General features: G+C 39.5%; 1 protein-coding gene across 1 annotated transcript; it reads right to left on the bottom strand.

Annotated features, from left to right (window-relative positions):
* Positions 1 to 20779: 20779 nt before the first annotated feature.
* On the bottom strand, positions 20780 to 63837 carry LOC311209584 (mucin-5B; the record flags this gene model as incomplete). Its single annotated transcript, XM_084287011.1, has 47 exons — positions 20780 to 20954; positions 21467 to 21590; positions 22318 to 22357; positions 23278 to 23406; positions 25342 to 25437; positions 26359 to 26481; positions 27065 to 27105; positions 27724 to 27828; positions 28816 to 28993; positions 29400 to 29431; positions 29786 to 29907; positions 30054 to 30123; positions 30665 to 30843; positions 31567 to 31759; positions 32317 to 32500; positions 32919 to 33169; positions 33457 to 33634; positions 34150 to 34391; positions 34889 to 34981; positions 36186 to 36341; positions 36818 to 36855; positions 37068 to 37152; positions 37586 to 37714; positions 37901 to 38057; positions 38960 to 39196; positions 39593 to 39772; positions 40530 to 40640; positions 41371 to 41509; positions 42796 to 42947; positions 43224 to 43324; positions 43721 to 43773; positions 44799 to 45051; positions 47786 to 47912; positions 49457 to 49551; positions 50358 to 50522; positions 51206 to 51343; positions 51603 to 51672; positions 52754 to 52855; positions 53436 to 53574; positions 54826 to 54943; positions 55764 to 55889; positions 56522 to 56747; positions 57148 to 57281; positions 58800 to 58887; positions 60234 to 60348; positions 61791 to 62046; positions 63756 to 63837. The coding sequence occupies 47 exons, from the start codon at positions 63835 to 63837 to the stop codon at positions 20780 to 20782; spliced, it is 6327 nt and encodes a 2108-aa protein (XP_084143137.1).
* Between the last annotated feature and the right edge of the window lie 8252 nt (positions 63838 to 72089).

The raw sequence follows: 72089 nt of genomic DNA, 5'->3' as shown, positions 1-72089 counted from the left end.
CTCCATATTCCTCTTCATGCCCCTAGACTCTTCAAGCTTGTATCAGTAGGATTTCCAACATTGATCTGCTGCTGCAAAACAGAGTCCTGGCTTTAAATGTCCATCTAATGAACATTGACGTACTCCCCATTGGCAGAACATTGGTGATCTTAAAAATTAAGGAAATAACTCATAGGAAAATAATTCTATATAGGGACGTTCACCCCTAAGAGAAACCTGGTCCTTACAGTTCAGTAATTTCTCCCTTGTTCCTCTCCAATCCCTATGCAAAAATAGGATGGGGGATGGGAGGGGTCAATCTTCATGAGGAATCAGGAAAATATAGAGTATAACAAAGGGACCAGAGGTAGTACTGCTGACCATACTAAACCTCCATGTCCCTGGCTGGTTCAAACATCTGACTAGGTCTAAATTGAGCAGTCTAAATCAGCCCCTTGGGGTTACCCCAGCTATGGTTCATTTAGCCAGCCAAAGCAGACTTTTTAGCATAGACTTGAACAAGTTTATGTTTAAATGGGTAACAGTGTGCAAAAAAGGGGAAATCTCCTGGTCTGAGTACAGATATGCAAATATAAAACACCTTGTATTCATTACTGTGGAAATTTTATCTACCTATTCCCTTTTATTAACCTATGACTTCATCTCCTCCCCTACCCCCAAAGGGAAGTGATTAACATTCATAAATGCACATTTAGTTTTGCATAACAAATAATGATCATATAAAAATATAGGAATGTTTGCTTAAGCTGTACTTAATCAGGGTGTTTTTAATCTAAGAAACGAACAAAACTGAAGAAAGAAGTGTTCTGAAATTGTCTGAAGAAACAACAAAATCCTAACATTTAAATATCATGGGTTAATAGTATTGTCCTCTGAGCCTAACAGTAATCATACCCTATATAATTATGTCCCAGAATTCACTAGAAAACCTAATCCATAAAGAATGGTTTCATTTTCCTGGGTCCTGCTAAGTCACTCATAAATTTTGCTGAAGGTTGGTAGACAGGTAGAGGTCAAAAACAGGCCCAAAATTCCAGCAACTCAGTAGCTGGGAATTGTACCTTAAAAAGGGTTAGCCTTCATTAAGTGACACTTCATCTTTATAAAGCAGCATGAAATACTGTATGAAGATCCCCAGTGTCCTGATAACACTGACAAAGGATTCCAGGAAGTGCAAGCTTGCTGTGATAGATGGGATTAAGGGAGAGAGCTGAGAGAGAAAATCACAGTGCAAACTTCTTCATGGAAAAAAACGAAGCTGGATGAACTGATGCTAATAAAGGTGGAGAGCCCTGACACTGCAAAAATAAATATTCTTTATGATTTGTTTTAGTCATATTTTAGGAAAGTTCCTATGTACTTACTATTGCTACCACTGTTTACTAGCAGAAGCTGCTAAGAATAAATGCGGAAATGTGAAGCATAATGGGTGACCCACTTTGCTGCTGATTTAATCCCACTACGCTGCTGAAGAAGGCCCTTTGATTTCCTGCTTGCCTGACACAGGCCTTTCCTCCTGACACTCTGTTACACATAGCTACAGCCCTATTTTAGAGCATTTTGTGTGAGCTGATAAACAAAATTGCCAGAGGCAGTGAAATGAGGATGACAGGTGGATCCAAACCCAGCTGTAGTCAATGACGATCTTTCCATTGACTTCTCTGCCCTTGAGATATAATGCTTTGTATTAAATGAACTCCTACACTCTGGAAGATAAAACCATCCCAAGATACTGATACATGGTGTTTCCTGGAAGATCATGTCTGCTGGCTTGAGCTTGCATCCATGAAATGTTACTGATCACAAGAATATGCTTGACAAGGGTGACACTGCAATTGTGTGGCTTTGCAGGACTAAGAGATGGGAATTAGTGACTGCTGTCAGAAGTCAAAGTAGTACTTCATTTGATACTTGCTGACAGCACAACTGACCTCTATTTCCTAAAGCTATGGAAAATTTTCATGATCATGAAGTAACTCCACTTTTTATGCTGTCTTTCCAATCTTTAGTGAGAGTCTGTAATCTTCAAAAAGCCCCGTCTTGGATTTGTTGTGTTTATTGCTGTGTTTAATCTGTTTGGGTTTTGTCAGGAGCATCTTGCTCATCCATGCAGATCTTCTGCCCCATTTGCTTGTCTTCTTACTCATAAAGGTACATTGATCTTGAACTTGGAGGAAGTAATGCTTGAATATTGACACACTCTCATGGATCCCCCATCCTTCTAGGGCTCTAACCCATGGGATTCTTCCATGTAGGTCCCAAAGTGTCCCTGACACTCAGAAAACTTGTATTCATGTAAAGTCACATTGAACTAGAGAAGAATCCTTGAGGTTTGCAGCTGTGAACTACTGCCTAAAACTTGAAAGCTACAAGTTTCTTTCAAGCTTAAACATTATAAAGTTATTTACAATAGATGTTTTCTTCTGTTTTACATGGCTGTGATCAAGCATGCATTTTTTTGGATGGTTCCTTCCTAATCTCCATCAAGCAAACTTGTGCTCCTGCTCTTCTTCTTAGGCACCTGGCTCAGATAAACCTAGGAGCAGATGGAGCAAGGATCTACGTGGTATTCTACATCAGGCTCCACAGAATTTGTGACCGAAGTTGGTCTTATGCCAGCTTACAATTATGCAGGGTAGGTCAAGCAGCAGGTTGTATTTTCTCATTAAATGTGTTTATACCACTGTTCCCATGGAACCAAACTGCTGAGTGAGGAATATAAGTACTTAAAAATCATCTTAGTGACCTTAGGAAGAAACAATCATCTGAGAAAAGACAAGGCATGATGTGGAAGAGGAAAAAAAAAAAAAAAAAAAAAAAAAGACTAAAAATGAGATCTACTGGTCAAAAAGTAGGTAAACAGACTGTCATGTATTGTTTGGTACTAGCGAGTCTGTGTATCACTGTTACTGGAGGAATTTCTTCCAGCTGCGCTAATTTTCTTCTCTAGAGATAAATTTATTTTTGAAAATAGTTATTCATAACAGATGATGCTGTCTTGACAAACCTGATAACATCTTTCTTAGAAGAGGAATTTAACACAATGTTAATACAATGGATAGATATTTTTAGTGATTCACTGTTAAGATTTATTTATTTTTTAATCTGTAACACAAGATTCTTTGGTTACACTTCTAAACACTTTTCCCTTTCATCTCCTACTGTCCTTCTCCATTGTTAGTAGAGCAAGAAGACAAGGCTTACATATATCCATCCAGCATATTTCCATCACCCTTCATAGCTCTGCAACTCTGTTCACGGATGTTAAACACCACAGCTCTTATCACAAGTGTTAAAACATATGGTATATTGGGAGAAAGAATGAACAATTTGGTAAGTTTCAGCTTACCTGAAGTTGTTTGGAGTGAATTAAAGATTTATTTTTTTTTTTCTAAAAGTGTGAGACCCTGTACCAATCCCAACTGCCTATAACAGGAAAAGCTTTTAATTTCCTTTCTGTGTACAAACCATTAATTCAGAACACAATGCCTCAGTTCTTAACATCTCACCCTCTTCTCAAGTTGCCTGTTGCCATTTATTCTTCATTAACTCTTCCAGCTCTATAAACGCAGTAATCTTGGAGCTACAACATCTCTGCTGTGAGCATGGGCTGTGAGACCACGTGCTGTTCCTGCATTTGCATCACAAGCACATGGTATGGGAAAGAATGAGTAGAGGAATGAAGATAAATGGTGGGAGAGGTAATTCAAAAGTAGCTTTAAGGCCTGCAATATGTAGAAGAATGCAGTCCTTCTATTTTCTCTTTAAGGGCAGCTGTGAAATAGGGAAGGGTCCTGTATATGTAAAATCACAGAGCAGAATTTGAACATCTTCAAAGTTTGCTTTTGGATTGAGGATCTGGTTTGAAAAATACCTGAAGTCCTAGTTTGTTTTGAGAGAACAGGTTCTGTCCTTAGGCATAAGGAACTGCATGTACACGCATAAGGCCTCTGCTTATTTAGTAACTGAAGATAGCGAGTTGTAAACACAATCTTAATTACTCTCACAGCTTTATGAGTTGTAAATGTTCTCCTTCATTTTCCTAGAAAGAAATCCCAACTGTTGCATAGGAAGATTATTTAGCTCACTCCAGACTCCTTATTCTACTGCAAAGATAAATGTGACCCAAACAACCACTGGAATGGCCACTGGAGACTGGTAATTTGGGAGGATCTCATATCATATAAGTGAAATGAAATATACATACATACATGAAATGAGTTGGGAAGGGCACTGCACCCTGAGGAGCCTTTTACCTGCAGCATAGTTTTGAATATCCTTGAACTGGCCTGTTTACACCAAAGATAGACAGGTCCCAGCTAGAGCATGATCTTTATTCAAGGAGTATATTTTTGTATCTGTTTCACTTTAGGCCTGTATTCCACTGGTTTCACACGAAGTCTTTTTCAACTGAGGACCAGAAAGTGTTGTTTTCAGGTTTTTTTCTCTTTTATATTTCAGCAACTCTGTTCTTTTTGCCCTTGCTTTTCTTTGGGGAAAAAAGAAAGAAAAACAAAAAAGTGCTACAGGCCAATAGTAACTCTGGTTATAAGCTGCTGGTGTTCTTGGCAATGAATTCAGGGAGACTGGAAAATGATTTTACCAATGGAATTTCCTCAATACCTTTAGCATTAGACACAATGGAGAGAACATGACTTTGACGTAATAAATCCACTAGGGTATTTGCTTATGGCCAGCCCTCCATGACTCAAACATACCACAATCTGTGGTATGGGGTAGAAGCACAGTAATATGTCTTTTTAAGGGAAAAATGTTTAGTTGTTGTTTTTCTTTTCTTCTGAAATATAGAAAGCTTTATGCTCTGTAAAGGCAATAGGTTGACAAACTAAGGATTTTTCATTATTAGGTCAGGCTTTGTCCATCAAACACTTGATACTTCTGATACAGTATCAGCAAAAAAGGAGAGCAAATTCCTGATACTGTATTTTGAGGTAACAGGACTGCATGTCGTGACCCTTTCAAAAAATGAGAAATTTCTCTGTAAATGTAACAGGACTGGTTTTATTTTTGTCTTAGACCTGTCTTTACCTCCTCCTATTAACTCCTGCTTCTTGCACTAATTAACAAAGGAATGGCAGCTCCTGGACTCTGGATTTGAAAGAGACCAGGCATAGAGAACTATCAGTTAGTGACTGGTCCAAAACAAGACTGCATGATGACTGAAAGGTAATGGCAGCCAGTTTACACTTACTTTCCTAAAAATGGCTAGAGTTTGGAGCAGTGGAATTTTCCTAAAGCAGAACTAAAATTTTCAGATGGGTGGTAGCGGTCTTAGACAATATTGAGTGCCAGAGGGTACAGAGAAAGGCAAGGAATAAATTATTGTTGTCCAGAAGCCCGTTTCTGACTACAAACACAGGCAAGGTCAAATAAAATTTATTTGGAGGAGAGAGAGTCTGACTTTCTGAAAAGCTGAAAGACTTTAGCTGTTTCACAACAATTTCTTATCTGCAGGCCCCTTAGCTAGGGGACCTACAAAGTACCAAAAATGCAGGGGGTGGAGTGATGGGGTGGGGAGGTGTGTGATCAAGACTCAATGTAGGTGCATGCTGTGAAGTTGGTGGCCTAATGTACTTTGGTGAAGGGTAGAAATGACCCACAGGACTAGACAAAGGTCAGGAGTCTAGGCAGTGGCTTGTATTGCTTACAGCTGGGGCTATCAGCAATTAATCCATGGCCTGGAAGGAGGCTCTTGGATAATAGGGATCATCTTGTAACTGCTGTTTCCCTTCCACCCACCCTGGACACTCCCATGATTTGCCCATGAAGCAGCTGGGATGCAGAAATTGCTCTCAGAGGGTGCTCCCAACTGGTGAGGAAAAGGAGAATGGGTAATGCATGCAGACTTCCAAAATATCACTACCAAAGCTCCCTCCGCCCCCTCACCATGTAGCATTTTTTTTTCTGCTGTTTAAAGAGGAAATGTGTTGACAAGTCTTAGCAACATCTGACTCAGATTGCCATAAATTCAGAGCACCCATTGGGCTGGAGATCCTGCAGAGCAGATGGTGACACAGGGGGTGGTGATGAAAAAGCAGCACTGTGACTATTTCACTTCTTCTGAGAGTGCAGCCATGCCAAGGACATGTAATTGAGGGACAAAGGGAAAAGCTAGCTGTAAAATCCCCATCTACCTGGGGAAGCTTAGAGCCAAATGGGCTCAATGTAGGGCCCAAATGCATCAGGCCAGGGACTGTCCCCTTCTGTGACAAATACACACAAGCAAAACATTGGTCTACTAATTTTTTTTCCTGCAGTAAATTAAAAATATTTGTCATGAGTAGTGGAGTGAAAAATGTTATCACTGCCTTTAAAAAATCATAGGACATGGAACAGAAAGGGTTTTCCCCTTGGCTCACATATACCAGGAGCAGAATGCAACCCTATTTTTCACAACAATCTTCTAGCAATGAAAAAAAAAAAAAAAAAAGTTAACGGCAAAAAGTGGGAGAGCCAGGAATGTATTATACAGGAATGGTTCTAGCCAAAGTAAGCAAAATCCAAACATCCCACACTTCCCAAATTATCTTCCTTTCCTGCTTAATGCACTGTAAATGAAATTCAGTTGGACTTTGCCATTATTGAGGACTGGATTTAATCACATTCAAATTGTACATAGATAGGAATTGATGATAAAGTGAATTGTTTGAACAAATAGCTCACTTCCTTTGCAGTAATTCTTACTATTGTTAACATATTAATAATGATAATCCTGTGCTGCATTTATAATAGAGCCTTTCTTCACCAAGAATCCTAACGCTCATGTGAAATAAACTGATTGTATTGTACATATGCTATCTTAACTGAAAACATATCCAACATCACAGCTCTTCCTGTAAACCATTCTTTAAAACTAAAGAAGGTTAACTTTCTTACCAAATCATTGTATTTTCAATACTTTTTTTTTTTTTTTTTTTTTTTTTTGTTAAACCTGCCTCTGCTCATTCCTCTATAAAGCTTATGTTTTCCACAAAAATAAAGCTGCAGGAAATCTGTAGCTCTAGGCAGTCTTCCCAAAGGAAGGCTGCATTTATTTTCAGTGCTGCAGCCATTTCTCATAAGTTTGTTTTTATTTGATTTTCATAAAAACAAGACAAAACTCAGTGGTGCAAAAAAGACTGTTTGTTGAACAATATTATTTCAATGCTTCCATTCAGCCATAACTGTTGACACTTTGGGTGTGCAGAAAACATGAGGTAAGACTTCATTGCCCAGTCTTGAATGAAATGGGATGGTGTATGCTTTTTTTGCCCAAGAAAGCTAGTCCTGGGAAAAAGAACCTAAGTAGCTCATGCTGCTTAATGCCATTAGACTATAGGTCTTGGTGATTTAGACTAGGCATCTCAATTGAAAAAAAAAAATAAATAAAAAAACAATCTCTACATCTGTATGTAGATGAAAAAAAATGTTTTAAATCTAATTCAGGGGGCTCTAAGCCCACAGTTGTGGGCTAAGTAACTCATTCATTAATTTGCAAATAATCTTTGGCTTTCTTGATTCAATAAACTTGGACAGGCTTGCAAAACTCTTAGTTATGTTTAGGTCCACAGGGACAGTCACACCAGAACCCAAAATATATGGAAAGCTGTGTTTTTCTTTAAATTCAGATGCAAAACATTTCTGCAAAAAAAATTAATATGAATGGTTCCTCTTCCTCTTGCTGCTCAAGTTTTTAAACAAGTATGCTCTGGAGGAGTTAGAAACTGGACAGTGAAATCCTTTCCACCAGGTATGACATTTCTTAGCTATTGTAAATTGAGACTGACCCATCATTGCCATTGCTGCTGAAATATCTCTGAGTGGTATAGATATGTGTATACAGAATCTGTGGCACCTTCTTAGGTAAATATTGAATAGTTAAAAGAATGAGGGAAAGGTAGTGTTGGCCAAATCATTTTGTGCAAGGTTGATATAATGAGCTTTTTTTACCAGCTAGGTGTACTAACAGTACAAAGCATAGGAATACCCTGCCTGTGAATCCACAGACTGACAATACAGCTATTTGCCATTTAGAACAACAAGAAGCAAATGCTTTGGTTACAGAAATTGAATCTACAGGGCTAACATGGGTAAACAAAATGGAATCATAAATTCTGGAATATATCCAGGAATCCAGGTTATTAACAAAAAATGCCATAAATACTGTAATGTCCAACAAGTAAGGAAGAATTGTTACTGCTGTCAGAGATGCCATATTATTCACAGAAGGAATACAGAGACTTAGCAGCAGATATGTGTCTTTTGTTTCAACTGTTATCAACTCTTGTGGGAGCTCTTTATAGAAAAGTTGGGTTCATTTTTTATGCTTTATAGGGCCAATAGCATAGCCTTTGTCCTCCATCCTTTCCTGCCTCTTTTGAGCAACTCATGCTAGAACTTGCATTTATTCCTTTTGTGACCCTGTTTGCACAGAGTAGGCATAGATTTGTAGATTAAGGTAATTCAGAAAAATGTTTTCTGGAGCTGGAAAGAGTGTCTTATTCCGAATTAGCTTTGTCCATAGACCACTCTTTATTTGCAGATAAGAGCAATCACCCAGGAAGCCAATCACTGACAAGCAACACAGTTTGAATTCTTGCACACACCCTTAATCCAAATTCATTTCCGTGAGAAGATAAGCTTTCAGTAAGTTCACTAATCAACGAGTATAAGTTTAGAAAGCAGAACAGGAGGTGCAGTTTCACTACTCAGTTTATTTTCCAGGACTTACATTTTAATTTAAGACAAAGGTAAAATAAGTGAAGTACTCCCATACTGGTTTCCATCAGAAACATGTATCTTTTAACAAGACAGCATTTGCTCATTTGCTGCTAAACATAGTCAGGGAAAAAAAAAGCAAAACACTGAGACCCAACACATAAACTGCTCTCAAAATTATAAGCAACCATTGATAGAGACAAGCTGAATACAAATGAAAGAAAAAAACAGAGGAACCTCTCTAGGCAGCAGCTTTTCCAAAGACATTGGTACTTTATTGTATAGCCAAAACATTCAGGATATTGGTTGATATGTAATACAGCTGACAGCCTTAGAGGCAAACTCTTCTGCAGCTATCCTAACATTTGGCTCTGCAGAGACCCACCTGTGGTAGGCCGTCAAAATAAACTGAATTATTCTAGAGGTAAGATGACCGTGAGAAAACATGGAGGCAGCTAGTTTTAGCCCATCATGTAGGAATTTTGTTGTACATGAACTTTTCCAGATTGTGAAACTGAGGTACAGTTCAAAAGAGAGGACATAGTCTCACTGTCTGTGCAATGAAGTTGCCTCCTTAGGTCTGAGTCATTCTCACAGGAAAAGAGCTGTCCACATCTATCAAACCTGTGTTTGTCTCATTACTGCTTTATTGACAATCCCGATAAACACGTGAAAATTCTCTTGCATCAATACCTTTGTGCAGCATTACCCTTGTCATCTTTCACTGGATGTGTTCTGAGTGGCAGGCAACAGGACTTCTTCAGTCCCATGAAGATCATCTGATGCTCTCAAGATAGCTTCTGTTACGTACACTGACATTGCAAATATATTAAACTCCTAATTTGTTCACCTTTGACTTAGAGCTCACTTGCACATGGTGAAGAAGACTCAGGACTGAACATGGATAGGAAAAAATAAGTCTCTAGTGCTTTTTAAGGCATTCAAAAGCACTTGCTCAGTTAGAGAACATAAATGTTTTGTCTGGTAGCACTTTGTCCTGCTTTCAGAAATGCAATGACTTAAATTGTAGCTGCTTCCTTATAATTAACTGAGCACAAAAGCCAAACCCATGGAAATTGTACAGTAAACACTACTGCTTACTGGCATAGTAGAAAGAACAATGAGGGCACAGCCTCCCATGTTAAAACCTAAGAACAACACAATACACTGTATTTTGGGGGTGATTCCATTGTGCTGGTTTATTTGATTTAGGAAGAAATAGATGTTTTTGCCAACACAGAAATAAATTCACTCCTACCATTATGTTTGGGCCCCTTTTCAGCTCTCCCATGTACAGTGTTTGCTGAAATCTGCCTGACTAGTTAAGCAGGAGGTTAGCTATGCCGCAGCAGACATGTGAAAAGTAATTTAATGATTTATTTAATCTACTGAATGCAGGTTTTGAAAAGCAAATGTTGTCTGGTGCAAAACACCACCAGTGGCACATAGCAGTTTGCTTCAATAGTGTTCTCCTTTAGGAATTCCCAAAGCATATTAGAATACAAATGGAGTAACATTTGGGCACACAGGCTATACTATCTTGAAAATAATAATACTAATATTAACAAGGCCAAGCTAGGATGAAGGAGATACAGTTACCTTTTTTTTTTTTTTTTTTTTCAATACGAGCATCCAAGAGAGCCTCTGATTTCATGACAGTGAATTTCTAACAACACGTGAACCATGAAATGGTTCCACATCTTCTTGTCAGGCCCAGCAAAAAAGGCCTGGTCACTTGATTTAACTTCAGGCCTTGAGATCTGCAGGTTATTGGTGAAGAACAGGTCATAGATAAGATAAGGTGACATTCAGTGACGTTGCTTCATTTAGAATAGAAAATGTAAAGCTAGTACTAAAAAAAAAATAAAAATAGGAGCTGGGTAAGGAATGCTAACTCAGGACGTAAGCTGTGTTAAATGTTCAGTTTGGCAAAGGTCCTGGACATGCTGTTGCTGCCATGATTTATGTCAAATCATATACTGATGGCATGAGGATGAAGTTTAACTTGGCTGTCTGTATAGAACCGTCAGGAACATCTTGTTCAAACAAGCAAGATAGACTTTAACGTGTACTAAAAGCATCATCATAGCTCTCTTGACTTGGGCCACTAAAACTCTTGTCTACAAGTGAATTTTGTTAAGAATCTTGAAATGGAAGCAAACTCTCAGGTCATCAGATCCTCTTCCGGCATCCAGGAGGAATCATGGTAGGTAATCTCTCAAAGATGTGTTGATCTCTACCTTACACCCTATAGTTTTCTTGCCTTTGCCATTCCCTAAGAAAAATTGTTTCTGAGCCTTTAACTTGTGATGGCTTACAAACTGTATCTGATTTTCAGATTAAGAAAAAGGAAAAAGAAAAGCAAACGCCTTTGCAAAAGCTGTTGATTATTCCACCCTCCTCATGTTGACTTTCTGGGTGTAGATGGTGTGTGCACCAAAATATGCAAATTGGCTTTATGTCCTTTACCTAAAAAAAATCTCTGTCAGCACCAGATGTTTTTGGTTCTCAAGAAACATTTGTATTTACAGTCATAAGGATTATGGTTGTATGTGGGAATTACAAGAACTAGAAAAATAGGATGCATAAAATAAGAGGATTGGTATGCAGTCACGTGGATGTATTACTAATGAATCTAATGCTTTACTGTAAGCAAAAGACTAAATGTCTCTCCACACAGTTGTTTTTTTGTTTTGTTTTGTTTTGTTTTGTTTTTTGGCCTCACTAAAGCTCTATTGACTTGAATTAATTTTGTCCTGGCTTAGCCTAAATAAAAACACAAGTGTGACCAGTAACATCTGCAATAAAAATATAACATCATTTCAAGTGGACCTTAAGGGAAAATCAATCAGCAGTATTTAGTATTTTCTCCCCGCATGAATTTGCTATTCTAAAATTAATGCAAAGTAATCCACAATAAGATGTTCCATAACTAATTATATAAATATATTGAGAGAATGCCATTAGTAATGTGACTTCATTAGACCCTGGTGCAAGCAGAAGGAAAGAAAAAAAAAATCTAGTAGGAAATCAGAAATTATATCTAAAAGAATGAAAAAGTATTTAAGAATATTTTCATGTATCTATAATGATTGTAAATAAAATTCCCATCACTCTAAACATTATGATATTAAATGAAATGGAAGGTCTTCAAGTGCTTTATATTCAGGACTGATTTAAAAACATTTTTTTCCTCCATGTTTCCCTTAAATCCAAAACAAATTTCCAGTAAATCACAAAAATGTTTACTTGGGACTGACACATGGTGAGATTATATCTTCTTTTCTTAAAATTTCACTTCCATGGGTGCAGTTCTATCTGTTCCTCTATGAAAACATGACAATGCATCTTGGTACTTTTAAGTGTAATAAAAACTTGTGGCTTTTAATTTGCTCTGTTAATTGCGTTCTTATAGTTGTGGCCTCTTGATTTTGTAGAGGAGAGAATGCCAGAATGAATGAACTGGCAATTTATAAAGTTTCATTTCTGGAATGCCAACAATCCTCCTGGTACAATTTAAAAGCCAGAGTACAAATAATATTATGAATATAGCAACATAATAATCTAATCTAAGTCAAACAGGTTTTTAAAAAATCACTTCAGGATTTTTTTTCACCTTGGCGGTTTGTCACATTTAAAAATACTGCAAATGGTTCAAATCAAGGTTGTTTTCTGACACAGTGCCAGTACTTGTGTAAAATCAACTGCACAAGATGCCTTGCTGAGGACTAGTGGTGAGCTCAGGAATAACAATGCCATTGAAGGAGAAAGACAGATTGCCAAGGGGGCTGTTTCTGTGATGCAATTATGCATTAAAATTTTTAATACTAGAAATGAATACAACTCATAGTTACTAACGTTTTGTGGGACAAAAGACTGAGGTGTGACTCTGCAAAAAGACTGACACCAGCTACAAGCTAAGCAGCTGAAAACAATGGCATGCCCTGGTGTGGAGAGAAAGCAAGAAGGGAGGTTTGGGGATGGTGAGAGGCACTGAAATGGCTTCCTCTGCCTAACAAGGATGCAGAGTACTGCCAGGCCAAGCACCGGTCTTTGTGTTGATTCAAAATAAAAGCCTCCAAAGTAACCATTACTAATTTTTGGTTTGGTGAAAATACATGTAGGTTCTGTTGCACACTCTGCTAAAGTGTGTCTCTGTAGTGAAGGATGCTTGTGACAGGCTGGAGTGGATCCTCTCCAGGATGGGGAGATGATTCCTTCCCTGATAGTAATGGCACAGGCTTAGCTGGGAGATTTGGGAGGGTAAACGGAACTAGAGTGGGTGTGAGAGATGTGGGATGAGCCTGAAATGGGAGTGCAGGTGGGGAGAGGAGGAGCAGGGGCCTTCTGGAGCCAGGAGCTGACCCAAAGCCAGACTTCAGAGGTGAAAGGTGAGAAGACAGCTTCCCAGGGACCCTGAGGAGACCTGGCAACCACAGAAGGGGTCTGGGGGAAATGATCCACTGTTCACCAACACAGCTGTAAGGGGACCTATTTAATCCAACCTTTGAAAATCAGCATGGCCCAATGGCTCTGCAGTTCCTCTTCTGAGAGCCACCCTCTTGCAAATTATTATTTCATATTCTAGTGGGTCTAGACTGGAAGTATCTGGTATTTTTTTGGCATGGGAGAGCCCTTTTTGCTTTAAAAACATTCAGCTTCAGTGAACTGGCTGGGGATCTTGTCACACCATGTTTCTGTCACATCATAACACTGCTTTCCATGTCAGCTTGTACCAAATGACAGGCTCAGAGAGAAAAAGGACTTTCCTCATTCTGAGATTTTGCTGGTACAGGTTTACATTTCCCTCTAAAAGATGGTACTGAGCCATTTCCAGTTATAGTGTGGACTGAACACATAATGAATTTGTATTTCCTTCAAAGCAAGCTGTGCAGATGAAGCAGGACCTGCTAGTCCAGTCAGGATCCATTAGCAACAAAGATTACATATTTCAATGTTCACTCCGTTGTTTTGACTGCAGGAACAAGGAGAAACAGTTCTTAATTACTAATAATTCTTTGCAAGCATTATTGACAGACTATTTTGTTCAAATAGTTGGAGCTTGCAGTTTTTAAAGCGTTCCATGTACAAAGTATTCATCTTTTCTAGTGGAAATGAAAAACTTTGTTATTGTTTTGTTAAGAGAATCTTTCTTGTGTAAGGTAGAACATCTCATGAGGGAAGTAAAAACTAAGAATGTAGTTTGTTTTTAATCCTCTAAAAAATGCTGCTTTATACATACAGATAAATGTTCCTGAATTACCCCAGACATATATGCTAGAAGCTAGGAAGAGAATCAGGCTCAGAGATGTTAGAAACTGGAGAATTCAAAGGGAAAGATAACTCTATTTGGGAACCTCCCAGTATCTAGCAGCAAGAAGGACCTTACAGAGTAATGTGGGACTGTTCATCAGATAAAATAATGATTTATTTCATTAGGATTTTTAGGATTAGGAGAACAGACTACTTTGTTGTCATAAGTGTCATGGTATCCCAGGATAAATATCAGCTAGGTTGATCTAAGACAGTGGTAATACCACTGATCTCTCTGGTAACCAGTGATAGGACCTAAGGGAATGGCACAAAGCTGCAACAGGTGAGGTTCAGGCTGGATATCAGAAAAAGATTCTTCAATGAGAGTGTGGTTAGGGACTGGAACAGGCTCCTCAGGGCAGTGGTCATGGCACTGAGCCTGCCAGAGTTCAAGAAGTGTTTGGCCAATGCTCTCAGTTTCTGTGATTCAACGATACTCATGTCCATGATACAAAGAAACTACTTGCACTGAGTGTTACTCTGAAGTGAAAAATAGCCATCAACTGCAAGCTACTTAATGCATTAGTTATTAATAAAAACACATCAGACAAATTGAGCACTCTTCTCTTGAGCTCTGAAAGCAAAATATGAGACCTGTGGGAAAAACTTCACTTTTTACTTTTTTTTTTTTTTCTTCAGCTGTTTTTCCACTCATTGAGTTTGAGGGAGGGAAAGGTGAATTAATAGGCATAGCTCCTGTTTCTGCCAGAAATCTTTGTATGACCAGTAATTGAATACCTAATTATCCAATTACAAAAGTGTAGATGAAGGGTGAGAATGTGCCTGAAACTGCTTTTTCAGTTTAGGAAGGCTTAAAGGGGTATTATTATAAGCTAGTCTAAGCAGTACAACACAGGCTGCACAAGTGTCGCACAATGAACAACTTGTTACTGGAAATGCACAGATGTCTTCAGGAAGATGTCCAATCCAATTCATTTGGCAATGGAGAAGAACACACCCACAGTAATGCCACAGGGCTGATCTGGTTCTTGGTAAGTGGTCTTTAGATGGGCACTTTACCATACAGAGCAAGTGTTGCAGATTACAGAAATTCTTCGAAGGATTGCTAAGTCTACTTATTGAGGAAGGGTGTGATGAATGTAGCAGTTCTGGGGTAATACTAAAGAAAAATGGATTTATAGGACATACCACACACCCAGAAAAATATTTTGTGCCTTAGCCTGAAATGACTGCATCTGAAAATCTGAAAAAGCTGGAGAACATCATCAAAAGCAAACAGAAGGTGGAACTTGGGAGAGCTAGAAGTAAGTTGGAGTACTTGGGGAAGAAAAGGTATCTGCTGCAGCCCTTGAGAGAAACTGATCTGGGGGAAAAGATAATTTCAGACCATAGAGCAGCAGTGTTAGCAATGATTTGCTGGCATAGCTACATGGCACTAGGCTAACCTTTTGTTTGCAGAACAATGCTCACTGAGGGTCAGATTAAACACTGGTTTTTAGCCAGGTTATAGGATATTACAGGAAATCAATAGGTTAATACAGAAAAACATCTGGATACACAGAGGAGTGAAGACAAGAAGCTGTAAAGGTGTGGCAAAGGACTTGTAACTGTCTTACTTAGAACAGCAGTGTAGGGAAAGGTAGAGACTTGGAAAAAAATGCTTCAGAGCTGGAACACAAGAGGGTTGATGAACTTCTTCACTAACTTCAGAAATTTAAGCTGGATCTAACTGACACATAAAACACAGGAGTGGAAGCAAACTCCCTGTCTGTCAAGTTAGCCCAGTTTTAAGCTCTTTTTGATTTGCGGGAGTAATGCTAAGAGACACTGGGGTAGTAGTTCAAAACATCAAGCACTCTGTGACAAGGCTGAGAATGAGGTTAGATAATGGGCCACTTTTTTTTTTTTTTTTTTTTTTTTTTTTTTTTTTTTTAAAGCAAGCACTACAAATGTTAAAGGTAAGTGAGATGGTGCCCACCCCAAAGAACATACTGAAAATAATGAAGCTGTTCTCAGCATTATTCTTGTTAAACATCAGGGTGAAAGAATCTTTCACTAAAAGTCCTGAAGACGGTTGAGCTGTTTAAGGCAGGGCATAGGGTTTGCAGAATTTGAGGTAAATTTCTGGCACTTCTCATTAGGAATATATAAAACTGGCACTGGGGATCAACTTCTCACATTGCTTTGGAGAATTTGGACAAGGTAGGTCTGTACTTACCTTAGTCTGCCTATGCAGTCAAGAAGGTTAGGTGGGAGCATTTCCAGAAGACAGTTGAGCTCTTAAGTGAAGCGCATATCAATTTTCAGTAACTACACTGAAAGTTCACAGTGCTTCAAGTCCCAGTTTTGATTCATATTTATTTTGCCAGAAGGTAGATGGGATGAACTAAAGTCTAGCTACCCCATCTTTCTTCTACCCAGTCTTATCAATGGGAGACTTCACTGGATTTCATTGTCAGAAGGATCAGTAATTAAATAATGTCCTTTTCTACAAGGAGTATATTTTTAAAATACACCTTCACAGAAAGCAAGCTGAGTGAAATAATATGATCTATAAACAGAGAGCTAAACCTAAATGTACAGGAAGCTACCAGATTCCCTTTGAATGAAAAAAATCATTAAACTGTCCTAGAGGCTACTGATGAAAAGTGGGTCTTCACACCTAGAAAAAAATAAAGTGTGTAAAAAATTACAACCTTGTAGTTTCATGATCAAACCTTGGCCTACTTTTGACACAAATCCAGTTGCCTGAGCACACCCTCTGTGTGTTACTTTCCTAAGATAGGAATTGGTGTTGTCAAAGAATTAAATGGATGTGAGAATGGCCTTCTACAAGGTAAACTGAGACTTAAAACCCATTGTTGCCCTAAAGATATTGAATAATCAGATCCTTCGAAGTGTAAAAACCAGAAAGATTTTCACAACTGATACCTTTGTCTTGGTGTCTTTGGCATATTGTCACACTTTTTCTTGTAAAAGATTTTTGGGATGCCTGACAGAAGCAAGTGTACCCCTTCAGGTTTGCAAATGACGTGTTATATACTTGTGCAAAAATTTTTATGAACTGAAATGTTACAATTGCATAAAGGAAACAGGGCCCTACCCTTATCCTTATCTGGGATCAGAAAGGAAATATAAACAAGGACGGGAACGTGTATGTGAGCACACAAACCTGTGGAAGAGTCAGACACAGCTCTCAGACCACCCAATGCTCGGTCTTCCCCTTACCTGCAAGATAATCTCTTATTTGTCACATTATTTTATTTTCTGGCTCATTACTAATCACATAACTTTCCCAAGTGATACTTAGACAAATTTTTCCACCTTCACATTGCAACTTTCTCATTCTAATTGTTAAGCTAGCACACAAACAAAATAGTTGCTGCATTCTTTTAAACAATCCCTTCTGTATTAGAGGGCATGTACAGTTCACAGACTTTGTTTTCAGCTCAAGATTGTAGATACTGGAATAGATTGATATCAGTACAGCACACTGCAGATAAAGCTAGAGGTCTGATTCCACAGCTAGGGGATCCACTCTAAGAAAAACTGTGGAAAAGGACAGTGTCTCTCCCCAAATAAAAATTCAGAGCAGACTTCTAATGTTCTCCTCTTTGCAAACACCAATAATCGTTAACAAAAGCCCAACAAAAATTTAGCCAAACTACATTAAGGTAGTATTGGGAACTGAGCTTTTCAAGCCGTAAACTGATAGGCAAGTAAGTCAGAGCTCACGTAATAGCAACCCATCTCAGTTAACACCAGTGACATGATAATGTCTTCAGACTTGTTTACCTGACACAGTGCAGTATCTCTGGCATATATTTATTTTAGTAATATGGGGCAGTTCTTCCTGGCGTGCTTTCTCAGAACTGCTCAGCATATGGAGTACCATCATCTCCTGATAAGAACAGAATGGCTACAAGCTGAAACCAGTTGAGCCCCGGCCTGACTGGCTCATCTGAAGGCTGGTTCTTCTGGGGCTACCCTAGTAAAGTGGATGCTGGTGCAAAGAATTCATGCAGAAGGGAAGAAACAGTACTTAGAGCAATGCCAGTGATTTTTCTGGAGTTATGCCAGGAAAGTGTTTGACGTTCAGACTGGTCACTAGCTGGAAGAGATGCCCTGGGGCTACAGATGAGTGTTAGAGCATGCACACGTGAGAAACAACCACACAGCTGCTCCAGCAGGATCATGCCCAGGTTGAGTGCTCACAGGGATAAAACAACATTTAACCCACTGATTGTATTTACCCATTGACTGTCTGTGAGCTGAGGAAGCTGAAAGTTTGCATTGAAGTAACTTGGTCTTGCTGGCTGCATCTCATCTAACTAGGACTCTGCATCTATGAACAGAGGATGAACACATTCAGTTCAACACCTGGCCACTGGAGCTGGAAATAGTACAGCACAGGGTAGTTAGATACCACACTGAGTAAATGAAGAATCAGGCATAATCAGGAGTGGAGAAGGGGAACATGGGGTTTCATATGATCCTCTGTTCAATAGCCATCTGCAGATGGGAATAAGCTGTTGGTTCCAGCTCTAAGCTAAAACAATTTCACTTGCCTGCAAAGCAAAATGCATGCCAAAAATGAATAGAAAAGTATACCTTCAAATCAATTCCATTCTCAAATTCTGCATCAAGTCTCATCACCAGTAAAATCATACAGGAGAGTGGACTTTTACATGTACCTCATAAGATTAGATCACGTTTTATTGCCCTTCTCCCACCTGAAGACAAAGCAGATATGGAAAAGATTTCCACTAGTATTCTAGCTAAGCCATCCTATTGAGAATGATTCATTTGCAGGGTTTACAGGAATTTATATCTGACTACTTAAGAGCCTGTTTACTCTTCTGATGACGAAAGCACTCAAGAATGATTTCTTCCCCCTCAGGGAAAGGCAAGGAGGAAAGGAACGAATGTCCTTCTTTCTTGCTGCTGCACTTTGCATTGCAAAATCAGGCATACACTTGATTTGTATCAGTAAGAATATTTTCTGGGCTAATGTGAAGTTTATATGTGAGCCTCAATGTCAAGCAATTGCAACACATGCCTTCCACGGGAATTGCATTACACTGACAGTTGTCTGAATTATTTGGGGATTCTTATCATTTATAATCAAGCAAACTGGTCCAGTGACCAGGGCAGAGGCTGGGAATGGGAGAGTTAGTTGCAATTCAGCAGCAGCACAAACATCTTGTTGAATGTTATTGCCCATGTTTCCCAAAGATTTCTGCACTTCACTGAGAGTAAGAAGTTGCAACGGGAACACTGTAATTGTTACGAACACTCAGTCTCCCTTTTACTCCTTTTAAATAAATAAAATAAAAACAAAGGATGATATTCACCTTCTCTGTCTTCAGCTGTCTAAGCTGGCTACCCTGGATCTCAAAATACCCAGTGCTGAGAAACTGATACCTTCACAAGGGCTCCTACACACCAGTCTAGGCTGAGACAAACCCTTCCAGAAAGGGGCTGGAGAACTGTTATGTTAAAACGAGCTGAGTTCCACAGAAGCCCAATAGGGGCTGTGCTAATGCATCACAGTGATTACCCAATAAACATGGGCCTATCAGATAAGAGCAAAGAAATACGTATGTCTTTCAACTCCTATGCCTGTTCAAAGTCAAGTATTCCTGCAATTTTAAGATCAGTAATACCATAATGAAGCAGTACGTGTGTAAGTAACCTGACATCAACTACAATGATTTATTATGAAAAATAATTAAATGAGAGACTACTTGGAACTCAATAGCTGCAGCATTTTAAAATGGAAAGCTAGAGGTTAGCACACTTAATAGCTACTCTGTCAGTTCACAAGTATTCCCTCCAAAACATTTCCCCAAAGTCTCTACTTGGCAGGTTGTAGGACACTGCGTTTACAGCCCTTAGTTCTCATTCAGGTCACAGAAAGACCAAGTTGTTCAAGCAGTAAAAACATCTTCCTTCCCTGCATAATCTGAAGGTATTGCTGAGCTTTTTTAACCCCTGTCCACGTAAGATACTGTCACAAACACTACGTCCCATTGAACATGCTAACTGGGAGTCAATTGTTTGTGACATAAATCATGATCACATAGCAAGATGTGGATCTGAACATCAGTCTCTCACGAGACACGCAGCTCCAAGTTTGAAGTTTGATGTTGGCAAATTACAAAACCCACCAGTGATAAAGACTGGGTGTGAATATGTTCATTTTCTAGCATGCATTTAAGGCACATTTTTACACTCCTGCTGTAGCGCTTACAGCACAGAAGGAGAAAAGCACCTTGCTTTGCTCCAGTGACCCAGACTGTCAGCCGAAGTAGGTGTAGAACCACTGGGGAGAACAAGGTGCCTCTGAGCTGAGTCCTGCCTCTCTGACTGAACCACACCTGTGGAAGCGATTGCTGTTTCCCTTCTGAGGGAAATGAGTTGAAGCACGTAGTTATAGTTTTATAATGCACACTTTCATCAGGAAGGACTTTTGAAAGGCATCATCTGTCTCTGGAGTGCCTTGTAATAACCTTGGTTTATACACCAATATGGGATTAAAGAAATTAACCTCCTTGCCCCTTTAGCAGCATCACTGAAACAAGAGAACAAGTCCTCTTTGAAATGCAGTTTATTCTACAAACATTTAGAGCAAAATCCTCAGCTAATTTCCATAACTGCATATAATACCAGAAGGAAAAAAAGCACAGGAGAGAAGTATGGTCACTTCAAGGTTAGTCACAGCTGCTTTCTAAACTACTCACTTGCTAGGGAAGCATTAAATGGGAGCTGAAATGTCTCCTTTGTCTCACGTTCTCCTCTTTGGGCATTTGGTTTCCATACATCCACATTCATCTACATGCACATATGTGAATTCGACTGTCTTATGCTCAGAGCAAACCAGATCCACCTTCACTGTGTGACTCCTTTTTTCATGGCAGCAAATGCATTTGTGTTCCATTTCATTGGTCTCAAAGGAATACCTACAGAAATGAGATTTGCACATGAGTACACCACCTGTTTTCTTCCCTATGTGATCTGTATTCATTCCTCCAAGTAGGGGTACAACTAATGAAGAAAGAAACAAGATTTCTTATCTGTATTTCTGCTTATTCATAATGGCCTTTCCTCAGGATGCTACTAGCTATGCAGGGCTAGATCCTCTGAGATCAGTGAGGAAAATCCCATTAAATTTGGTGGGTTTTGGATTAGGGACATTCTGGCAACACAGAAATGAACAATTCATGCAGAGACCAAAGAGCAGGAAGAAACTCCATCAACCCCCAGAGCTGTTCATAAATACACATAAGGACAGGAAGGTCTCTTTGCAGAGGGACCTATTATCCTAAGGTAAGGCATTCCCATCACACTAAAGGCATTTCATCACATTGATGACTGCTGCTGTTCTCACATCCAATTTCCCAGTCAGGTCCTTTTAAACAAGAACCCAGGAAGACCAGACACAGGTGAAGACAGAGAAAGGTTTCCTACTTACACAGAATAGGTACTGCATGTCCCTTCGCAGAAGGGCATTGGGACCGGAACAGCAGACTTACAGTTGTTGTGAACAATATACTGCTCTTTCACATTGCGTTTGCATTTATGTGGCAGGTCAACACCTGTGTGGGAGAATATTTCTGTTACACTTCTTCAGACTGGGAAGCAAAAGAAATTTTGAAAGACACCTTCTGGGAAGCCATGGGCAGATCATCTTAATGAAACCTCTTGTAGTTTAAATGCATAACAAAACAAATACACACACACCAAACACAAATAATAAATAAATAAGGAGAGTGCAAATAGGCACTAATTCAGCAAAAACAACTCCCCACTTTTCTAGATACTTTTCTGTTCAGGGACTGGCTCAAATGAAGACATGTATAAGTTCATGTAAGGGTACTGCTGAACTAAGACCAAAAGGATATATTAAGGTGTTTTTGTTGTTAAGTGCTATAAATTGTATTTGTTAACATTTGTGACTGTAACAACCTATATTTTTCTGGGTGGATGATGTAGAAGAAAAAAATCCAATTTTTTTTCCCCATGTAACTTTCAAATGGAAAAATACAGAACATAATTCCTACAAATTCTCTCATTGGAAGTATAGTTCAAACTAACAATATTTCAGTCTTTTAAAAATGCAGAAAGGAGATAAATTTTTTAGTGTCCCCATTGGAAGAACAAAGCAATTTTTGAGCCTTAGCTGTAAGGTACAAAACTGCTCTTCTGATACACGAACAAAGCCTTCTAGTCTGTTGAACTTCTTGGTGCATGCAGAAGAAGGGCTACAAGCAGAAGAGAACCTAGCAGTATTTTAGTAGGGAATCGATGATTTAACACACTCACATGTCTTACAACAGCCATCTGAAGTCATGTCAACTGTTCCCTGTATAGAAAACAAAGAACCAGAATAGTTTGGATACTCTTGTCTAGTGTACGTATATTGCTAAGCAGCTAGTAGCAACAGAGGGTTCAGATACATAACCTCATCTCTAACCAACACATTAATTCCTCTTCAGACCTGTTTGTGTACCAGTTGTGTACAAAACACACTTTAAAAATATCCTGCAGGGACTGAATATTCTTACAACTATATCCACTCATAAGCCAGGTGGAATGTTCTGTAACATATGCCTGATGTTATGCAGATCCTGCTGAAGCCAGCACAAAAGCCAACTCCAAAACCAGACAATGACACCTGCTCCTGGAATTGAACAGCCTGCAAAGCCCTTTCTGGAAGTTACTGGAAACCACTGGTCACTAAAAAGCCTGTCACTAATGCTCCCTGTTGCTCATTCATCTACCACTTACTTGCTTAGCAATGCTCCCTATAGCAGAAGAGACTATGTTCATTGGTTCCCTGACAGGTCCATCTTAAGTCATCATTTCTTCAATTGCATTTTGTAACACTGGTGTTCCTTAAGTAATGAAAAGTCCCACCGTGCCATTGCCCCAGCACTCCCCTATTTCAAATTCCAGTGTCTTACTTCACAACAAGTAAAATATGTGGATTTCTTAGAAAGTATAGCTTTTGTTATACTTCCATAGGACATTCCATTTGGGGCTGAAAAAGCACATTTCTTTCAAACAAAGATGATCAACTCAGAAAGGTCAAGAAACACTGATGTGACTCATTCAAAACTGTATAGAAGCCTCCCATACCATAGCACTGGCAGGGCTCATTTCAGACAGTTTTTTTTTGTTTGTTTGTTTGTTTGGTTTTTTTTGTTGTTTTTTTTTTTTTTTTGTTTGTTTTGTTTTGTTTTTGTTTTTGTTTTTGTTTTTTCCTGGTACTTAAATACTTACTGGGACACAGTTTGATTCCTCAAATGGTAAGCAGACCTTTACTGTACTAGTCAAGGAAAACAGCCCCCCTGATTCAGTGCACATGTACTGAGTACAGTTATCATACGGTGCTTTATAACTTTTTCCAACCTAAAAACAACAGAAAAAAAATAATCAATATAATATAACAATAGAACAATATATAGATATTATATAGACAGATAGATATTTACTTATTTATACAATAAGTATAAATAGAACAATGCAATAGTAATACAGTCAATGAACTGGCAGAGGGGCTGGGATGTTCATATTATCCTCACAGTACTGAGATATCTGGAATTCACATCTACTGAGCTCACCCACATTCTGGTGGCAGAATGAGCATAGCATAGAGGTAGGAGCAGAAATGCTAAGAGACACTATGAAGTACAGAAGATGGGTCTGTTAATAGAGGTGGGATAGAATCTCACAGAATCTCACAGATTGGAAGAGACCTCCAAGATCACCTAGTCCAACCTCTGACCTAACACTAACAAGTCTCCCACTAAACCATAGCACTAAGCTCTACATCTAAACATCTTTTAAAGACTTCCAGGGATGGTGACTCAACCACTTCCCTGGGCAGCCCATTCCAATGCCTTAACAACCCTTTCAGTAAAGAAGTATTTCTTAATATCCAACTTAAACCTCCCTGGTGCAACTTCAGCCCATTCCCCCTCATCCTGTCACCAGCCACGTGGGAGAATAGACCAACCCTCATCTCGCTACAGCCTCCTATTTAAGGTACCTATAGAGAGCGATACAGTCGCCCCTGAGCCTCCTCTTCTCCAGGCTGAACAAGCCCAGCTCCCTCAGCCACTCCTCATAAGACTTGTTCTCCAGACCCCTCACCAGCTTCATCACCCTTCTCTGGACTCACTCAAGCACCTCGATGTCCTTCTTTAGCAAGGGGCCCAAAACTGAACAAAGTACTTGAGGTGCGGCCTCACCAGAGCAGAGTACAGAAGGACAATCACTTCCCTAGCCCTGCTGGTCACGCTGTTTCTTACACAAGCCAGGATACTGTTGGCCTTGGCCACCTGAGCACACTGCTGGCTCATATTCAGCCGACTATCAACCAATACTCCCAGGTCCTTCTCTGCCAGGCAGCTTTCTAACCACTCATCTCCCAGCCTATAGCACTGCTTATATACAGAAAAAAAATATTCTACAGGTTTTGAAGTTTTTTAATAGATGGAAGAAAAGTAAAAACTATGAAAGGAAAATACTCTTCCTAACAGAGGTTAATGGATAAATGCAAAATTTCTTTGTGGTAACCACCTTTAAGCATAAAAAGCATAAAAATTATATATTGGCACAGTAGAAGCTAGCTTGCAAGATTTAGCAAGGAACAAAAGGATGAAATAGAAAAGATGCAGAGCTCAAGAGCTACCAGAGAAGAAATAGCACATAAGAAAATAACCACTGGGTTAGATGGCAGCATTAACTGTTCACAGCAATAGCAGGCTGTAATAAAAGCAAACAGCTAGCCTGAGGTTCAGTTCACGTCTCACAACACTATGCTGAAGAGACGTGGTGTATTACCTGGGTGTTACCAAGGTAAACTACACTGCAGCAGCTATGACATTTTCAATTTTTGCCCCAACAAATTCAGAACTAATGTTAGTACAGTTATATCAGCTTGCTCAAACTATTTAGCTTTGTATTTCTAGGGCAAGATAAATGACATGTCTTCCAGTATCAGAGCAGTGTCATGTGAAGCCAGCTCACATATCTCTGCAAGAGCAGTGTTCTGCAATGTCACCATCCCCTACAAATTCTTTTCCCGTGCTGCATGTCACGAAGAGAGGGTGACATGATTTCCATTCCTGCCAGAGATGCATAATTTTAAACACAGCAGTGTCTTCAAGATGCACACAGCAAGGAGCAGCCATATAAAACTTAACACTTACTTTGGAAATAGAGACATTTTAAAATCTTGTAAAGGTCTTCCCAGCTTCAAAATATATGACACTGATTTCAAAAAATGTTGAGGTCTTTTTGGATAATTCAGCTTTCCATGCAGAACAAAGGAGCACTCACCTCGATGGTGACATTGCCAAATGGAAAATTTGCCACACAAGCCACTTGCTGGCACTGGCTGCAGCACTGACCCTCCTGTTCTACGTAGCGGAAGCCCTGTGGAAATAAGGTCACCATTTAGCCATGTTACCTGCAGTCCTGTTCATGAAACACTGTCGGATCACAGCCACACTGGAGATGGCAGTGGAAATGAGTCAACTTTCTGGTTTCATTTCTGTTGCTGTTAGAAACCTGTTGGAATCACTTTAAGCCTGACAATTAAAGCTGATAATTTCTTTCCCATACTGAAGTTACCTCTGGGTCACTTCAGTTACCATATACACCCTGCCATTGGCTGCTCTTCTTTGTGCTAACACACAAGTTAGAACAAATAAATTAATTCATCAGGTGATTACTTGAAAAATCTACTACCAGCACTTGGTCTGATATGATTATTCACTAGAACTGTCACTGTCAGACATGTGAAGATAGTGCATCGGTTATTTCCTTCCCTGTGTTTTAGATATCCAGCAGTCTTTTCATGGGTCTATCCTGCTTCAAGATAAAGGTTAATGGTTTTATCCATTTTTAGGATTGACAGTGGATCTAGCCTTATCTGGGTGAGAATGGAACAGAAACCATTCTTTCTTGCATTCAGTAATAGACTGAGCAGTTTGTGCACAGACTCTTAGCTCACAAGTACCAAGCAGTGTCTGGAAACTCCTTAAACAACCATGCAGTTTCCTTATAATCTTAATTTTGGAGCTGAAAACACCACCAACAGAACAACATAAACTTCATCTTTCAGCAGTCAGATGTCTCTCTAACAGGTTTGTAATCACTTTCCTTCAGGGAATCTCTCAAAGGGTGACCTCTTAAATTGGTAGAGCAAAAATGGCCAGCATCCTAAAGAGGACCTAATAGAAAATTATATCCTGCTATCTTTTACCGAGGCAGCAGTTTTACTGCCACGGTTCTACCATGCATCCCCTAGCAGCCATTGTTTGTGGTCAGGGAGGCTGAGTGCGTGGTACTAACCTGTTGGCAGGTGGTTTGGCATTTCACTGGAACACACTGGATGCGGTTGGTTTGCGTCACAGCGTCCTGCTCATCTGTGCACACACAATCCTCACAGGAGCTCTTAGGCACCACTGCCCCAGGCTGAAAAGATAAAGAAAAGCAGAGAGGAAAACAGGCAACAGCAAGAAATTGGTGGGTTGTAGAATAAACATATGTCCCCTGGACTATCAAACATGAATGATTATGCTCAGGAATTATTTTTGGTAGAACTTCCTGAAATGAATATCTTCAGATCTCTGACTTCAAACCTGACACTTCTTAGTATCACAAAATGAACGTGAGGCTGACATACTCAAATGCACTGATGACATTACATGAGTTATGTTATCTTATAAAATCCAAACTTCAATTTTTCCTCAGTTTGACCTAGTAATTAATCTTACAACATCCAATGAGTTTTAAAATTTGTATTCAATCACAATTCTGACTTCTAGACTCTAAAACACAGGTAAGATCTCATTTAGTAAGCAAGCTACTGGTCTCTAGCATTACCTATTCATTAATATCTTCAGTAACACATTAGACTGCTGGCAGGGATTTTAAAAAAAAAAAAAAAAGGCAGGATTGAAGTGTACATTATTAAGTGTTGACAATAATAAGTTCAGAAAATTCTGATTCAGGCTGCATCAACCTGTGGAAAAAAAATGTATGGAATAAGACCTACCTTAAATTCAACTCCTTCAGAAACACATACACCTTTTGGTACTGTAAGAAAAATAAAATGAAAACAATGTACTAGGAATGATGTAGCCAGTTATTGAACTCATCTCTAAATTCTCACTGATTTAGAGAAGACAAAGAGTAGAACTGAGTCTATTTGCTAGCCTTCATAGCCTGCACAACAGAGGGAAAAACATGCTGTTAAATTGTTATTCTGAAGCCCACATTTAACATCTGCTCAGATGTTATGCGTGAAGTGTGGGGTAATTCTATATCCTGGTATCTTCCATATGGCAAAAAAAAAATGTACTTCATGTAGTTACCCATGCTTGAAATTAGCTGAGCTTTTCTTTATTGTTAACCACCTTACTGGTCACTGAGAAAATGGGAAGTTGGGTCAGGTGTGCAATTCCAGAAATACAGTTTGACAGCAGAACTGTATAGCTTCAATATAATAGAAATGCAGTATTTGTTCAATAACTTACATCCCAAGATCTCATTGAATATTAGCTACAGAGAACTTACATCACTTATTCCACCACCATAAAATTTTAAAGGCTGGAAAGGAAAGGGAGAGGCTACTTCTTGTGATATTGACTCATTCAGAAAAACTGAAATAGTTGAAGGAATAAATAAAATTTCTTAAGGAAACATGGTACTTACTACAGGAGAAGATAGGACAACAACCATCCTCAGATATAGCTACCACAGGTTGGAAACCTAAGTCACATGCTGTTTTGTTGATAACACAGGTTTTTATATCACATTCTGCAATAGACAATGGAGATAAAGTAAGCCAAATCATCCTGTCCAGCAGTTTTTCTTGCAGACCAAAAAGTTAGAACATCCAAGAAATAGGGAAGACATAAATGATTCTTGAACCAAACAGTCTGGAAGTTGGGACACGTACAAATAAACTTTTTCAAAGTTTGCCTTATTGTAAAGGTCTTCCCTGGGCATACAGTTCTGGCCCTTGTTCCACTTTCTCTTCCCCCACTAGATGTCATTGCTAACAAACTAAACACAAACACGTTCACCTCAGAGAAAAAAAGGAAGTGATAGAAAAAAATAATTAGGGTAAAAGCAAATGAGAATGAAAACAAAACAAACAAACAAAAAAATGGAAGAAGCAGTGGATGAGGGCCAGAGACATAAAGGTAGGAAGGTGCAAGCTACAGCACCCTGCCAGTGCCCACTACTCCCTCACAGAACCCAAAGGAGCCCAATGTACAGGAGCACAAAAAGATGAGGAAGAGAAAAACATCCCACTACTGCCAGGATCCTGCCCTGCATCCTCCTATGGGTGGTAGGAATGGCCAGGGCCTGAGCAGACTAATGAGGAGGTCCTGTGCTGTTGCGGGCATTTGGGACTGGAAGGATGCACATTGAATGGTGAGGGCAAACATATAAAGAAGCTACATGTGAGAGACAAGAAAGTCCATCCTTCCATATTGGATGGACCTATGTACAAGGATCACCCCAGCATCTCAGAAGGGACAAGAGCCAGAGGATCCTATGAACTACCTAGTGGTCCCCAATGATCCATGTGGCATTTTCCAACTTAAATATCAAGTGGGACATAGATCTAATTTAGAATAGAAGCTGAACCAGAGGAGGTCTCTTGTGACAGCAAGAATAAATGATTAATCTAGTGTGTTTATTTGAATCTAGTACCTGTTGTGCTTTTTTGTTTTCTTTTAATTTCACTTGAGGATCATCATGAGGCAAATGATGCCACATGAATCGTCTACATACCACACACTGTTTCTGTGCAGCATGGATCATCCAGACGTGGTTTTATTTTGCGTACAAAGCCCTCTTTAGTGCAGTTGATAGGTGGAGATTTAGCACAAGGCCGGGGGAAGCAAGAGATATTCAAGGTCACTTCATCACAAGCACAGTATTGACAGTCATGCTCCCAAGCTTCTCTAGGCTGTGAAAACAAAAGAGATAGTTGTTCAGAGAGCAAAATATAGAAGCATTAGATTAATTAATGACTACCACAAAGCAGCACAGGGCCAGATTGCCCTATTTCATTATGTTGGAAAAATCAGAGTTCAAATCCCAGGGGGCAGAGAAGAAAAAATCCTGCCACCTTCCTTTGTAGAAAGGGAAATTTGTTACTTCTCTAGAAAAATGATTCCTACAAACTGCTAATTTTATTTCTGTATCTCTATTAATGAAGTCCTGGAGTTACTAAAATCTGCTCTTTTCTTCCCCACTGTCAACACCGTTGACTAGTATTTAAGCTTATAATTAAAAGAAACTCATGCAATCATTTTTACCGTAGGTCACAGCACTCAGCTATAGTATAAAGTTAGCATTTTCCTTTTTCCTACCTGTTTCACTGATCCATCTTGTGCAGTGCAACCTATAAAAAAAATTACAGATTCCTTTAGTGATAACTGAACTGGGGAAAACAACAGAAGCAAGAGTACAGGAATAAAAGGAATCTGAGGAATGGACACAGAAAGATCCAGAGTGCAAAGTCACAAGTTGTGTATCCAAAATATTTCAATATCCTCTGCCTAAATATCCTTTGTTATTTCAAAAGTTCCACTTTCTGTGTAAAAGTAGGGGGAAACGGTCAATCAGAAACATTTCTAGCCTAGCTAGAAACATTCAGTATGCAGGTTTCCCCTATTTCCCCTGTATCCAGAACATTCCACTTATGTGAGCTTATAGTCTTATGACCCTTCCCCATCCCACTTTTTACATTTCTTACCGCAGACAGAAACACAAATGTCATCGTGATCATTCAGCAGAGTTTTTCCATCAGGGCAGTAGCATCCCTCAACAAACACATGTGTGTTATTTTGGGAGGGGGCGATGTCCTTAATGACTTCTCTGCACAATTAGAAAATAAACAGAAATGTGTGAGAGGCAGAAATTTGCCTGGGGCAAACAGACACCTAATACCCAAAGAAATGCCAACTTCCAGCCTTCCTTGGCACTTTTCAAATGATGGACCTTTGCCTTAGGACACGACCCACCTGCTGAAGCAAGTGTTTCTTTTTGCTTCTCCACATGGCTTGTAGACCTGATCCCGAGCACAGCTGGCCTCTGTGGAGCATTACAGCACATGGGTTAGAAAGCCTGGGCCTATTCGTACCCTCCGTCACACGACAGACACACAGCATGCACCAGTTCAGGCTGCCCTATGGGCAGCACAGCCCAGGCTCCAGCCCAACAAGAGGTCCCCACATCTTCGGCAAGAGGGGTTCAATGGATTCGTCAAGGTACTTGCACCAGTACCATTGGTGTTTACCCAGGTCCACTGAGCAGGGTAAAGCAGGCAGAGAGAAGCTGTGCATTGCCATCTAGTGACGAAGCTGTATCTGACAAAAAGGGGAGAAAAGTGGCTAAACGTCCCAAACCATTCCTCTGCTGAGAGGTGCAGGAAAGACCACTGGCCTGTTTCCCACTTGTTTTGTACCATTTTTGAACTGCAACTCTTTTGATTAGCTCCTGTATTTCTCAGACCCAGAGCAGCTTAGGAAAGATTGAAGCCTGATGATGTGAATGGACAGAAATGGGTGCGTGGGTGAGGAAAGAACAGACCAAAGACACTTCACCACCAGGTGTTTCTCTTTCCCAGGCTTACCACACTGCCCATTCGCCTGCCTCCTCCAGTCCACACAGACCCCGTGGAGCCCACACAAGGCCGCATATGTCTGCATGCTCTGGCACTCGGTGCTGGGGTGCTGGTCCGAGCAACCGCTGGCCACACAGGCCTCGTAGTAGGGCTGCGGGGGAACCACACTGTGGCACTCGGTCAGGTTCCTTCTCAAAGCAAGGAAACAGATATGGCATTTTGCTCCCTTGGGCTACTTCCAAAGAACAATTAAAATCAGCCAATCCTCACCCAAAGAAAGCCTCAAGGTAAAGATACAACTACAAATTGCTCCAATAAGCAATACGCCCACATGTGTAGCCAAAACGATCCCCACCCAGAGAGGGCCTCAAGGTAAAGATACAACTACAAGTTGCTCCAATAGACAATACACCCACACAGCTTAATTAAGAAAGCTTTACCTCCCATTCTTTACAACGCCTTGAAACAAAGCAATTTTACATTGGACTGAGACCTGCAAAGGAGAATCTCCTGCACGGCTCACAGCTATATTTCTATATACTGACATTTTAATGTCAACATTGTTGACAATCCTATTTTAAACCACAAAATTATTTTAAAAACAAACACACACACATGCTGGCTATATTCTGACTGTGGCTCCTATTCATCCCCAAAGCATTCAGATACTGAATTATAGCTAGTTCCCACTTAACTTCTCCAGAAACAACAAGCAAAGCCAGTGCCAAGTAGCAGACACTATTAAGGGAGGACAGATTTTGATCTGCAAAACTCAGGAAAATTCATACATCAATTCAATGCTCACTTTTTCAAAGTACGCTAGAATTCATATTTTCATTGTGTCCCATAAGCAGTTCACCCAAGCCCTGTGGTTAAGCACAAAAATTTGTCTCTTTTGGGAGCTGTCTTACCAGATGATTTTACACAGGTCAGAAGGCTCGCAATGCTGATGATTTTCAATCACAGCCAGTTCTGAGACACCTGAATTACAGTATCTGTTAGTAGGATCTGGGACTTTCCAATCTAATGCCATCTCTTTGAAGGACTCAGTGACCTCACCATTCCTTCTCATAGCATCATCAGCCTTTTGGTTGGTGCACGTACCTGGTAGCAATATAAAAGCAAGTGACAGTTCAAGGACAGTTGATGCTGATAAAACTGCTTTTACGCAAAACAGCAATACCTGGAAGGCAGTTCTTCTTGTGAGAAAGTAACACACATAGTCCTGGATGAGTTCACAAGAACTTTGTAGGAGAAGGCTAGAAGAAATAGTTTGCCAGTTACTCATGAAAACCAGAACTGAGGTCTTGGCTAATGCAATCCTCATGATGGCTAAAGAAAATGAGATGGTTCTCTCACAACACAGGACTCTCCAGATTCTGTATATTCCCATAGTGAGTAAGTATAATCATATGATCAAGATGGAGACTTAGAGAAAGCTTGTCTCCATCCACCAGCAAATGTGGACAGAATGAAAGGAAGTGACTCAAAACTGTATCTTCTGACAGTACCTTTTCACCAATTAGAGACAATTTTGTTAAAATTTGTCAAACTTAAAAATCACTGGAGTCGCAAAAGTTTAGAGTTGTTTACAAGTGGACAAAAGAAAGGAGGAGGAAAATTTATTGCATTCTTTACTGTCAGCTGATGAGCACACTCACCACACAGTCCCATGGTATTGTTATAAAACTTTCCAAAAGGGAGTTTTATGTAAAACGCAAGTCGACTGTAGGAGACATAAACTTCTAATTCCAGTATTTCAACTATGACGTAAAGGCCAGAACTGGTTATCCTGATACCATTCGTGGAAACATCCGGAACAACTTTCTTATCATTAAATAAAATCTAAAAAGAAGAGAAGCAAAAGGTCTCTATGAACATTCTTCTGTTGAGTAAGATACATAGTTTGTGTCTGGCAAGTAGAGCACAGATTCAGCTCTCAGATGCACCAAATGAAGTCTGACAAAGGCAATCATTTAGGCAGTTCCCAGTGCTTCCTTTTTAATATGCTCTAATTTATATTTGATTACTTCCATCAGGAAGAAAAACACAGCTTTCAGTTATGTGACAATTTTCCAAGTTTTTAGAATATACTTCTTTTTTTTTCCTGACACTAACAAAAAAGAGTGAGGGATGTAAATGCATTTCCTACCCATGCCATTTGTGACGAGCTTTGTCCTTTGTCATGGCAGAGCATTTGGCAGTAGAGTAATACAGATACAGCAAAATAATTCTGAGGATTCATTTTAACAAAATACTTTACCAAGTTTGTTTCTTTTCCATGTTCCATTGCTTGTGTCAAAATAACAACAGAATTGGAATAAAAAATGAGAAGGGACATTGAACAAATTGCTCCATTAGTGGCACCACAGTAGTAGTTGTCTATGTGAATCCAGAAGTTGTGAAAGTTGTGATGAATTAGCTGCACAAGGACATATGTGCAGTTTTCTTTAAAATGATAATATGTTCCATCAAAAGTCACATAATGCTCATTTCCCCATCCGCTGCAAATACCTGGAAGACAGAGTAGCACACTTTGAGTTTGACTTCTCAGCTTCAAGCTGATCTTAACTTTTATAATCTCTTTCATTGTGAGCTGAAATGACCAGTTTGATGAAGAAAAGATAGCTTAGCAAGGACTCTTATCTGCTCTTAATAGCCAATGTTTTAGGTGGGAATTCTGCTCCATTACAACCTACTGAATCAATACAAAGATAATAAAGATGCTGATCACACAGATTTATCTTGTTTGAAGATGGGCTGAGAATAACATAAATTTCAGGAATTCACCTGCTACTTACACTGACACTCAAAGACTTCACAGCAGCCAGTTTCATCATAGTGTTTCATGAATGGGAAACCATTCACACAGAGTTTTAGTTGCTGAGGAGGGCAAGTCACACTGGACAGTTTAATATTATTTCCTTCTCCCAGGCAAGTGGCAATCTGGCAGTTTCCAAAATTCCATGATTCGTTAAACTATTGACAGATTGAAAGAGCAGTAGAGGAACACAGCAAAGTAATAAAAAATTTTAAAACCACACACACCTACCACCCTCCATTCATGTTCCTGTTTGGTATGGCATTGCTATCTACTCTTTCTCTGTCAGATAATATGAAAAGTATTGCAATGAACAGAGCTTTGACATTTTGTTCTGTTCTGCAACATTTTGTTGCAGATCTCAGCATTAATGTCCTGACCACTTGTGATGGTGGGACACAGACAGGTGGGGTTTCCTAGCCTTTCTTCAGCTCATGTGGCTCTGCCTGCCTACAGCCTGTTAGATTTTTCACTTAACAGCATAATCTTCAATTTATTCCCTAAAACATTTGAGGGCTTCTGCTATATTTATCAATCACCTAGTTCAGCCACAACTACAGACTAGCTGCAGCAGTGCTGACCAGCATCAGAGGAATCTACGTGTGGAGAATACCAAATCTTGGCTGGAGGAAACACTGTAAAGAACCACACCTTCTTCTTTCCAGTCTCTCACCTTTCTAGGAGGAATGAGCCCAAGACAATCGCTCACAGGAGCCAACGTCGCAGCAGGAACTAGGCTTGTTGCACTGGAAGCAGCTGTTGGTGGACAGTCTTCAGAGTCTGGATCACAGATGTTGAGTGCCTCAGTTTGACCGACTTTACACTCTGCCCAGATTAATTCAATCTGACATGAAGCGTTGCAAATGGAGTAAGCACAATGACCCGATATATTCATTGGCAGAGAAACATTTTCTCCTGCAGGGCCAAAACCCAACAATCAGCACTGAATTGCCTATGAAAGTGGTAAATATTTGCTGTGAACTCTTAAAGGCTATGCATCACAGATCAATCACATACTCAGCCCTGCATTTAACTGGGCCTGACTGCACCTGATGGCTACTAAGATGAAAAGGAGCCTTCACTCCTCTATGTTTGGAATATGAATGTGGATTACAAACCTATGTTTGGGATTTGTGAGTCAGGGTTTGTGCTGGAGTACAATTAAGTTAGCATCTGCTCTAAACTTCTTTACACCAGGGTTATCCAAACCAGGACAATGTCACAGGGTACATGAGAACTGTAATTTGGAAGGTGTTAGTTACACTTTAAAGACATAACAACTCCATGTGTAATTGCAGTAGACAGAACCAGCGCTTGCTGGAGCACATTTAACTAACATTACATCTTCTCAAATCAACAGTGCAGAAAAAAAAAAAAAAAAAAAAAAAAAAAGAAATTGCTTGGTTTCTCACCCATTTGTAGCAATTGTCCATTGTCAGTGCAGAAGCAGGGAGTGGTTAGCATTGACGATGGTGGTGCAGATGTTACAGGTTGCATATGTGGTTCTGCAGGAAAGGAAATCTATTAATGACCAGATCCTTTGCAACTCAACATTCAAGCCCTACGATGTCTATTACATTCTCTATGTTTACAAGAAGAACAAAAATATTTTACACCTTCATCACATTCTGTACTGGTACACACTAAAAACACCCTCTCTATGTACTTATAACCCCCATACGCACACACTATATGCTACTAGAATAGTACACACACTCTTCCAAGTGTGTGTATCAGGTATTTTTATATAGAATAAAATAAAAACCCCTTCCACTATCTCTTAATATGATTCCAAATTAAGGTCTTATTGAACTTCCTAATCCTGTATGACTTCACCTGACTTTGGAGAAGTGACTTCCAGTGGCACACCGTTTTGTCTTTTAATGTCTAGTTGTGAAGCATCTGTTGGTTTAAATACAGACAGATCATTTAGTCATTTAATGAAGCCAGTCTATAAGCTGTTTTGAATAATCCTTTCTTTCCTAGCTATTACCACATAACACCTGGAATGAAACATGTAAACACAGGAAACACACAGGCTCACCATCAGGTCTTTAACTCTTCCACTCACTTGAGTAGAGAAGATAACTTTTAGTTCTGCTTGCCTCACTTTGTATAATTTGTTACTGCAGGATAATACACTTTTTTATTTTTTTTTCAGCCAATTATTATTATTGTATTGCTACAATCATGGCACAACTTTATCTTTTCATCTTTTTACTTCCTATTTTCTGTTTATACATGTCCCCTTCAAACTGCAACTTCTCTTTTGTGAGGAGAATAAATCACCAGCTAGTTTCATTTTCTTGTTCCAGTGATCCCTTTGAGACTGGCTTCTCCAATGTAGAAACCAGTGCAGTAAGAACAATATGAGAAGGAGAAAAACAAGGTTTATGAACTATGAAATTTTGAGACTAACAACAGCAGACTAATTGTGGAAGGCCTAAAGATATTGTATAAGCTCTGCTGAAAAATGGATGAAACCCTCTATTCTATCCTTACCCCACTGACAGTAAGCAGCTATGAAATTACACTTTTAATGCCCACTATGAAACCCACAAGCTCTGGCTCCTCCTTCCTGAAACGTGAACTGCCTTAAATCTGTGCTTGGCATGGGCATGGAGGTAAGAGTAGTCTTTTTCAGAGACAGGAATCTTGTTACCATTACAGACTTGATAAAATCACCGCCAAACCTTGTATAAATAGTACCTTGTGCTGGTGCAGATGGTGTGTTGCAAGGGATGAATGTTTTGATGATCTCTCCATTAGGACCACAGACAGCATTACCACACCCAACCTCATCTGTTTGGCCATATATAGTGTCATTTAAGGCATAAGTCTTCCCATTGTAGCAACAGAGGCAATCTGAGGCAACAAAAGAGCAAATGTGATCAAACCAGGGGACACTCTCTCATTATAAATGAAAAGAAAAACAAACTCTGTATTTACCGTTCTGTAGTTCATATAAGCAAAAGTGAATGATCTGACTGGAAAATATTCTCAGTTTCTACTTGAGAAGTTGCATTGAGGGTCTACCTCATTTATTTAAAGTTGGATTTTTCTTGTTGATGGTGCTTCTTGAAGTCAGCTTGCATAGAGGAATTACTGGCTGCTGAAAGCATCAGAACTGGCACTGTCCTCACCCAACCTAGAGAATGGGAGCATTCCTTCTTGGCAGGGAATATGGCTGGGATTACTGCCTTGATGAGTGATAAGACACTGACATGTTTGTACTGCTCTGACACCACCTATTGAACTAGCTAGCAACATGCCTGCAGCAACATGTGATGTCTGGTCGTTTCAGTGTTATCATCACTCAATGAAAGGTATTCAAATGTTACCTTCAGAGTCTTCGGTACACAGTTTCTCTTCAGGATTGCTGAAGATAAAGAGGAGAGGAGTTGTTTTATTGTCTTGTATATGTAGAATAGTATCTGTCAGCAGATGGTATTTACTTTTACAAAGAAGCCTGCTCCTTGAGGTTTTAACCATTATTGTCATTGCCATGATTTCTTATGAACATAAACCACACATTGCCTACCTTGCCCTCTCTAATCCTATTATTACCTCTCTTACCATCGACTGACCTACCATGAAGTGCAGTTGGGGAGGGAGACGCACTCCCTGCTTTCCTCATCAAAATATGGCTTGTCAGGACTACACTCTGGATAGCAGCCTGGAAAGTTAAAGTAAATGAATCAACTTTGTTCTGCTTTACTTGAATCTGAGGCAATCACATGCAGATTTGATCCCAAAATTAATATGATCCTGTATGAAAATTCTCGGTTTTGCCAATTATTTTTCTATGTCCTCTTTTTCCCTTTCATCTGGAAGTTGCAGTTAACTCTGTTTGTCAACAGATAATTATTCTTTGCAAATTTAAACTGAATGACCTTGTATCTCTGCCCAGTTTAAAGGCAACAGGCATATTCTGCTATGAATGGTATTATTACATGGGAAATTAGCCCCAGAAGAGGCATGGTCAATGAGTTTCTAGGGCAAAAGAGACAGTCGTTGAAGGTCAGACAGCAACCTTGATGCTTAAGGCATTTAAAATCATACTATATCTTCAACTCATATCAACTGTATCAAAGTCAAGCAAGAATTACCTTCTAAACTATACAGCAAGTTCCCACATTTTCCTTGTGGGTTCCTGCAGGTCTTTAGACAAGGTGCTCCACAGGGTTTATAGAACCACTCGTGTTTGTCGGGTGGATTGTAATAATCACAGAACACAGCTGGAACAGAAGAGAAAACATCCAAGTCTCAGACACTGGGAAGGGTTCATTTTCCAGTTCTCACAAACAAGAGCTCATTAAGTCACAGACATGCAGAGGTATCAGAATTCTGCTCTTCTTCATTTCCTGTGCACCTGAACACATAGAACAACATTTTTCTGCATGCATTTTCAATGCAATACTTACGGCAAATGGCAGGTGTTCTCCAGTCAATACAGACACCAGCTCTGCTACAGCTTCTTGAATAAGCAGCCACCGAGGTGCAAAAGCACTCACAATCTCCCACACTGTCACAGCCACAGAAGTCAGAAATACAAGATTCATAATACGGTATTGGATTCACCTATCAAAATACCAACAGATCTGTTATCACAGATGTACCTCCTGCACCATGTTTTAATGAGAGAAAGGGCTTTGAATTTCTGCCATCCACTGGCAGTTTATTTGGCAGAACTGTTTGTGACAGTCTGGGATTGTCATGAAGGAGCTAGGACATTTTGCAAGAGTTGTTTTTGTATGTTCACCTATCTGGTAGACTTGGACCTTAAATCTTCTCATTCTTATTTGTGTGCTGACATTTACACTCAAGTGTCTTTCCAGTGTAATTTACGCGGGACTAAACTACCTTGATTTGGGTTAGCACATCTATATAGTGTGTACATTTTCTAATTGACAGATAGTGACTGATTATAACATGAAATCCTGTTTCCACTGAATTTCACATCTCTTGTGCTTTAACCTGTGTCAGCATGAGCTAACCAAGAAAATTAAGCCAAATTTGCTCTTTAAATGGCTTATTAAAATGCACCAAGGCTTTGCATAGACATTCTCATTAAGAATTAGTAGCCCTGTTCCTGTTTAGATTAATTCAATGTGTCTAAAATAAAGTAAATAATTCATTTCTTTAGCTAATTTGAATAAACTTTCCCAAGGATCCCCATACAAACAGCCCTGTACTAAGTTATCTCTAGATTTTACAAACAGATATCTAGCTTTTTATTTCTGGTGGCCAATTATTATCCCCTTTGTCTTTGGTTACTCAAAACAGGCACTGCTGTTTCCTCAGTACTGTGGAACAGGATTTAACTGGCAGAGCAGTAAAAAGAGGTGTTTAAAGAGAAGTAGGCCTTGTACCCAAGAATGCCATGTAACAGCCTTTAATAATAACAGTCTGTGCACAAACGTGCTGCATAATAGCAACAAATGCCAAGTGTGAAACCAATAAGGATGAGAGATCAGGATTACCTTACTGTGGCAGGCTTCGAAGACATTACTCTTAATGATGCTGCAGTGCTTCTGCCCCAGGACAGACTTGAAAGGCTGATCAGCACACAGGTCTGTCATGTTTACATTTGAGCAGGTGCTTGTTATTTTCCAGCTGTTTCCAAACTCCTGGATGCTCATCTCCACAGACTGCCCTCTGGTTGTGAAGTCGTTCCTTGACCGGCCATCAAAGTCCCCACAAAGGCCACAGACTTTTCCCTGAGTAATTTGCGTAGGCACAGTAAGTGGTTTCGTTATTTCAAGTGCAGCCCACTGGCAGACAGAAATAAACTACAGACCAAGCCAAGAAAAAATAGCTGCAAATTTCTAAACAGCCATCCAAATATGTCTTAGAAGAAGCTGGATTTCAAGTGACAAGATCGCTGTTTTAGACCCTCCAATACTGCAAAGAGTCTGGCTTTATTTCTAGTGCCAAGTATTTTGGAGAAGTCCATACCAACTGAATGGTGAAATAAAACAAAGCATGGCCCACTTGCTGCTTCTGCTCCACTGGACTGAACACTTTTCCAAGCCCTACTTTTCAAACTGGGGCTTCAGTTCTGGATGCAGGAGTTTGAGTTGGAAATCATAACTCTCAGTCTGTGAGGCACATACCTGGAAAGATGGTGCCACATGAACAACAACTGTAGTCTTCTGGTCCCACATGAAGTTCATCCCTTGAGTCGTTTCAATAACAATATAGCCTCCTCTGAGATCCACCTTATAATTCTTCTCAGCTCCCGGATCAGTGGCTATCTCCTGAATTCTTCCTTCCAAGAGCCTGATTTCACTGCTCTACAAGGAACAAATACATCACACGGAAGGAAACCAAGTAGAAAACTTAGTGTAATGGCACTAGTATTCTGTCTCTTGTCCTTCATCTCATTTTTTCTGTAGTCCTTGCATTATGTCTTGACCTACTCCAAGGCACGTGAGCCATGGACAAGACCCAGTGAGTTCAATGGGAAACGTCTGTCCATGCATGACAAGTCTTACTTCATGGCCACATAAATTGTCCTTATTCTAGATGAAATCTGTTTGCTGGCACAGAAGCTCCTGAGTGCATGGGCAATTGGGCATGCTAGAATGCCCCGTGTCATGCCACTTTGTTTCACCCTACCCTCACCCCCCAGTCCAGGAGAAACCTCTTTGCTCTTTTGTGTCTGCTTCGGGGAACTGCTAAACCTGATCTGGAAGGAAAAAAACTCTTCTCTCTGTAGTTAACACCTGCCCTGTGCATAAACCATGGCACTGAAATATGCAACAGCCTCCTCTAAAAAAATTATTTCCCACCACTAAGGTCACAGAACCACAGGTGCACACACACACGCATACATACAGAGTGCTGTTGACTCCCTATATCAGCCCTCTTGTCTGCAGAAGTGTCCAATGCCAATTATCTGCACCTTTCCTGGCCTATCTCTGCTTTCTGGCTGTTTGACTACCATGGGTACCCTCTAGCAACAGCTAAGTTGGACTATAAGGACAAATTACACCAACTGCTGCAAAATCAAGACTGCATCTCCGCAGCTGTGACTGAATCCAGACAAACCTCAAAAATCAGTGTGATCTTTAGAGAGCAGATGGAGAGTGACTTCCCACAGGCATTGTTCTGAATTACAATTCGGAAGGTACCAGCATCCATGTTATTGGGGCAGAAGTCCTTTGAAAAATAGATAACATTTTATTAGAGCCTTTTATGTAACTAGTCCCATCTTAAACATTTTCAGGAGCTCTAAATGAATACTCTGTCAGCCTGATTTCTGCTATTTTGTCACATGTTCATTCACCAAAACTCTGGGCATTTTAGAAGAATGTGGTGGTGACTGAACTGCTCATACTTGACAAGAAATTTCAAAGAGAAAAGCTCAAGTAAAAAACGAGCTTGTCATAGCACCAGTCATGCACAGCCAAAAAGCTTTTTTTTTTTTTTTTTTTTTTTTTTAATGTATTAGCAAAACCAATTGTAATTTGGAGATGAAATGTCTCAAGTGTCTCGTTCAGTACTGTCTCATTACACACAATAATTACACTTGAGTTGAGGCCTACACATTATCATTTACATGCTTAAGACACAAAAAGCAACTGTCACTCTTGAATGACCAAGAGAAACTTTTCAGCACCATACTAATCCCTTCCTTTGCAGACGCTGGAATTACACCAGTCCAGCCGGGGAGTTAATCATTTAGGATCACACAGTGCCCTCTTGTGTCATTTCTGAGGGTTAATTGCTTTGCTTTTGTATGGAAACTCTCCCTGTGTCTGGTGTAGGTAGAAGAGAGGGGTGAAACTCAGATCATCAGCATTGACTATTTTGCATGGAGTAGCCTTTTAATTACTCGCACTGAGCCCTACAGGGTAAGCTGTGGGTAGCAAAATTAAAAATGTGATACCTGAGCTAGAATATAGTCACAGTCTCCCAGGAAATCAAACTTCTCTCCGTCAAAGGTCATGTAGTGCCCATTGCCGTACACAGTACAGGTTCCCTTGCAGGGATTGTCCGTGCAGTTCCACTGCCTTTTGTTACACGTGCTGGGAGGTGAATAAGATAAGGTTCACAATCTGTATGAAGCATTTTTTTTTCCTTAACCCCAAACATGGGCAGAATAATGGAAAGGTTAATCTTTTGCAGTGCTCCGAGGCCATGCCATATAATGGATTGCTAATTACAAAATTTGTGTTTTCTACCAAGACATGCTTGAACTTTCTGTATTTTGATTCTATTTTTTCCCCTTCAAATATCATTTAAATCATTAAGGCCTGGTATCAGACAATGGGAATTAAGGACCTAAGCTCAAGAAGAACAACTAGATATTTCAAAGATATCTGAATATTAATCCATGAGGTTTGGCTGAGCACCAGCTCTGCATTACACAGAGAGCGATTGCCAAGAGCCGGGAGTTTTGCAATAACGTTTAGAAATTTCCTCTATTTAACAAAACAGAGCAGAAGAAAATTGCTCTATACTCCAGGTACCACATGGCCAGTTCTGCTCCTGACTATGGTGTTATGTACCAGCATTATCCTCCATCCTACCCTGGCAAACTGCAGCTCAGGGATACCATTAGACAGAAAATTCTAGTTATTCCCTTGGCACAGATACTCTACGATTTTTCTTCCTCTGTATGCATTCTGTTCTCCTAAGAAAACAAAGACCTCATTTCAGTAAAACCTCGTAATGGCCTCTGTGATATCAACAACTGCTTATCAGGGTTTGGCCTCACATGCTAAATTCGATTGCTTGTACCAGCAGTGATCAGACCAGCGTTTCCGGCTGTTATTTTCTGTGCCTCCACCTGGCAGGACTACACAACCTCATCCTTGCTAAATAATGGGTAAGGATCCAAGGAATCTTACCCACCATGATCAGCAATACCTGTGAAGACTAGAGCACCATTACACTGGCAATTGCAGCAACTGAAGCTTCAAGTTGCTGGAATATCACTGCAGTTCCTCCCTCTCCTAAATTCATACTTTTTCTGGGGTTGAGCTGAGTAGTCCTACAGACATAGACTCAATTCTTCCTTGCACAATAACCAGCCCCAAACCAGCCTGGATGAGGCTGGGAATTATGAAGCTGGTGTGGAAGCAGTTTGTGGAAGACCATGGGAATTCTTTGACATTTGGTACCTATTCTCCCTGAATACAGGCTCCTGCAGTGTGATGCAGAGAGGAAAAGTTTCCCTTTTTATTTTTACTAGATGCCTGATGGCTCTAGTGATGAAGTGAAGGGCTTCAGAACACACTCTGCCCCATGAGATACATTGACTATTTTTAACACCCTTTGTTATAAAACAAAACTCCCTGGTATAACATACCATGTGTTGCAGTCAACTTGGATTGTTTCCCCGGGTTTATAAAAGTGTCCTCCGTGGACACATGGGCACTGGTCTTTGGGAATACATCCTCCACTGCCATCCAGTACCAGCCCATCAGGACACATGCAGCCAGAGACACATTCTGTGACATACTGTGTATATAAAGATACGACACAAGGCAATGTGGTAATGCACAGAACATACAGGGAGCCTACAAAGGCTGGATGCCAAACTTTTAGATTTTTTTAAACCCTACAGCTGTAAATTAGTAACAATCAAGTTGCAAGCATCACAGCTAGGTGGGTAGCTACAGCTGCTGCGTTGTCAGTAAACTGGTTGGTCTGTGAATAGCGTCAGCATTTGTTAAGGACAATCACACATGCACAATCATGTCGTCCCACGCTCCTGCTAGGAGGTGAAGTCCTTACACAGTGCATATCCTGCGTCTTACAACTTTTCTGACACTCTGATCCAATTGCACCAGGACCCGCGGAGCTGCAGTTGAAGTAGTACATAGGAGCTGGGCAATCTATAGGGGGAAGAAACCATTTTAGACAGGTCATTTAGTGAAAGCGATAAGGACACCATCAGCCACTGTGCAACAGAGCAGAGCATTTCAGAGCTCAGACACATTGCAGCATGTGTCTCTCATTTACAGTTTCCATTAGCTTTTACTTCTGTCCAGCAGCAGGATGGGAGAAAGAGGAAGATAACCTCTAAGCTCTGGGAAATATCTTCGTCTTTTGAAAAGTGTCACACACTGGTGACATTTTTACAAAGTCAACTGTTATCAATAACCGGCACATTACTGAGAGAAGGCAAAAAATGTACAGAATACCAAAATATTATAGAAAGCAAGAGATACACAGAAAAACATTATATTTACTAGCTGACACCATAAAGCCATTATTTAATGAAATCTCACCTTTTACCAGGACAGTTTCTCCAATGCAGTCTAATCTTCCTTGAATGCATTTGCTAAAGAGATTCCATAAAATGAAAGACATCAGCTCTTGGCACTTTTCTCTCTCACTAGAGAGAAAGCCTCTGCAAAGCTCTGCTAGTCACACAAATAACAAATTTCCATCAAAATGAATATTTGGTAAAGCTATCAGGCTCTCAGACATGAACTGCCATCCCCAGAAGGAAGATTAAGACCTAACGATTAAATCCTCTTTCTTCATCTGCCACTATTTTATTGCATGTTTTCCCTAAATCAAGTCTTCCCTAAGCATTTATTGTATTCTTATTTTATTTATTCTTATTATCTCTGTGATGAAACTAATACTTTCTCAAACAAGAGACCTCTTAAATTACTAGATGAATCTGTGTTTACAAAGCAGTCTAGAATCCTCAGAGGAAAATCTGAGAGTTGGAAGAGAGTGAATACATAGACATCTAAATATAAAAATACATGGCAAAATTCAGCCTGCCACTGGTATTTGTTTGCATTGCTATCCTCAGCTGGCTGAAAATGAGAAAAAATTGTTTTGCACTGGAGATATAAGATAATTATATTATTTTTGTTATTTTCCCCCCAAATTCTCTCTCCTTCATGTTTACAAACTAAGATTTTGATTTCTTTCCCCTTGGCCATTTTCATTTTTTTAGTCTGCAGGATGTGCTGGGGAGTGGTTTTGACTCTTTTTTTTTGTGTGTGTCTCAAAGCCAGAAACTCCAATCTCAAATCCCCTATCTTGCTCCCATTGTATATGTTTGTTGTTTTTTTTTTTTACACTACAATGAACTTTGCATTCAGGTAAATCACAAACATGACTTTAATTTACATGTTTTCAGCTTCCTGTTTGCTAGGAGGAACATAAGGTCTTAAATTTCACTGTGGCTGCACTACCTGACACGGGAACATGTGCTTTGGTATGATCAAGCGGAAATTTGTCATTATTACGGTAAAACGACCCCATTCACGGATTAGAGCAGGGACTTCCCTGGTGAGCCCTGACATTCCCCAGATATTTGGGCTTTGCATCATCAGAGCAGCTTACCACAGCAGTTTGTCTTCTTGGAAGGAGTTGCCAGGCTGAACAATCTTGCCTTTGTAGTAGCAGGGACAGTCATCTGGAGTGACACATTCCTCCTCGTCATTGAGGTAGGTCCCTTCAGGGCAACCACAGCCCTCCATAGGAGCGATCTGAACTTTACACAGTGGATCGGGTTCATCCAGCGAGCGGCAAGACTGGTTACAGTACTTCACGCTATAGTTATAAACCATAGTCTCAGGACACTCCTCAGAGGGATCTTTGCAAGAGAAATAAAATGGATGTATGACCTTCTCTGTGCAGTCATCATTTGTACTGTTAATGCAGTTTTCTGAAAGTTGGTAGCTGTAAATTTACTTTTTCCTAACTAGCAGACTTTGACTCCCAGTGGTCTGGGGGAAGTCTGATCACATAAACCTGAACGAGGTGAGATTTGACACTGAAATACGCAACAGGGTGTACCTTGACTGAATAAGGGAACAGGTATAATTTTGTCATTTTTAAAATTTACAATACTATTTATATCATGAAATAAAACCTGTAAATTCTCACTTACCCACGTAGTTAAAAATGGATCTTCTCTTCTTTACTAATGGTTTCTTTGGATGGGAATAATTTAAGAAATGCATTTAAGAAGAACATTTTATAGGGTTAATTTTTGACAATAAGTGGGCAGGGCTAAGGAACTCTGCTAATTATTTGATGTTACCAAAGAAAACATTTTTGAATTCTCACAGATGTCTTGAGGAAAACTCATGTTACCATCTGAAGGGGGGGGTTGCTTACGGGGAACTGCATTAATCATCTTTGCAGCAATGCTATCACCATATCAGCAATAGGCTCCATGCTTAAACAAAGCTCTGTATGGTTTTCCAGTCCATGACCGTTGTACACTTTCTTAGATTAGTTAGCATGCTAGGTTTGTACACATTAAAAACCACCACCATGTCCACCAACAAAAAACAGTTGGTTTCCTGGTCTCAGCTGGGGCAGACACAAATGTGCAAAACAGGGTCTGCAGGCCATATTTTCCTACTTCATAGAAATGCGATGAGGATGTAGCAAATGGTATTTTTAAATCCCAATAGGCCAAATAAGGAAGATAATAATAAAGATTTTAAATACAAATTTATATCACAGTCTACCTGACATAACAGAAGATTTACCTGAATGGGTGCTTCAATTGTTAGTTATTTTTTAAAATAATAATGTGTTTACTTTCTCTCTTTATTCACAGAGGGAAAAGATCAGTTTTGATAAGGTGAGGTCTGGTAAGAAAAAGGTTATTTCATTATAGTACCCATGGTCACAGATCAGTAATCTTAGATTATATATACATCACAACTGGAGGCATAAGTGCAGAGCCCATGAGCATACCAAAAATAGCTTAAAGCTAGCTCACACACGGAGAACCAGGAAAACAGTGCCATGACTTTGAAGAGGCTACTGACCCCCCTAACTAGTAATTCAACTAAAGGTTTGTGATTCCACTAAAGATCATTGTATATGCAGACTGCCATCAGTTAGCTAGCAGGATTTCCTTTTTCTTACACTGAATTGTCTGTACTGTATGCACCCCTTTACAATATAACCTTCCTCAGAGGCTGCCTGCAGCCTGGCACAGCTGGACACAGCTGCAGGAGCTGAAAGAGCCTTTAAAACTACCGCACGGGGACAGACAACGCGAGTGACTGTTCTGGCCCGTTTACTCTTTCACTCATGAATAGCACAACCCTCAGTCTTATCACAGGCATGTTCCCAAAAGATTATTTCTTTTTACATATGGCCTAAAATGATCATGCTGATTAAGCCATTAGCATTTTTCCCAAGGTTACTGCACTGTTTGAGTCAATATTGTGTCATAAGTCCACAGATTTCAGACTAAACCATGCTGCAAACCAGTCTTGATTTGGCATGAAATATGTCAGTAATTCTATACTGACAGCAAAGCATTCAATAGACAGAGACTTTCCAGTGCATAAATCTGCGTGACTCAAGGATAATATGCTGTAGACTACACTGTGTTCCCTTATAATTATTTCAGCACAGGTTTGTTAAATTGTTCTTACTATAACCTTAAATGCCTTCTACAAAGCACTGTATGACTGGCGTTGTCTCTATTAAAAATTCCAGCTAGCCTCTAAGTCAGGTAATTGAATAGATCATAGCTGTATCAAAGTCGCATAAAAATCATTCTTGTTATGTTTTATGTTCGGATATATTATTAGGCAGAAAACCCATACATTTATTTCATGCTGAAATAGGCAAAACTCATGTGAACTATCTGATCTTTAATGGAAAAAATGGAAAACTTCAAAGTAAAATTCAGAATCTGGGATTCGGGAGATTTATTCTCAGCTCTGATAGTATCTCATAATAAGTTCTGGCAGTGCCAAAAAATACACATTTTTATGGACTCCTAATTCAGGATTTACTGGCAATGTATATACCCAAATATAAACTTATGTTCCAAGAAACTTATTTATTTGTTAAATGGTCCTGAGCTGAAAATACCTTTAAACACTTCAACATTCTCAGAAACCAGTGACATATATTTATTAAAAGTCATTTCTGTTTTATTATAACATGGAAAAATGCAATTAATTAGAATAATGCCCAGTGTATGGCCAATGTCTGAGACAGAAGGGCTGAGCAGAACTGTTGAGAATCTTTCAGAATTTACATACATACGGAGGCCCAAAATTTCAAAATTAACATAACTGCAACTAGGTGTTGTGATTTGATTAATACACCTTACACTCCTTTTCTTTGTGCTCTGAATTCACACAAGGAGCATGTTTCCTAAGAGCCTTTTCATGAAGTGGACACGAGCTGATTTTAGCAGGCAGAGGTTTTTTTTATAGAGCATATGCTTTTTCTATTTTTCAAAGATCTACAGCCTTGACTGAGCTCAAAAGCCTTGGGATGACACAGAGTGCAGTCCCCTGAAGCTACTCCCCGGATCCCTACCCAAGATGCTATAGGATGCTTACCACAGATACCCTGTCTCCAGCCCTTCAGGGACATGCCAGCCACAGCACAATCTCTGGAGTAGGTAGAGAGCACACTACACAGTGCAACTTCACTCTTCTCAGCATTACAGGTGTCATACATGCATTTCTAGGGGACAGATAAAGGCACGGGTGCAATAATGCCTGGCTCACAAAACAAGGAAACATTCAGCAATTCAAAAAGTATTCAACTAATACTTTCTGAAAAGTATTACTACCAATGAAGTTTAATTTGAAACATCTCTACAATAAAATGTATAGTAATGAAATGCTATGCAAATTGGAGAAACAGGAAATACATTACAGCTATGTAACTTCAATGATGGTATGTCTGGCACTCATAAAAGATGAATAATAAGAGTGATGATGGCACCTATAGCTCATTAATGCACTAACAAATGTATATACCAGACTCCCATGATGATGCACACTTTAGGACATGTCAAAAAACAGTATCTGAAAATATACAGAACTGAAAGTACTACACAGCGATGACTGGTATTTGTGTCCCTGTCTAGTGTTCAGGTAAGATGCAGCCTACTAAATGACAGGTACATAAGAGAAGATGATTTAGCAGTGAATCATATGTATTGATGTCTAAAGAAATAGTACTAATAGGGATAAAGGGCATGTAAAGCTCAAGTTCTTTTAATTGGGTGTCTGGGCAGCACCCAGATACAGCCAGCCACTCAACAGCAATATGGTCATACTGCATAGATGGCACTTTGTTCTGCCATCACTGGTGTTGTGGAAAGTACTTCCACTAATCATGGTTTAAAGCCCTATAAGATCAGCAGGAGTAACAAATATATCCATAGAAAATTAAATAATAATAAAAAAAGGTTATTACTTTTCTTCAGTTGTGAATTAAATTCCTATTTTACATGTAGTTAACATGAATTTTAAAGCAGACATTTTTAAAGGAAAACTTGGGTGGCACAAAAGATAAGCCACAATTTTAAATGCACCTGAAACACATTAAATTTCATGCAAAATTTCAGGGTCAAATATTTTCTCAGTAAGTTGTATCTCATACAGACCCTACTTGAACTTTCTGCAGTTTTTGCAGAACCTACTTTACTATTCACAGAAATGCAGTAACTTGCTTGCTCAGTCAACTTCATCAACAACATTATACAGCTGAACGCCAAGAGTACTTGTGGGCGGCTTCATGCATTCTAAATACAAAGAGCAAAATGTCTCCTTAGTAATAAATGGGTTATAAACCATGTATGTTCTCCCACTAGATGTGACTTTAGAAGTAAATCAGACGGAATCCATGAAGTATGAAACCTCTCAGTTTGACTCCCAACAGAAACACTGATTTAGCTTTTTAAAGACTGAACAGTTTTCAAAAACAGCGAACCCTATTTTGCCCATTTTGCTTCTGGATCATGCAATGGAACTGTCAGTGACAGCAGGGATGCTCATGGAAAACAAGTCACCTAATATTTCAAGCAAGCAAATAGCAAGCAAAAAGTCCCACCATATCTTGCATAAACTCTCGTTTTGTTATTTTTCTCATCAGCATCACTGAATCTATTTCCAAACTGGCATTACTAAAACCTATTTCACTCCTGAAGACTAGACCTCCTTCGTGGCAGGATCAACCTCTGGACAAGAATAAGCCCCTGATTTAGACCAGTGCCTTACCTTGATGTACGCAGCAGGGTCTACAACAGAATGGCAGGCAGCAAACACACTGCTGGTATTAGACAGAAGAGCACACCAGTGTTCGGCAAATTTTTCTGAATGGAAAAAAAATAGTGCCCACAGTCACTTAAATCACACCACTATGTGAATTAATATTCTTATCAGGTATCACACAGACCTAGAATATCCGGAAGTGTTCAAATGATGATGGAAGGAAATAGTGGGCAAAAACATGGTGATAAGCATAATTGGATGGGTAAACTGTCATCTTCCTGAAAGAAAAGTTTCCTCCTTCCAAGTAGTAACACTGTTACTCTGACTGGATTTGCAGAACATCAGAAAAAAATCTCCATTTTCATAGTTCATTATGAAATATAGTCAAGCAATAACACAAAGCATATAATATTTAGTGGGCTTTTATTATGGTTTATTATGGTAATACCTAGGAGACTACCCTCTAAATCTTCTATATAGTCAAACCCAGTCAAAATGAGAAGCTGGACAGGGCACCTAGTACAGAAGTGCCTACTGAAGTCAGTAGTTTTGACAACTTATTCCTATTGACTTCAGCACAGCTGTAACAACCTAGATGGGATGAAGATCTGGCCCAGATACTGACAACCAATTATGCTCTGCCTTAAACCTAAATCGTTCTCATTGATGTCACGTGTGCTTTTCAAGCCACCAAATAAGGTGTTGGCTCTCTCTGCAGAAGTGTGTCTTTTTTAAAAAAAGAGCAAAGCTGCCACCTTAGCGACTTGCAAAAAAACAATGTGTTCACTCTCATAATAATCTCAAAGGCAGTAGTGTTTGATGTCTACGAGCTTTCTAAAGCTTTTTCAGTTATTTATCATGGGAAAATTGTTTAGCACTGATAATCCATGAATGAAAAGCCTGCTACCTTTATCCACACTGTTTGAACAAGGATCTTCAAAGCTGTCCTCAACATCAAAACAGCTGGCTCTAGTTTTCCAAGAGTTACCGAAAGCAGAAGCTGAATCTTCCACAGCTCCAGTGGCTGTTCTGAAATCATCAGTCTGGATGTTATTGAAATTGCCACAAAGACCTTGAGTGGGTGGCAGGGAAGAAAAAAAAAAAAAATCACATGAGTGGAAAAAGGAATGACTCCAAGATAAATACCCTTAGCTCTATAAAGGTACTTGCCTGAAAGTAGCTCATTTTTCTGAAGTTCCCACAAATCAGACAGTATACTTACTGTCTTTAGTCCATAATTATTATTTTCTGCCTTTCAGTAGTACTTAGTGATAGCACAGAGATTGGAGGCTGCTTAAATGTGCTTCATTAAACACCATCAGAACGAGAGTTCCTTTCCCCAAAATTTATAATCAGAGGTAATGACAAAAGCAAAACAAAATGAATTGGAGAGATGGGATATTATCCCAATACGTAGATAGGAAACAGTAGCACAAAAAGCTTAAGTGATGCTAATGGAAGATAGGTGACAAAACCAAGATCATAACTTGTATCTCATAAGTCTCTGATGATGGTCTGCTTTTACAGATAGAGTCTAAAAGATCTGCACACACTGAATATCACATAGCTTATCTTACTTTCTGCAGCAAATTGAAGGCTTTGGCCAATCCTTTGTTCCAGGAAGGCTATAGATTTAATCAAAGGTTCTAACACACCAAAGCCAATATAAAATGAAATAATTTATTCGCTTAAACTGATAAATCAAGTTGTAGCTGCTTGTCTAAGAGCAAACTGAAAGAATGTGATATGTCCTACCAGATGTGCGATTCTGATAAGAATGATCAACCATTATGGAGAGCTGCATCACAGGTTTCATTTGCACTCGAATCTGTACTCCAACTGAGCTCAAGATTTTGATAAAAAATGTAGAAGGTCTGAAGATGGTGATGCCATCTAAAAAGGAAAAAAAAAAAAAGAGAAATGAAAATGTATGTATGTACCTGCAAATCTTTATAAAGCTCAGTAAACAGGAATTCCCTTTTACCACTGCATTGTGTGCACACTGGAATCCCCAGAGACTCCCAGACCTTGTATCCACCTAGGTCAAAGGGATCTGACAAGGGACAGGGTCTGGCTCTTCAGAGAAAGGAGCAGGAATCTGTCTTTAAATAGATGCAGGCTAGTCTGAGAACGATGTGAAGAAGACATTTACCTTTGCTTACTGGCAGCTTCACAATGAAATTGTTCATGTAGATATTTCCACAGGAACATATTTTTATTGTCTGCAGGGAAAAAGCAAAAAGCCCATAGTAATGAATGCATATGGCACAAGACAGACAACACAACCTCACAAATTTCCATAAACATTAACAAGTTATGTCTTCAGAACATGAGTTCAATATAACTCAGTGTCTGGATACCATACAGTGCCACAGAACAAATCTGTACTCCGTAACAAACCAAAAAAACATCTCCATAGACAACAACCTTGACTAAGTCCTCTTGCTTACTTAAAGAGGTTAGTTATCTTTTGGAGAACTACACTCAAGATGTTTCATGTAGGTTCAGATCCATCTCACTGAAAATGTAACATACGCAAAATGAGAACTACCTGACTCAAACTCCCTCATAGAGACATGGCTCTATCGCTCATAGACATACACATGACTCCTCCCATGGGCAGAGACACCTCCAGAAGCCGCCTCATGTATTAGGTGGACTGACTTGTCCTTTGAAGATCCCTATCTTCCTTTGCTGACTACAGAAGGAGGTTAAGATGCTGAGTCTCTTAACTCGGCTAGGACTACACTAATTAAATATCATTTAGACATAATAAATCCAGGCCTTAGGGATACTATTTTTGGACTCCTAAATATACACAGGTTTATTCTAAGTCTGTTTCCATTGAATTCAGTTTGAATCATGGCATAATATTCAGTAGGAGAAATCTCAGGCCTTCATTTGGAAAATTCTACTACTTCACTCATTGCATCAGGGAAAACCTCAGGACTCAAAGCTGCTATAAAAATACAAGAGTCTTACAGAAACATACATGTACATCTATCAGAAATAAAGAAATTAAAAACTTTAAAGTCACAGAAAAGACAGGAAGCCAACAAAGATAATTTTGAACCATCTGCTTCTAAATAAAATGAAGAGAACAGAATCCAAAAGGAGTGGAAAGTAAATAACTCTTGTAGAACAAAACTAATAAATACATGCACGATATCATCTGCTGATATTAATCCTGCAGTGTCAGGACTGCAACTGATCCAAGTGAGTCCACAGTATTAGAGAAACCCCATGTTTGAACCTAAATAAAAGTGACAGATTGTGTGTCATTAGCTAAGGTAAGTTACTTACAGTTCTTCCTAGTGTGACTATTACATTCTTTAAGCAAGTCATTGTCTTTGATGTCCCACACTGAACGATCTCTCCAATCACCACAAATGTGTCATCAGTGTTCTGAAAAGAAGTGAAAGGAATGTGCAGATACCGTTAGCATGCTATAGGAAGGGAGCTAGAAGGGAAAAAACATGTCTCTGAAAGGCTAAAATGTAATAATGAAAGAAGTGGTGCATATAATCTCTAACTGCAGTTTTATTTCATTGCCAAAACCAAGAATGATCACTGCCTTTCCCCTCATTTTTTTTGCAATCAACCTGTGCAGATCATGTATTTGCAGTCACATGGCAGTCAATCTTTGTGAAGTAATCGTCTCATCCACTTACATTTGACAGTCACATGAAGAAAGCTTCAGAAGAATGCTTTAATCTACACTAATAAATCGAACAAGAAAATGAATTCACTAAAAAAATAAGATGTAAAACTGTGTTGAAGTTGCAAAAGCTTGATGCTTAACATCACAGTTGACTTGCAGTCCATTGCAAATGGAAAAAATTACGTGATTTAAGATTAAGCATGTGTTGAAGTGCTTTGTTGGATTGAGGTCATTTAATCAAATGAAGCTATATCAAGCTCCAGCACAGCTTAATGCTTCATGCTTGTCTAGAGATTCAGGAGTGAAATGGGAGATTGTTCATACCTTAGCTAAGACATAATGGCAGTTACCATGAAAATTGAACCTCTTATTATCAAACGTAGTTATATGGAATCCTCCATCTATATTGCAACTTCCAGAACATGGCAGAGAGACGCAGCTCCAGTGGCCTCCTTTGCAAGTACTATACAAAATCCAAAAAAGGAGTAATTAGAATAAATATACTTTAAAGGAGCAAAGACTGAGATCTGTATCTGATCGGACCCTCTGTCTTATTAGCTGTTTGCTATTCATCTGCTTATTAAATCCAAGCAGGAGGAAGATTCTGTACTATGCCCTTAGAGTATAAAAGTTAAATGCCTATTGATTGGAGTTAGCTGCACTCAGCTTTAAACTAAATCCCTCAGAGACACTGAGTTGGTCAAGAAATATTCCAGGTCCTGAATTAGTTACTTAACGTTTTAAAATGAAGAATCTCTTTGAGCAGGATCTTGCAACATTTTATGTTATTGATGCAACCATTCAGCGAGTTGCTGATGTGACTTCTCAGCAGCTTACTGTGGAGGACCTGAGTTAATGAGCTTTGTCAGTTCTTAGAGTTGTGAACACAAGGGGAGAACAGCCAGGCCACGTCAGCTTGGGCTTTCTGAAGAGTAAACAAGGATGTTGCTATATGGGAATCACCCAAAGCCCATCAAGGTCATTTCCTCAAAACTGCAGGTTTTGAAGAGTATTTCCTGTATTTGAGGACAACGTAGAAAATACTTGATCCAAAGGGGTTTGCAGAATATCTGCTCTACCCAAACATGCACCACAGTGTAATCCACTCTCCCTACAGAAAAGGTTATTCCTAAGGTTAAGAAAATGTACTGTATTTCAGAAACACAAAAATACATAGAATTGTTCATTTACTGGATAGATATCAGAGTAAGAAATATCTCTTCTGAAAAGAACATACCCAAGGTCTTATCACATTTCACTATTGCAGAGTAGAAATGGGTTCAAGGTACAAGTTTTGCTCAAAACCAAATAATTCTCAAGGATCATGAGTTTTGAGATCCAAGCCTTGGAACAACCCTTTATAGATCTAGAGATAGCTTGAAAATTACTCATTAACATGGTACGACCCTCTGCTCCACTTCAGTGGCCAATGCTTTTAAACTAACCAGCAAAGCATCTAATTTTTCTGCATTATAGTAACTTAGGCTCAATACTTGCTGGCAATTCTAAGGTAAGGTGATAGCTATGTGAGGTTGAGGGCTGTCTCAAAGTTTTTCTGAAGGCTGTTGCAATTCAGATCTCAGTTTTTGTATTGGTGTCATAATTCCTTAAGACATTAGGAACAGCAAAAAGGAGAAAGGAACAGAATGAAAGTCATCAATGCTTTGCAATAATTGCCTCTTCCTTGTTACTGCAATCAAGTTCATAACAGTACCAGTTTTGGCAAGGAGTAGAGTAAGTCCCTCCAGATGGGTAGACTTTGCCTTGAAACATACAGGGGCAGCTGTTTCTGGGGACACATTTTTTGCCACCGAGGTCATCAAGGATGGTTCCTGTTCAGACATATTGGCTAGTTAATATTCCTCAGGTGAGTCTGGGAAACACTATGAAGGAAGATCAGAATAAGCAAAAAAAACAAACAAACAAACAAACAAAAAAAACAACTCTGGAGGATTCAGCATTTCTGTGAACGATTGGGGTATATTTTAATGAAAACAACACACCAGGCTCTCTCAGGTGTTAATTGATGAGAAGCATTTTTTACTAGACCTCAAATAAAAGCAACACAGCAATACAAAAACAAAAGAGTATCTCTGCATGTTACCATAATCCTACACCTTGAGCAGGATTGTCAAATGCCAGACTGTAAGCATATGAGCTAGTTTTCATCCATTTCTAATAGTGCATCTAGCAAATCAGAACTCAAATTCTGCATGTGCAAAATTGCTCAAGCATGTACCTGCCTACGCATTTATTTTACATGTGACTTAACCTACAGTCATAGCTATCATCCCATAGGCTAGATATACACCTACATTGTAATTGGGAGGTATCTCACCAGACATCCTCAGCTGCATTTCTACTGTCTAGAGAACCTCTTTCCCTTTTCTACATCTGTACTTTTGTTTTTCTTTTCTGCCTAGTCTTTAGGAAAACATTATTTCTCTCCCCTTCTTCAGTGTTATGATCTTGGATCTTTAGAGATCTGACTCTTCCAAGATGGAAGTTGCTTAATTATGCTAGAAGAAACAGTTTGTTCACTGCTTTTAGTGTAAAATCATAAAGAAAAAAAATTGCCACTAACTGAAAAGGAACAATATCCCTCTTTGTCCCTTGATGTGTGTGACCAATTGGAAGAAGCAGATGATTTACCAGGAGGACAGAAACAGCCATCTGTACATGGGGTTTTGCAAATCTTGCTTCTTTCTGGGTCAGCACAAGTATCTGCACAGGAATTTCCACATTCCATGTATTCCATGTTGTTTGGGCATTCCTGATCTGCAAGACCAAATGAAAACGTGGTATGTTACTGTTATAAGTGCTCTAAAATATTTGCATTACTGCCCAACTCCTTCCTCCTTTCCCCCATATCTTGGTTGGGGAATTCTCTATCATATTGTAATAACTTATTTTTGCCTCAAACATCAGTCATTCTGGCATTAGTCTTCTATCCCGATTCACAACAGCTGTTTGGAAGAACTACCAGTAGCCTTCCCCCTAAATTTACGGTGATTTCCTGGCCAGTACCTGCAGCTACTGAGTTGAGGACCATTTAAGCAGAGGACCATTTAAGAACAAACGTGTTAAACTTCTCAGTGACTTCTTTGGACTAGACATCAAAATTTAAAACAAGGTTAATTATAAATTAACTGTGCATGGTAAAATTCAAACAATAACTGGAAAAAAAAAAAAAAGCCATAAGGAGGGGGAAGATATCCTAATATAAGTTCTAATTAAGAAGTAAAATCAAGTTAAATTTCTAGCTTTTCCATTAACAATGTTTCTGTCAAAAGTACTTCTACAGATTAATTCACTATAGTTAACAGAGTTCCTATCTTTGCTCTGCTGGGTTCAGGGTTTGTACATATATGTCTAACCTGAAAGAGATCTCCAGAGGAGTAGTTACTTACAGCAAAGTTCCTTAGTTCTCCATTTCCCTGGGTCTCCCTTGCTGAGGACACAGTCCCGAGAGTATTGGTTTAAAGTGCTGCATATGCAGCTGGAAACCAAATCAGTGTGAGAAGAATTAACCACGCAGCTGCACATATCCTCAGTGCAGGTAGCTACATAATCATCAAAAGCAACCACTTTGGGGCAGTTTCCAAAATGGGAGAGAAGTTTCTTGCACATTTTTTTCTGAGGGAAAAAAAAAAAAAAAAAAAAAAAAAAAAAAAAAAAAAAAGAGGAAGAAGAAAAGAAAAGAAATAATTGACATTTTACCAACTTTCAGGTTTTTGGATGTGCATCCTAATGACACAAGTTCATGGAACTCCAGAGGCCACACAGGTCTGATCTTCTGTTATGTCTTTTTCTTGGACTGGAAGCTATCATAAAATTGTGTATTTTCCCACGATCTCTTTCATTAACATTACAAATAGGATATTCCTTCAACTATACAATAACATTTTGCCAAGATTCATGGCAGACTCCTGACAAAATCAGTTCACTGCATGCTCTGTAAATAGCCCTTGTTTCATACAGTCACTCCAGGACTGCAGTTCAGGAGGGTTTATACTCCTTAGCCACACATACTTACATATTTACTGCATCTATCATCTTCCCTCCTAGGATGCCTTCCAGTGTGGTCATCTGGACTCACATCAGCGCACTTTTCAGATGGATCCTCAACTTTGTGAAAGTTCCCAAACTGCCTTGGGTGCATTTGATATCCTGCAAAATCCCCAGGTGCATCTGAGTGACTGCCTGCAATCATTTAGATCAGCCATTTTGCTATAAATATGCACTTCATTTTTGGGCTGTAAGGCCCAAAGTATGGTCTTTCCTGAATGCCTCAGCTTAACCACAGCAATCATAATATAAAAAATAACAGCCTGGCATAATATCTGCTGGGCTAGAATCAGGAATTTGGCATGCTTGTATCAAGAACTGCTGGCAGTCTGGGCAGTAATAATCACATGAGATTATTGACCTTTCTCTTGCATGTCATAACTTTCAGAGTTCAGTTTTTATGGGTGCATTTGGACTTACAGAATTCTGTATTTGCATGTGTAATTGCCATACAGTTTAGTTTTCATTCTACAATCACATCCGAAAGTGCAGGCTTAGGTGCATATGCTCATAATCATCTGCGAACTTACTACTTTTCAAAGGATAGACAAGATTGGAAGACAGGCACACAATATATGTATTACACTAGTTATAGGGGTACACTTGACCAAGGCATTACCAGATAGATCCTAGATCTGTCTTTTCTGACAAACAGAAGTTTGAAATATAAATATTTCAACCAGAAATACTGGATTCCAGTGGATATTGGTTCCAGTGGAACCAGAAGCATAAAGGAAGAGCCTTGCTTTTCTTAGAGCAACGCTTTGCAACAGAAAACAGTTACCTCAGAAAATTTTGAACTGGCTCTAGGTTTTACAGATTGCAGCTGTGAAGTAAAGGGATGAAACATGACTAAGGTGTGCCCAAAAAGCTTAATATCAAGTACGACAATGAGCTCCAGATCTACCACTACGACTGGTATATTTAATCAAATCTCACAGTTCTTTTTGAAGGGGTGAGGTAGATGACAGTATTTTTCTGGTGACCTAAAAAGTCTAGGTATTACACGAAGGGATGGTATTACAATTTTGGCTTTAGTCCTGCATTTAGTACCCTGGGATGCAGCTTTCTTTCCACTCACACACCATGCTGCAGGATGGTGGCCTCATCTGTTTGCTGTGCTGGCCTTTCCAGCCCAGTGCAATATTTGAAGGTGTCAGTGGATGGCACCACGGTTTCTGTAAAGATGCTCAGTGAAACCTGTCTGGGTCAGCCATGGCACTTTAATTTCATTCAGAGCCAAAACTAATCACACTTGATACCCAACTGTAAAATGATGAAAATGGAAGGACAGAAAATGCAGTCATGGCTCATTTGAGACTACAAGTTCCTTAAAGTTTGGTACTATCAGTTGGAAACCTGGCAATGTTGCTACCCGACAACTGGGCAATTAAACTGCGTTGATGAGGTTTGAGAGATTTGCAAGTTTCCAAGCAGCAGAGGATCCCAAATCATCCCACAACTTCTTAAGTTGCACCTCCCATCTATAGAAACGTTGGGGTATTTCAGGGCGTCTGTCAGGAAAACTGTAACCCCACTTAGATGAAACAAAATTCAAGTTTCATGCCATATATTAACACACTCCTGTTCTCTGTGGAACACACTGCATTCATGGCCTACCATCCAAAATCAGATCATTCTTCTTATTGCCATCATAGTTCCCACAGAGACCACATATTTTCTCTTTATATGTTTCTTCCAGGTCCAGCTAAGAAACAAAAGCAGAGAGGAAACACAGAGTTTAAAGGCTTTTTCTCCCAACAGCAGCATATTACCAGATGGTTCACTATAAAAAAGCACACTGGCAGAAATGCTTATTATCTGTTTTCAGAAGTCCCCTTTTCAGTTACAAACCCGCCATAAAACCTACTGGCAGACAAGCTGAATTCAGATGAGATGATGATTTTCCAACAATTGACATTCCTACCTATTAAACAGCTAACTGCAGTGTTCTGAATACTGGACTAATCCTTGGACCAGGGTCTCCCAGTAGAGAGTACCGGGCAGCTAACTGTGCCCTGATGCTGGAAGATGTGAAAAATCAGCTTCCGGGCAGCTTTTAGCAGTATCTTTTTTTTTTTTTTTTTTTTTTTTTTTTTCCTCTAGTTCATAGGCTAAATGGAAAACTTTATAACATTGCTATGGGTGGGTCTGCCCAGCATAACTTGTTCTGCCCATACACAGAGGCAATAGAGAGCCAGGTTAACACATTACAGCCTTGCTAGATAGAACTATTGCACTTAATCATTCCTACTTGCTTGGAGGGTAGCAGTGGCATGACTCAGGTCCACTTACAAAAGGCAGTACTTTTCTACAGGCATGTCACCCTAAAACTGTGTCTGCTGCACAGGTGATGCCTGTAATACTTCAGGTATTGACTAGTACAGAGGGAGGGGGAAGCAAATACTTCATTAAATCAGTATTTAAATTACAACTTGATTGCTTCCTTATCTTTTTTCCCCTCTGTGTTCACCTTCTACCCTCTTTCTGTCTCTTTGGCCTACTAAACATGACATACAACTTCTATTTATTTAATCTCAGTCCTGATTATGGAGGATAAATGCTCACACCCAAAAGCGTAAATACACTACCACAGCAGAAGGTATTTTGGGGTGAATGTATAGAGGGAAACTCCCCCATAGCAATGCCCTGGAATGAGAGAGGCCAAGGTCTACACTGACCACACCGATTAGTTTCCCACACATGATGTGAATTGAGAAAGATGGTAACTAGCAAGTCAGAGCTGGGGGCACTAGCTGTGCATCTGCCAGCGCCCCATGCAGGAAGCAGATAACTATAGAGATGCTATCTCCAGGGTTAACAGTGGCAGCTTTTGTCACGTAAAATTGCTTAGGGAGGCCTGGGTGTTGCAACTCTACTGCCCTGCCCCATGAAACAATTAACTAGTGTGGTATGTCCCCACCAGTTTATGGACACAGTGATACCTTCCCCCTCTGCCCCCCCTCAGTATTCAACACGGTGCCTGCATCCAGCTCTGCTTTTCATCATTGATGAGGTTCACCAAGAGAAAAACAACTAACTGGCTGTTCATACTAGGAGAGTGTCAGCCCAGTTCCACTTGAGTGTTAGACCCAGCTTGGAAGTGACTTGGAAGTAAGCACAGGTGTCCTCAATCAGGATGCTCTTCAAGCTGAAGGGCATGGGTATCCTGGAAATTAGAGGGAACAAAACAGATAGCATTGGAAAATAAATAAATAAAACCCTCTCAGAAATATAGAAGAGAAGATCTAGAGTCAAAAGGAGGCATATAAGCCATGGAGATATTCTTTTCAAGGTCAGCCTTCATCCTCATTAATGCATTAATTTAGGTCTATCACCTTGTCCACTGTGGCATTCTAATAATCTTAATCCACAACACAATGTATTTTGGTTATGAGCATGTCAATAGCAAGTTCACCACTCTACCTATACCAATGCAGCACTGCTCGTCTACATGAACTGAGGTCCTAATTCAAAGCATTATAAGGAGCAAGATCACAATACTGGGATATTGCTCCCCATTTGAGGATACCACAGGTTATCATAATCTCTCCAGGATTTTGGTATTTTCAAGTCACAAATGCATTTTGGTCTGTTCTGCTTCCAATGTATTGATGTGACTCAGAGACATGTTAATTTTTGATTTAACTAAGGCTATTATTATTCACTTTCCTAACTTCCCCCCTCCCCCCAACAAACAAACAAACAAACAAAATATATAAATCAGAAAATGGTTTCAAGATGGAAGATTTCTTGCCCTTTGATTTAGGAGATACATCTGGGTTATGTTATTGTATATTTGGCTGTTTATGGATGGCTATCAATAGAAGACAGCCCATAATGTTTGTGATTTTTCTCTCCAACAAGATTGTGAGTTTTTTTCTCAGAGACAAAACCTGCCTCAGCCCTTCATACCTATATGCTGGGAGCAGGACACTGCACTTCTCATGAAGTTTGCCCTTATAAATACACACAGCTTTCATTACTATTGCACATGAGTGTTTATTCATGGAGTATTTTTAACCTTCTGCTTGCAGTTTGCTTTCAGGTTTATTTCACACTGGAATTAAAGGCATGGATTATGCCTTTGAAAATTCTGGGCTTTGCATAGAAGACCCCAATGCAAGCTGTGATCTGCAAAGGAGTGCCATTTCTAGACTAATCTATCTGGAAACAGCAAACTTTTTCTAAAAGGATGAACTGTTTCTGAATAGCAACAACACTAAGGTTAGTGTCACAGAAATAACGTTTTGAGAAAAAAAAAAACTGAGTTACTACAAAATCAGTTCAATAAAGGGTTGATTTCATCCTCAATCCCACCAAATGCAAGCAACATTAAGGAAACCTACACCTTATGTTTTGTTACATACACGTTGCCTTTTCTTACTGCACTGCTGTTGAACTCTGGGAAGTGTAGTTTACATGCTTCTTGCCATCTCCACCACTACAAGATGGACTCTTCACAATACCCTCTTCAACGTGCTATGAACAGATCGTATGCAGCTGTTTGCACCTCCACATGGTGGGACTCCTTTCTAGACAGACCACTGATTGCTAACACCTAGCAATAAAATGACAACACAAGAAAACAGCCGTACAGTCATTACTTACTGGTTTCCATTCACTGTGATGCCAGTCTCCTTCACCTCCAGGATCACCCCATCAATGGTGACCGTGAAGTAGATAAGGTGACTATTTTTGCCATTGCGCCTGATTTGAATGTTAAAGTCCTGGTAGCTATCATTGCAGTGAGAAGCAAAGACGTACGTGCAGGTTCCAGGAAAAGTGAACTTAACATGGTCAAATGTATGGAAGTGGAAATTGCCCCAGGTGGCACATTCACTCCTTCCAACAGTAGAGACATGGACTAAAGAAAGATTCAGAGGAGGGAGGTTAATGAGTCACCTTGCATGAGGTTTTTGTTGAAAAATATTAGAGATTTTTTGAATGCAAAAATGTAAACCCCCTGGAAGATACCAGCTTGTTAGGAATGAGATTCATCGCAATTTCTTTAGAAATCCATTTCAGAGAAACCTCCAATGTGATCAGACAAACCTAGGCTCCTTTGAAGTTAACAGAATGAAGCAGAAGAGACTTAGCTTCCCTATCTTAGATATCTAGCTAGGAGGGAGATGAAACCTGCTTCAAGGCTGCCTGTTTCTGTTGTCTACAAAGGTTGCTGAGAGGTGCCTCCTTAGATAGAGACATAAATCTACATTCTAGATATCTAAAGTGGAGTGAGGGCAATCCCATCCTGTCTGCCTAAATGTTATTTCTGCCTTAGAACTCCTACCCCTTAACACAAACAAGAGTTTTGTCCTGGAGATCTTTCCAGAGGCCACCAGGCTTTTCAGCAAAATGGTAGCCACAGCTGAGGCTGCCACCAACTTCAGCAGTCAGCTCAGAACTACTTACTTTTCATCTCAAACTTGTGTCTTGGAGCTGAGTTGTACTTCTGTCAATAGTGTTGCTAGATACTTTAAGTGCATTAAAGACATCACTTTAGAAAGTAGTTTTCACACCACTGAGATCCATAAAGCCAACATGAATCAAAGAAAGCTACACCTTGAATTAAATAAGACATGCTTGTTACATTATGATTTTGTCATCTCTTCTGGGCCATATGAAAGAATGGTAAGCAAAAATGAGCAAATTTGTTTGCACTATTAATGCATCACATTTAGGAATTACAACATGGCAACTTCCTTCATAGATCAAAATCAGTTATTAGTATACTCAGTGAACTCTAAAATGTTATGAGATATTCATACCTAAGAAACAGCAGGGGAGCACAGAAAAGAAATCTAATCTTGTTAAAAACAAGAAAACTCAAGTGCCAAAAACTCAACAGAAACTCAAGTGCCAAAGTGTTCTCACAAAAACAGTTGTTTAAAGGGATTGTAATTTACATAGGTGTTTGCAGCACTGTGAGTGGAATAGGAAAGTGGAATGGGGTAATTTAGCACAGTTTTACACAATGAAGGAAAATTAGAAAGTTTAGTTTCTTCTTGGGAGTTGATTTCTAGAATTACTAGTGCAGCAATAACAGTCACATCAATTGTTTGTATATTAAGTGATTAGGAAAAGCATAAGACATTCAGAACCAGACCAGGAGGTAACGGCGCAAGAGACCACAGAAGAGTGGTTACTCCTAATGCAGTATTTCATACTGGTCAATCACGCTTAGCAGATATTTTGCATACATTTTTCATAGAACAAGCGTGTCAGCATAATGTGTAAAAAAGGGTGACACTTTTTTTTTTTTTTGATGCAAACTGCATGCAGAGAGTCTGCTTTCTAACATGAGTTGCTTAAGACATAAAGCAATTGATAAACTACACAGTGGTGGGAAAAAACAAAAACAAAACAAACAAACAAACAAACAAACAACAAAAAAAAAAACAACAGAACACCAGTAAAACTTACATGGCTTAAATAAAAGATGAAAAAGCAAAATGTTAGTTTCTGGCACATCCACAGCTCTTGTGAATATGTTATATGTTTTCATTTGATAACTCTAGTTGTCACTTATGGAGATCAATATGCAAGCAAATAATCTTAGATTTTTTTTCTTACCTATCTGAACTGGTTCTTTGCCCTTGCAACAACTCCAAATTAGGCAGAAGATCCAAAATGACCTCCCTTTTTTTATTTCCATCTTGCCATGGAGCGGTAACTTGAAAATCCTTCCAGGGAAGTGTGTTTTTCTTGGCTTATAGGCAGATTTTTATAGTCCAGGAATTTGGCGTGAGAACAAAACATTGATGGCAGGGTCCCTGAAAGGTGGAGCTTCATTCATTTTTCTTTCAGTTGTTCATGTTTAGCACCCAACAACGTTCTGTCTTTCGGAAAAGACAATTATCTACTTCTCTCCTTTATGTGGGGATGGAGAGCTGTCATTTTCTTAGCCCCTTTTCTTTAAAATATGTATTTCCCTCCCTACACTGTTGCCTTTTCTTTAGCGAAAATCACTTTTCATTTTCATAGCATCTGATTAGTAACAACCAATTGTTGCCCTCTTTTTACAGTTTTTCTCTGGTTTGCACATCAGCACAGTCCCCCAGCTCAAGGAGAAATGTTCATTGCCTCTGCTGGCTTGATGTTTTTTTCTGAACGGTCAAGCAAAAAATATCATAAGGTCAAATATAACATATGCTTATAAAGAGTCATAAACATCAAAAATCCAGGGGGCTCAGTCATGCTCTAACCTATGTCCTACTGTAGGACAGTTCTTAGATATGCCATCACAGGTGTTTGATGTTGGTGATTTCAGGGTCTTCTTTAGAGATTTACCTGCTGTGTTGGCACAAGCTGACCTTCAACTTGTCCATGCTGTGGGGAAATAACTAAATGCAAGTCCTCAGGCCAAGGTAGTCCACAGACTTGCTGGGGAAGACTGGTGCCCTTTTATCCAGTTGGCAGACAATGAGCCAGCCTTGAGGACTACATCTTGCTCACTGCTTTACCAAGCTTCCTGGCATATGCAGAGTTAAGTATCCTAAAGCTGGCCCCCTGATTGTTTCAGCTGTTCTTCTTAGATGTTTCTGAGCCACTTTCTAAGTGGCTTACAAAGGTGTAGGTGCAAACATCTGCCAGGTGATTTGTGGCTGCCACTGCTCTTAAGAAAGCCCTGCACCAGCAGGCAAGAGCATTGTGCAGCACATGAAACATGAGTTCACGTTACCCCTTTCCCACTGCCTGTGCCCCATTAATTCCATTGTCAGTCACACTTGAAGCAGGGCACTATTGGAAGGTAAAGTCTGTTCTTGAAGCCCTGCCATTTTGGCTGGGGGACAAACTGACAGGCTGTATGGCACTGGTGCAGAAAGCAATAGATACCTGCTTCTTTTCCTTTTAATCACAATGCATATTTCCCCACTCTTCTCCACCCAAACAGTTACAACATAAGACTGCAGAATACCTAGTAGATAACACAAACAGTGACAATAGGACCTTGTAGATACCAGGATGACCTGAAATCCTACACAGTGCAGTAGTAACCCTCAAAGTCAGCAGACTCTCATAGTAACTTTCACGTTGAACTTCTGATTGATGGAGCCTCCTCATTCAGATTACAGAACACTGATAATTGCAGGTGTGGCAAAGGGTTTTGAAACCAAGGAGGAAAAGCACATAGGGTAGTAGCCCACAGCCACTGAAATAAAGGAGAGAGTTGTTAAGGCTAATGGTGGAAAGCTGAAACCTATTAGTTTTCTCAAATCAAGGCTAGTTTCAAAATCCAGGGGCAGAACTCTGTTGAGATACAGTCCTTTTTATTTTTATAATTGCTGTCCTCTTCCTTTCCAATTCTGACTCAGACAATCAAGGCGTACAGTTCATTCATAGTGATCTGAGAGCAGAAAGAAGAACAAGAACCCAGTGATCTAATTCCTGACCCTAGAACAAAATTGCTTTGTCCCCCATGGGTAGCAAGAAAGGGATAGGAACAACATATGAAATACTCACCAATGATAGCCTTCAGATTGGAGTAGTCCTTGTATGACAAGGACACGGCGAGACTTACCACCACAACTCTAAGCCCTTATCTCCTACACGGGGTTCGGGGGCATGCCAGAGTGTGCAGGATGAGCTAAAGCACGATTTCCCCCTGCAAGCTTCAGTCAGCACATATGGTCCTGGGAGGAACATTAACAGCACACATTAGAATTGTGTCCAAGGGACAGACAGAATAAAACAATATAACTCATTGCATTGCTGTTCATTTCTGCTCCATTCAGCACAGAAAGTAACGTCAGCCATCTGGAATCGTCTGCTGAGAGGACATGAGCCCTTTTCTCACTGCTGAGAGACACAGCAGACCTAGTCCTCCTGCTCTGCACCATTTTCTTACCTCTGCTTGTCTGCTCCGTCACCTTTGCTGCTGCTTTCCCATTTCTCCAGGAGTAGAGATCCTGCTAGTGACTAACCAGGGCTACTGCTTCTGGCTTCTCTGCTGAGAATGTGGGCTACACTCGTTGGAAAGCATTGGATACCCTACTCCCTTGCAATGATTTCAGGGCTACTGACATGTGGAGGATATTTGCATTCAAATTAAGTCTTTATAGTCAAGTGTGGCAACACTGAGGGTTTCAGAAGGAATATATGGCAGCTTTTTTAAAAAAAAAAAATTTTTTTTTTTTTTTTTAAGGAAATTCAGTCCAACAGGTGCTTTGTGAATACATTGATCCATTACTACTGAATTACTGCTATGACAGGTATGCAAGGTGTAATTAATCCCCCTAGAGTGACACACCAGGATTAATAACTCTTCCCTTTATTGGGCCCTCTAGCTCAAGAGGCCTTCACTCTGCTGCAGCTGTACTATCAAAAAGAACAATTCCTCTTGGCCCCTTTACAGCCCATTTCATGGATCATTTGCCATTAAAGGGTATGTGATTTTAGTAAATACAATTGGTAAATATTAACTCAACTTCTTTATCGCCACTGACTCACTGGAGATAAACCGTCATGAAAGTAACGTAATACACCAGTGACTCACAACCCATATTTTTTGATACAAACTTGGTAAAGAGGCACTCAAACTGTGGGCATCTTGGGGATTAATACCATTTCACACCCAATTACTGTACTGAATCCAAGGTTCACTGGTACTGAACCAGTAGGGTTCTGCCTGGAAATCCTCTAATATTCCCCTTCCTTTCAGGCAAAAGTAACACTACTATATCTTACAATGTGTAGCCACAATGAAATTGTGTTTTACCAGCACTGCCTAGATAATAACTACAGAAATGCTGTTTACTTCATTAAGAAGGTGAAGTTAGCTGGAAAACCATTACTTAGGAATTGATATAAAGCCCTTTTGCACTGATATTCCACGTGATAACATTTGAAATTAATTTGGCAAAATATTTTACCTAACTGACAGTTACAACACTGTATTACACACTTAATTGCCAGAATTCAACATGGATTATGTTTTTATTGGTATAATCCCGTTGAATTTAGGAAATTTATTTCAAAGATTTGTTTGGTCCATCAGGTTTGCATCCACCACACAGTTTGAAATGACTGGCAGCATAAGGTGATCTGTAGCAGGCAGAAGAAGAACGGGGACTGTGTCTCTGTCATTAATTGCCTATTAAAATACATGAAGAATGCCTTTGATATTTTAATTTTGATAGGAGATGGTTGGGTGTTTTCTTACATTTTTGCCTTAGAACAAACATAAAGCTCCTTAACATCTCATCTTGCCATAGGGTTCCTTGACCTTTCCTGAACTAATTAAAGGCATCAGTTACTCCCATTTGCAAGGAATCAGTTCACTTGTTCTTTTTTTTGTGTGTGTGTTTTCAAGAAGATGTAGATCTTTTGAAATCCACATACAAGGAGTAATGACACGGCTGATTGGTGTTTGTGCACACAGGTCTCATTGACCCATTGGCACTTCCTCACTTCAGAAAGACTCCCTGCACAGAACGCCATCTCACCAGGGGGCTGGGCCCTTGGGCTTTCTCTACCTTATATATATATATTTTTTTTAAACAGCCTTCCTGATGGAAAACATGGTGTAGCAGAACAAAGAGAGCTCCAGGCCCATTTGGGGAAAAATATGAACTGATGTCTGTATAACCCTGAAATTACATGAAGTTATACATGCAGTAACCACTTCCACAATGACTGAAAGTTACTACAAACCAGAAGAAAGGCAGAGATTAACTGCTTTGGTATGGTTTGGCTGTATTGCTGCTTCTCCAAGTGAAGATTAGCATCTGCATCCTTCTTCTCATCCTTCAAAGCAAATGAGGAGGTTTTATCTGCCAAACATATCATATGATATAACCAGGAATAAATTTCCAGGATGATTCTTAAAAGCTACCCTTTGTCTACTAGTGTTTTATATAAATGTGCATACATGAAATATATAAAGAATTTACAGAACATTTTAAAGGCTATAGACCCTTCTTTAGCTTAAACTGAAACCTACAGAAATCATTTGTGTTGAAGGGGAATTGCTTAGCATTGGAAGATCTGTGATTTCCTGGAACTAAGGAAGCTTGGTAGCAGTTGGGAGAACCCAGTTCTTTGTCAAAGGTGGAGAGGAGACTAGCCAAAAGCATAGCAAAAGAGACACACAGTATTTTCTGTCTTTAAATCAGGCTGCAACAGAAGTGCATTCCGAAATGGAAGTTGTTGCACTGAAGCAATATCAAAAATACATAGAGTTCTACTATGTTTTCTGAGTTTTCTCAAAGTCTTGGAATAAGGAAAAAAAATACATGTGATGTTTTTCATCATTCTAGAGACAAGTTTGTGAAAGGAATTCAAGCATATTTACATATGAATGCTGAAAAACTGAACCATTAAAAAAGTCCAATTTAAACACACAAGGTTTTATAAGGGTAATGAAAACAAAAACAACAAACCAAACCAAACAAACAAACATTAAAAAAAAAAAAAAATGTATTATGACTTTCTACATTAGGGATGGGAATATGGCTTATATAGCCCAATGAGAAGTTAATCTGTGAGGCTGACACTTAAAAGCACAGAGGCTTACAGTAGCCTGAAAAGATTGAGTTAATTTAGTAAATTTGGCTTAAGAAGAGGGCTGCTTAACTAGAAGAACTTGTTCTCCATTAAAATATCTCCACCACCCAAAGCTGCTGCTGGGAGATGAAATACAAGAAATTGTATATCAAAGCTACAGTTATTTAAATAAATTTCAGCTTTTGTCAGACATAAAGTTCACAATAATTTCTCTTCCTGTGATTTTTGAGTTTTTCAGTCTATTTCTGCTTCCTCTCTTTTCACAGTATCTGGGTTTGCTCTGTTACACAAGTTCAAACAGTGTACAACAAACATTATAACTACATGATTATTTACTTAGGGCTTTGCCTTTGCTGAAATCCTTTGATTGGGACTTATGTGCAGAGTTGCATGTGCTTAGTTCAGTGAAGTGTGGTTTAGCAGAGTACAGTCCAACGGTAAACATAAGGAAAATTCTATCTTTCCCTTCCTCTCCTACAGCAAAAAATGATAATGTCGTAATAACGAATTACAGCATCAAACAAGATACCTACCGGATCAGAAATCCCTATCTTGTATTCTTTTGTGGAAGGTTGTTCTTGGTGTGCATGGAGCTTTTCCCCCTCATTCTGAATCCCATCCACCTCACCTCAGATTATCAGCAGTGACTTTTTCCATATTGCTAACAAGCATATGCCTTTTTGCCCGTGGTGTTCTAGAAACAGTCGTCCAGTAAAATGGTTCATAAAGCAACTGTGTTCACTTTATCTGGAAATCTTCTGAGAACTCATTTTTAACTCCAGATGAAAGTTCTTACTATATTACTGTAGAGCCATGTGAACAGCACCAAGTTTCCAGTACCTCTCCAAATAGTTAGGAAGAAACTGTCTGGTATTCAAGATACCTCAGGGAAGACTACAACTAGTAACAAAACCCATGCATTTCCACAAACAAGGTGCACACTGCAATCACCATGCTTCTAGGGTAGCATGTAACTTACTGTAAGGAAGACTCAGGGTGCATTTCAGGGAATACTTCTGTGTAAACCCCCTGCCCCAGCCCCAAACAGTCTACAAAGCAAATGGGCAATGAGCTTTTCTTTTAGGAGCTATAGGTCCTCAGTTCTCTTTACTAGTGTGGCAATGGCACCCTATCTGAGCTGTAGGCAACCCACTCAGGTTTTCTCCAGCGTTCAGTGGTGGTCTCCTACACTGGGTCTATGCTGTGAGGAGCACGCTTTAAGACAACAGCTGCCTGGAAAGGATTTTTTCAAGCTTCTGATTACCTTGGAGGAGCCTCCATCTGAGGAAGGAACGCAAAATCCCAGCCTCCAGCAACCAAGGCAATGCTACAGGTAAATTGTAGCTCCAACCTGTACTTGGGATACAGTCAGAAAGTCTAGGAAGAGAACACAGAACTCAGGTATGGAGACGTGAGAAAGTTCCAGCCAACCTGCCGCCCAGCTGAACTCTGCTGGAGCTCTTGCTACTGTTTCCTTGTTGGGCCCTAGGGGACTGTGAAATTCCTGGAGGACTACCCATTCTCCTACAGCACCAATACTTTTTGTGAAATTGTCAACACTTCTTTAGGTCTTGGCTGGGAAGCAGTGGGATCAGAAGATTCCACCATCTTTTCTGCAGCCCCAAAATGGCTTACAGAGCCTTGTGAGAGATTTCTCAGTTACTCTCCTGGGTTTTCCAAATAAGACTGCGCTCGTGACCTGCAGACACAACAGTTCTTGAGTAAGAAACCAAATGCTCCATGGGCTCAGACAGGACAGGTCTCCATTTGCTTTCAAGAATGTTGTGGGAAAGAGCAAAAGTGCTGCTCATTGCCACTACGGCTCTCTTTGAAAGGATACAGAAGTAAAGCTTTTTTTTTTTTTTTCGCTTTTTTTTTTTTTTTTTTTTTTTTTTTTTTAAATGAGAGGCTATTTGAGGATTTATCTGCTAGAAAAAGTTCAGACTGTTCAAAATTCAATTTTGTTACCCACTCCCAATGGAAACACAGGTATGTAAAGTTCTGAGGTGACTAAATGTGCAGAAAAGGGTGGAGGTTTGACACGTACAGTTTGACCTGGAACTGCCAAACATTTGTAAGTAAGAATTCTCTGGAAATGCCTGCTTGGGAACCAGCCTGCTTATAGGCAGCACTGACAGCACTGACCCAGCAGAAAAACTGAAGGGGCTGCTATAATCCAGAGCATTGTAAGGAACACCATTCTTTGCATGCGTGTCAACTCCCATCAGAAGAACTTCTTTTAATTCTTAAATTCTTACTGAAAGCATGCAAGTGTCTGAGGAAATAGCAACATTCACTGTTCTCAGAGGTAAAACTGTACCTGGCAAAGTATAAATTCTCTTTTGTAGGCAGATGGCTTTTCAGGTGGCTTTTTTTTTTTTTTTTTGGTCTCCGAAGTAATTTTACATTCTTAGCCTTAGACTGCCCTGTAGTGGCAAAACCAAAATTTGCAGCGTTACTAACTACACAGGATCTTTTAACTTCTGTATTTTCAAGTAGTTTGCATGTCACTAGGAGGGACAGAAAAAGCCCATGCAGACTACAAAACAAAAATGAAAAAAATGAAGTCAGGGACATTTTAGTCTTTAGTGTAAATATAGTGTGCATCAAAAAGCCACTAATGATGGGTTTTTTTATCCTTTTCATAGGAAACAAGGCAAAATTGATCACACCATGTATCTGCTTGTCTCCAGAAGTGATTCCAGCCAAATTTAACCACAAAAATGAAAACCTTAAAGACAGCTAATGACCAACAGATTTTAAAACAAGTGGTCTTTAAAAACAACTCAAGGAAAAGTATGGTTGTCAGCGCAGAGGTTCTTATATAACAACGAAACCACCAGAGAGACTGACCTGGTAAATGCTCCAGGAGAAAAGTCTCATTCACATCTCACATTGTACCTAGAGAAATCCTTAGAACCACATATTGAAGTAGAAACCAGGCGTCCATTGCTCTGGAACTTGCTACATAAAGTGACTAAAATTTTCTTCATAGATCAGCTGTCTTTCCCCCACCACAGAAATTAGCTCTCTAAAGGTAGTATTTTGAAGATGCCAAATTTCTGATGTTTCATATTCTGTACATCCCTACTAGTCTCTGCCTTTTAAGCTGCAACACATTCTTACCCTCAGAAGGGTAAGACAATTACTGTTCATTAACAGAAGCAAAAATAATGCCAAATACAATTTCTGCACACAGCAGCAGGCGTGTGTTACTCTAATTGTACTTCAGGTATCTTCAAGAGAGCTGTCCATCTCTCAGCTAATCTTCAACTACCTTTGCAGCGACATCAGATAAACAGGCACTTTGGAATACAATTCAGCTAATCTCCTTTGGCATGAGTTGAATGAATGTTGAACGTGGCTATCGCACTCAATTTCCTGTAGAAAAAAACTAGGACT

Source organism: Netta rufina (assembly GCF_964035555.1).
Source record: "Netta rufina genome assembly, chromosome: 5".
Classification (NCBI taxonomy): Eukaryota; Metazoa; Chordata; class Aves; order Anseriformes; family Anatidae; genus Netta; species Netta rufina.
This window is presented reverse-complemented; position numbering and strand designations above follow the sequence as displayed.